Raw genomic sequence first — 72,089 nt, 5'->3', positions numbered from 1 at the left:
TACCATATCCTCTTTACCAGTTCCTCTCCCAGTACCTCTTTACCATTTACTCCACCAGTTCCTCTACCGGTTTCTCTTTACCAGTTCCTCTACCAGTTTCTCTAAGTCAATTCAAATCAAATGTATTTATAAAGCTCTTTTTACATCAGCTGATGTCACAAAGTGCTGTACAGAAACACAGCCTAAAACCCCAAACAGCAAGCAATGCAGATGGAGAAGACGGTGGCTAGGAAAACTCCCTAGAAAGGCTGGAACCTAGGAAGAAACCTAGAGAGGAACCAGGCTCTGAGGGGTGGCCAGTCCTCTTCTGGCTGTGCCCGGTGGAGATTATAAGAGTACATGGCCATTATTAAGGCCAGATTGTTCTTCAAGATGTTCAAATGTTCATAGATGACCAGCAGGGTCAAATAATATAAACAGTGGTTGTAGAGGGTGCAACAGGTCAGTATCTCAGGAGTAAATGTGAGTTCGCTTTTCATAGCCGAGTAGTCAGAGGTCGAGACAGCAGGTGCGGTAGAGAGAGAGAGAGAGAGAGAGAGAGAGAGAGAGAGTCGAAAACAGCAGGTCCGGGACAAGGTAGCACGTTCGTTGAACAGGTCAGGGTTCCATAGCCACAGGCAGAACAGTTGAAACTGGAGCAACAGCACGACTAGGTGGACTGGGGACAGCCAGGAGTCATCAGGCCAGGTAGTCCTGAGGCATGGTCCTTGGGCTCAGGTCCTCCGAGAGGGGAAGGTAAAAGGGAGAGAGAGATAATTAGAGGGAGCATAGTTAAATTTACACCGGACGCCAGTTAATACAGCAGACTAACACCAGATATAACAGACTGACCTACAGTGCATTCGGAAAGTATTCAGACCCATTCACTTTTTCCACATTTTGTTACGTTACAGCTTTATTAAAAAATGTATAGAATATTTTTTTTGTCATCAATCTACACAAAATACCCCACAATACCCCAAAGCGAAAACAGGTTTTAAGATATTTTTGCAAATGTATTTAAAAAAAAAAAATAGAAATACCTTATTCCTGTAACTATTCAGACACTTTGCTATGAGTCTTGTAACGACCCAGCTAGTCTCAGAGGATTAACAGAGTCTTGTAACGACCCAGCCAGTCTCAGAGGATTAACAGAGTCTTGTAATGACCCAGCCAGTCTCAGAGGATTAACAGAGTCTTGTAATGACCCAGCTAGTCTCAGAGGATTAACAGAGTCTTGTAACGACCCAGCCAGTCTCAGAGGATTAACAGAGTCTTGTAATGACCCAGCTAGTCTCAGAGGATTAACAGAGTCTTGTAATGACCCAGCTAGTCTCAGAGGATTAACAGAGTCTTAATCCATTGATCATCCTTGAGATGTTTCTACAACTTGATTGGAGTCCACCTATGGTAAATTCAATTGATTGGACATGATTTGGAAAGGTGCACCCCTGTCTACAGTTGAAATTGGAAGTTTACATACATCTAGGTTGGAATCATTAAAACTCATTTTTCAACCACTCCACACATTTCTTGTTAACAAACTATAGTTTTGGCAAGTCTGTTAGGACATCTACTTTGTGCATGACACAAGTAATATTTCCAACAATTGTTTACAGACAGATTGTTTCACTTATAATTCACTGTATCACAATTCCAGTGGGTCAGAAGTTTACATACACTAAGTTGACTGTGCCTTTAAACAGCTTGGAAAATTCCAGAAAAAGATGTCATGGCTTTAGAAACTTCTGATAGGCTAATTGACATCATTTGAGTCAATTGAAGGTGTACTTGTGGATGTATTTCAAGGCCTACCTTCAAACTCAGTTCCTCTTTGCTTGACATCATGGGAAAATCAAAAGAAATCAGCCAAGACAGAAAAAAATTGTAGACCTCCACAAGTCTGGTTCATCCTTGTGAGCAATTTCCAAATGCATGAAGGTACCACGTTCATCTTTACAAACAATGGTATGCAAGTATAAACACCATGGGACCAAGCAGCCGTCATACTGCTCAGGAAGGAGACGCGTTCTGTCTCCTAGAGATGAACGTACTTTGGTGCGAAAAGTGCAAATCAATCCCAAAACAACAGCAAAGGACCTTGTGAAGATGCTGGAGGAAACAGGTACAAAAGTATCTTTATCCACAGTAAAACAAGTCCTATATCGACATAACCTGAGAGGCCGCTCAGCAAGGAAGAAGCCACTGCTTCAAAACCGCCATAAAAAAAGCCGGACTACGGTTTACAACTGCACATGGGGACAAAGATTTTATTTTTTTGAGAAATGTTCTCTGATCTGATGAAACAAAAATAGAACTGTTTGGCCATAATGACTATCGTTATGTTTGAAGGAAAAAGGGGGATGCTTGCAAGCCGAAGAACACCATCCCAACCGTGAAGCACGGGGGTGGCAGCATCATGTTGTGAGGGTGCATTGCTGCAGGAGGGACTGGTGCACTTCACAAAATAGATGGCATCATGAGGAAAGAACATTTTGTGGATGTATTGAAGCAATATCTCAAGACATCAGGAAGTTAAAGCTTGGTCGCAAATGGGTCTTCCAAATGGACAATGATCCCAAGCATACTTCCAAAGTTGTGGCAAAATGGCTTAAGGACAACAAAGTCAAGGTATTGGAGTGTCATCACAAAGTCCTGACCTCAATCCTATAGAAAGGTTGTGGGCAGAACTGAAGAAGCGTGTGTGAGCAAGGAGGCCTACGAACCTGACTCAGTTACACCAGCTCTGTCAGGAGGAATGGGCCAAAATTCACCCAACTTATTGTGGGAAGCTTGTGGAAGGCTACCCAAAATGTTTGACCCAAGTTAAACAATTTTAAAGGCATTTCAACCAAATACTAATTGAGTGTATGTAAACTTCTGACCCACTGGGAATGTGATGAAAGAAATAAAAGCTGAAATAAATCATTCTCTCTACTATTATTCTGACATTTCACATTCTTAAAATAAAGTGGTGATCCTAACTGTCCTAAGACAGGGTATTCTTACTAGGATTAAATGTCAGGAATTGTGAAAAACTGAGTTGAAATGTATGTAAACTTCCGACTTCAACTGTATATAAGGTCCGCTCTACCAGTTCCTCTCTACCAGTTCCTCTCTACCAGTTCCTCTTTACCAGTTCCACTACCAGTTCCTCTCTACCAGTTCCTGTCTACCAGTTCCTCTCTACCAGTTCCTCTCTACCAGTTCCTCTCTACCAGTTCCACTACCAGTTCCTCTCTACCAGTTTCTCTCTACCAGTTCCTCTCTACCAGTTCCTCTTTACCAGTTCCACTACCAGTTCCTCTCTACCAGTTCCTGTCTACCAGTGCCTCTTTACCAGTCAGGGAAAGTGATGGTTCTGTTTTTGTTCCCTGAGTTTCCATGACTTTAATAATTAACCATACACTCATACATTAACCACGAAAGCTCTCTCTCTCACACACACACACACACACACACACACACACACACACACAGTATGGGACCCAATGCCTTTTGTGACCCAGGGGATAGAGGTAAGCAGTTTAAATCCACTACTACTGTTACACACACTAGACATGAAAATGCAGAGAATGCAGATTAGGGGAAAGGGTGGGTGTGTGTGTGTGTACTTTTGGCATGCGTGCGTGTGCGTGTGTGAGGGAACAAGAAAATAAATTAACTTTAGCAACAAATTAACTTTAACGCCAGACCTTAACCCTAACACTGTGTGTGTGCTTGTGTGTCTGTGTGTGTCCACTTTCCCCAATAGAGACGCGCCACCATATCAATATGGCTAATGTTACTGAGAGATATGACTGTTCGTTAGAACAGAGTCGATACAGCAGGCTGTCATCCACTGCATTAGTGTCAGACTGTGACATTTAAAAGTCAGCAGACTAGGTCAGAGGTTATTGCTACTCTCTGGTGTTACAATGGTCAAAAGTAGTGCTCTACAAATGTAGGATCTTCATTTGATTCAGTTTAATACAGCAGGAAAATAATCCTGCAGCAACAGGAAATGTGAATTATTATGTGGATTATAATTAATTTACATTTTTGTAGGGGTTGATACATTTTTCGTAAATGGAAATTACAAACTTCAGAAGCCTATTTAAACCTCAAATACACTACAAGTTTTACATTTCCTGTTACAAATTTCCTGTTACAATTAAGATCCTACATCTGTATTTAGGGAATAGGGTATCATTTGGAACATAGCCAATGCTAGCGATAACCTATGACCTCTGACCTGTAGGACACAGTAACAAGGCTCAGTAACAAGGCCCTCTCCTCTGGTCTAATGACTTTCAAATGTCACATTCTAATGCAGTGGACGACAGCCTGCTGTATCGACTCTGTTCTAACGAACACAGTCATATCTCTCATTAACATTGGCCAAATTGATATGGTGGTGGGTGTCTCAATTGGAGAAAGTGGACACACACACACACACACACACACACACAGTGTTAGGGTTCAGGTCTGGCGTTATTCTCTCTGAGGACTGAAGCTGTTTATGTTAATCAATGAGCAGCTTCTCACTAACAATACGCATTCTGATCTGCTCTGGCACACACACACACACACACACACACACACACACACACACACACACACACACACACACACACACACACACACACACACACACACACACAACACTGTAACATTTAGTAGAGTAGCTGTAACATTTTGAAAAAATGGAACCAAACAATATTTGAATTCTGCAGCTGTCGACTGCACTGCGTCAAATTCTTGATCAAGTTCTACATTTGGCCAAGACTCTAACTCAGCAAGGTTCTGGCTCAGACCCAGTCGGAAAGATGAAAGGTAAAAGAGAAAACAGGAAAGATGGAAGAGGAAAGAACAAAAGAGAGAGAAAGAGTGGAAGAAAATATAATAAAATATGAAAAGATGAGGGGAATGTTTCTCCCTCTAGTTGGTAGATTAGAAAAACTGAAGACAGAACAGCCATTCCAGACACATTTAGAAATACACAACCTGACAGCCATCGGAACTCCTGGCTGATACTGTATTTTCAACACAGCTACTAGAGGGTTTTATACAACACACACACTATAGCAGGTGTTAAACACAACACAACTGTTTCATATGCATCTAGGGGCTAAACATATGAACATGAAAACGGTTTCAGTGTTTCTTTAATGGCTTTTGTGTTTGAGTGTTTTATCTGCTGCTATAGTGGTGTGTGTGTGTGTGTGTGTGTGTGTGCGTGCATACTTCCGCACACACAAACAAGCAAGCAGTTGACAAGTGCCTGTTGGTCTGTACCTTGTAAGCTAGTCCCCTAGATGAGCTTCTCCAAGTGCTGAAGATATTATTTTGAAATAATCAATAAAAACACAGATAATTAGAGAACTAACCAATATTGTGATCAATGTGATTTCAGCCTGGAACACAGCCTGTCCGGCTGAGTCTGCCAGTATCTGGAATGATGAGCATGCAGTGTGAAGACACATTTCCATTTAGTGGGACTTAAATAGAGAAAGAAGAGAGATAGAGGGAGAGAAAGATAGAGAGAGGGAAGCTACGGCTGTGCCAGAGTGGCGGGGAATGTCCTTTAACTAAGAGCGGTGTTTGGGACAGACATTGTCTTTGTGTGTGTGTGTCAGAAACCTGCAGCGCCATCCTGTCCCAGGATCAGAGAGGGACAGAACCTGTCAGGTCTCCGGTGACAAGGTTACTGTGTGTGTGTGTGTGTGTGTGTGTGTGTGTGTGTGTGTGTGTGTGTGTGTGTGTGTGTGTGTGTGTGTGTGTGTGTGTGTGTGTCAGCGAGGGAGAGTGAAGGGCGCAGCTCTTCCGTCCATCGTGTGTGTCTGTGTGTGTCAAATCACGTTACATCACCACCCTCTGTTGACAAGTCACAAGATCATGTCAGATCACAGTCTCATTGGACTGACAGACTGTCACATGCACGCACACAGACACGCACACCGACATGCACAGACACGCACAGACACGCACAGACACGCACTGACACACACAGACACGCACAGACACACACAGACACGCAGTTACATGCACACAGACACGCACACAGACACGCACTTACACACACAGACACACACTCACAAAATCAGAGGTCAATTGAACCTGATTAGGATGGTTAGAATGTTCAACAGAGTTCTGACCTCTATTGCCACTTCCTGTAGTTACCTGTCAGTGCTGACAGGGAGAATACTGGGTATCGCAGAGGGGATTGATTTTAGAACTAGTTGTCTCTCTTACAGTTCACATTGTAAGACCTCATCAATCGCTCTCTCTCTCCCTCTTTCTCAATTCAATTCAATTTCAATTTAAGGGGCTTTATTGGCATGGGAAACACATGTTTACATTGCCAAAGCAATTGAAATAGATAATAAACAAAAGTGAAATAAACAATACAAAATGAACAGTAAATATTACACAAAAGTTCCAAAAGAATAAAGACTTTTCAAATGTCATATCATGTATATACACAGTGTTGCAATGATGTGCAAATAGTTAAAGTACAAAAGGGAAAATAAATAAACATAAATATAGGTTGTATTTACAATGGTGTTTGTTCTTTTCTTGTGGCAACAGGTCACAAATATTGCTGCTGTGATGGCACACTGCGGTATTTCACCCAGTAGATATGGAAGTTTATCAAAATTTGATTTGTTTTTTAATTATTTGTGGGTCTGTGCAATCTGAGGGAAATATGTGTCTCTAATATGGTCATACATTTGGCAGGAGGTTAGGAAGTGCAGCTCAGTTGCCACCTAATTTTGTGGGCAGTGTGCACATTGCCTGTCTTCTCTTGAGAGCCTGGTCTGCCTAAGGTGGCCTTTCTCAATAGCAAGGCTATGCTCACTGAGTCTGTACATAGTCAAAGATTTCCTTAATTTTGGGTCAGTCACACTGGTCAGGTATTCTTCCACGGTGTACTCTCTGTTTAGGGCCAAATAGCATTCTAGTTTGCTCATTTTTTTGTTGTTGTTGTAAATTCTTTGCAATGTGTCAAGTAATTATCCTTTTGTTTTTTCATGATTTGGTTGGGTCTAATTGTGTTGCTTTCCTGGTTCTCTGTGGGGTGTGTTTGTGTTTGTGAACAGAGCCCCAGGACCAGCTTGCTTAGGGGGCTCTTCTCCAGGTTCATCTCTCTGTAGGTGATGGCTTTGCTATGGAAGGTTTGGGAATCGCATCTTTTTAGGTGGTTGTAGAATTTAACGGCTCTTTTCTGGATTTTGATAATTAGCGGGTATTGTCCTAAATCTGCTCTGCATGCATTATTTGGTGTTTTATGTTGTACGCAGAGGAATTCAGCATTGCAGAGTATCAATTTGGTGTTTGTCCCGTTTTGTAAATTCTTGGTTGGTGAACAGACCCCAGACCTCACAACCATAAAGGGCAATGGGTTATATAACTGATTCAAGTATTTTTAGGAAGATCCTAATTGGTATGTCGAATTTTATGATCCTTTTGATGGCTTAGAAGGCCCTTTCTTGCCTTGTCTATCAGATCGTTCACAGCTTTGTGGAAGTTACCTTTGGCGCTGATGTTTAGGCCAAGGTATGCATCGTTTTTTGTGTGCTTTAGGGCAACGGTGTCTAGATGGAATTTGTATTTGTGGTCCTGGCAAATGGACTTTTTTTGGAACACCATTATTTTTGTCTTACTGAGATTTACAGTCAGGGCCCAGGTCTGACAGAATCTGTGTAGAAGATCTAGGTGCTGCTGTAGGCCCTCCTTGGTTGGGGACAGAAACATCAGGTCATCAGCAAACAGTAGACATTTGACTTCAGATTCTAGTAGGGTGAGGCCAGGTGCTGCAGACTGTTCTAGTGCCCTCGCCAATTCGTTGCTATATTTGTTGAAGAGGGTGAGGCTTAAGTTCTCTCTTCCTCTACTCCTCTTCCTCTCTCCATCATTTTCTTTCTCCCACACTTAGTCTCTCTCCCCTCTCCCTCTCCCCTCCCCCTTTCTGTCTCTTTCTCTCTCTCCCTACCTCTGTCCCTCCCTTACTCCTCTCTCTCTCTCTCTCTCTCTCTCGCTTGTTCTCTCTCGCTCTTCACCCCCCCCTCTCTCACCCCCTCCCTCTCTCTCTCGCTCTCTCACTCTCTGTTTCTCCTTTCATGTTCAGTTCTTCTCTAAGTCATCAGTGTGAGGTGAAATACAACTCCTCTCCTGTACTCAAGCAACCCTCACAGGACAAAGAGGTGTGTGTGTGTGTGTGTGTGTGTGTGTGTGTGTGTGTGTGTGTGTGTGTGTGTGTGTGTGTGTGTGTGTGTGTGTGTGTGTGTGTGTGTGTAGAGTAATGGTGTGTGTAACATGCTCCTCTCACCTCATTGGGTAGATGACCTGCCATCTAATCTGCTGCAATGCACACTGGGACGGCAGGCTGTTGTGTCCCTTAGCAAGCAATGTGCTTCTGTCCCATAGGATAGGGAATCAGGCAGTGTTTTTAAAAATATATATATTTCACCTTTATTTAACCAGGAAGGCCAGTTGAGAACAAGTTCTCATTTACAACTGCGACCTGGCCAAGATAAAGCAAAGCAGTGCGACACAAACAACAACACAGAGTTACACATGGAATAAACAAACATACAGTCAAAAACACAATAGAAAAGTCTATATACAGTGTGTGCAAATGAGGCAAGATAAGGGAGGTAAGGCAATAAATAGGCCATAGTGGCGAAATAATTACAATTTAGCAATTAAACACTGGAGTGATAGATGTGCAGAAGATGATTGTGCAAGTAGAGATACTGGGGTGCAAAGGAGCAAAAAAATAAATAACAGTATGGGGGATGAGGTAGGTTGGATGGATGGGCTATTTACAGATGGGCAATGTACAGGTGCAGTGATCTGAGAGCTGCTCTGACAGCTGGTGCTTAAAGTTAGTGAGGGAGATATGAGTCTCCAGCTTCAATGATTTTTGCAATTCGTTTCAGTCATTGGCAGCAGAGAACTGGAAGGAAAGGCGGCAAAAGGAGGAATTGGCTTTGGGGGTGACCAGTGAACTATACCTGCTGGAGCGCGTGCTACGGGTGGGTGCTGCTATGGTGACCAGTGAGCTGAGATAAGGCGGGGCTTTACCTAGCAAAGACTTATAGATGACCTGGAGCCAGTGGGTTTGGCGACGAATATGAAGCGAGGGCCAGCCAACGAAAGCATACAGGTCGCAGTGGTGGGTAGTATATGGGGCTTTGGAGACAAAACGGATGGCACTGTGATAGACTGCATCCAATTTGCTGAGTAGAGTGTTGGAGGCTATTTTGTAAATGACATCGCCGAAGTCAAGGATCGGTAGGATAGTCAGTTTTACGAGGGTATGTTTGGCAGCATGAGTGAAGGATGCTTTGTTGCGAAATAGGAAGCTGATTCTAGATTTAATTTTGGATTGGAGATGCTTAATGTCAGTCTGGAAGGAGAGTTTACAGTCTAACCAGACACCTAGGTATTTGTAGTTTCCACATATTCTAAGTCAGAACTGTCCAGAGTCGTGATGCTGGATGGGCGGACAGGTGCGGGCAGCGATCGGTTGAAGAGCATGCATTTAGTTTTACTTGCATTTAAGAGCAGTTGGAGGCCACAGTAAGGAGAGTTGTATGGCATTGAAGCTCGTCTGGAGGTTAGTTAACACAGTGTCCAAAGAAGGGCCAGAAGAATACAGAATGACGACGTCTGCGTAGAGACGGATCAGAGAATCACCAGCAGCAAGAGCAACATCATTGATGTATACAGAGAAAAGAGTCAGCCCGAGAATTGAACCCTGCAGCACCCCCATAGAGACTGCCAGAGGTCCGGACAACAGGCCCTCCGATTTGACACACTGAACTCTGTCTGAGAAGTAGGCAATCATTTGAGAAACGAATGCTGTTGAGTCTGCCGATAAGAATGTGGGGATTAACAGAGTCGAAAGCCTTGGCCAGGTCGATGAATACAGCTGCACAGTATTGTCTGTTATCGATGGCGGTTATGATATCGTTTAGGACCTTGAGCGTGGCTGAGGTGCACCCATGACCAGCTCGGAAACCAGATTGCAGAGCGGAAAAGGTACGGTGGGATTTGAAATGGTCGGTGAGCTGTTTGTTAACTTGGCTTTTGAAGACCTTAGAAAGGCAGGGTAGGATAGATATAGGTCTGTAACAGTTTGTGTCTACAGTGTCTCGCCCTTTGAAGTGGGGGATGGCCCCTGCAGCTTTCCAATCTATGGGGATGTCAGACGATATGAAAGAGAAGTTGAACAGGCTAGTAATAGGGATTGCAACAATTTCAGCAGATAATTTTAGAAAGAGAGGGTCCAGATTGTCTAACCCGGCTGATTTGTAGGGGTCCAGATTTTGTAGCTCTTTCAGAACATCAGCTGTCTGGATTTGGGTTAAGGAGAAATAGGGGAGGCTTAGGCAAGTTGCTGAGGGGGTTACAGGGCTGTTGACCGGGGTAGGGGTAGCCAGGTGGAAAGCATGGCCAGCCGTAGAAAACTGCTTATTGAAATTCTCAATTATCGTGGATTTATCGGTGGTGACAGTGTTTCCTAGCCTCAGTACAGTGGGCAGCTGGGAGGAGGTGCTCTTATTCTCCATGGACTTTACAGTGTCCCAGAATTTTTGGGAGTTTGTGCTTCAGGATGCAAATTTCTGTTTGAAAAAGCTAGCCTTTGCTTTCCTAACTGCCTGTGTATATTGGTTCCGAACTTCCCTGAAACGTTGCAAATCACAGGGGCTATTCGATACTAATGCAGTAAGCCACAGGAGGTTTTTGTGCTGGTCAAGGGCAGTCAGGTCTGGAGTGAACCATGGGCTATATCTGTTCCTGGTTCTAAATTCTTTGAATGGGGCATGCTTATTTGAGATGGTGAGGGAAGCACTTTTAAAGAATAACCAGGCATCCTCTACTGACGGAATGAGGTCAATATCCTTCCAGGATACCTGAGCCAGGTCGTTTAGAAAGGCCTGCTCACTGAAGTGTTTTAAGGAATGTTTGACAGTGATGAGGGGTGGTCGTTTGACCGCAGACCCATTACGGACGCAGGCGATGAGGCAGTGATTGCTGAGATCCTGGTTGAAGACAGCAGAGGTGTATTTGGAGGGCAGGTTGGTGAGGATGATATCTATGAGGGTGCCCGAGCTTACGGATTTGGGGCTGTACCTAGTAGGTTCATTGATAATTTGTGTGAGATTGAGGGCATCTGGTTTAGATTGTAGGATGGCCGGGGTGTTAAGCATGTCCCAGTTTAGGTCACCTAACAGTACAAGATCTGACGATAGATGGGGGGCAATCAATTCACATATGGTGTCCAGGGCACAGCTGGGGGTAGAAGGTGGTCTATAGCAAGCGGCAATGGTGAGAGACTTGTTTCTGGAAAAGTGGATTTTTAAAAGTAGAATTTCAAATTGTTTGGGCACAGACCTGGATAGCATGACAGAACTATGCAGGCTATCTCTACAGTGAAATAAGACAATAATCACTAACCAAAACAGTAATTGACAAGGCATATTGACATTAGGGAGAGGCATGCGTAGCCGATTGATCATAGGTCTAGTGAGTAGCTAGGCAGGCTGGAGACACGGCAATTCAGACAGCTAGCGGGCTGGGGCTAGCAGGCTAGCAGAAGGGCCTTAGGGGGACATCGCAATGGAAGAGTCAGTTGTAGCCCCCTGGGGTGTTTATGTGGGCAGACCAGCAGCCGTGAAGGACCTACAGAGCTCCGTGTTGTAAAAGGGTCCAGGCCAATTGGCAAAATAGGTATTGTAGCCCAAGATAATTGGCTGATGGACCTCTTCAGCTAACAGTCCGATATGCTCTAGACAGCTAGCGGGCCGTAGCTAGCAGGCTAGCCGATGGGCATTCAGGGGACGTCGCGACGGAGGAGCCTGTTGAAAACCCCCTCGGGCGGATTACATCGGTAGACCAGTCGTGAAGGATCGGCAGGGCTCCGTATCAGCAGTTAAAGGGGTCCAGGCCAATTGGCAAAATAGGTATTGTAGCCCAAGGAGTGACTGATGGACCTTTTCAGTGTGTGTTGTGGTGCTTGCTTATGTATTTGAAATATGAGTTATTCATAAAAATGAATTATAATCATCATCAAAGTAATCATCCTCATCTTTACCATCATGATCCATAATTACCTTTCTGTAACTCAAAAAATAGATAACCTTACCTAAGATCTGGAAAGTTGTGTTAGCTCCTGAAACCAATGGCTACAGGCTCAGGGTTTAAACCCATAGGAAGTTTGAATTTTGGATTGAGGTCTGGGCTTTGATTAGGCCATTCCAAGACATTTAAATGTTTCCCCTTAAACCACTCGAGTGCTGCTTTAGCAGTATGCTTAGGGTCATTGTCCTGCTGGAAGGTGAACCTCCGCCCCAGTCTCAAATCTCTGGAAGACTGAAAACAGGTTTCCCTCAAGAATTTCCCTGTATTTAGCACCATCCATCATTCCTTCAATTCTGACCAGTTTCTCAGTCCCTGCCGATGAAAAACATCCCCACAGCATGATGCTGCCACCACCATGCTTCACTGTGGGGATGGTGTTCTCGGGGTGATGTGTTGGGTTTGCGCCAGACATAGTGTTTTCCTTGATGGCCAAAAAGCTCAATTTTAGTCTCATCTGACCAGAGTACCTTCTTCCATATGTTTGGGGAGTCTCCCACATGCGTTTTGGCTGAACACCAGGCATGTTTGCTTATTTTTTCTGGCCACTCTTCCGTAAAGCCCAGCTCTGTGGAGTGTACGGCTTAAAGTGGTCCTATGGACAGATACTCCAATCTACGCTGTGGAGCTTTGCAGCTCCTTCAGGGTTATCTTTGGTCTCTTTGTTGCCTCTCAGATTAATGCCCTCTTTCTCTGGTCCCTGAGTTTTGGTGGGTGGCCCTCCCTTGGCAGGTTTGTTGTGGTGCCATATTCTTTACATTTTTTAATTATGTATTTAATGGTGCTCCGTGGGATGTTCAAAGTTTTGGATATTTTTTTATAACTCAACCATAATCTGTACTTCTCCACAACTTTGTCTCTGACCTATTTGGAGAGCTCCTTGGTCTTCATAGTGCCGCTTGCTTGGTGGTGCCCCTTGCTTAGTGGTGTTGCAGACTCGGGGGCCTTTCAGAACAGGTGTATATATACTGAGATCATGTGACAGATCATGTGACACTTAGATTGCACAAAGGTGGACTTTATTGAACTAATTATGTGACTTCTGAAGGTAATTGGTTGCACCAGATCTTATTTAGGGGCTTCATAGCAAAGGGGGTGAATACATATGCATGCACCACTTAACTGTTTTAAATTTTGTTAAAAAAAATGTTAAACAAGTATTATTTTTTATTTCACTTCACCAATTTGGACTATTTTGTGTATGTCCATTACATGAAATCCAAATAAAAATCATTTTAATTTACAGATTGTAATGCAACAAAATAGGAAAAACGCCACGGGGGGTGAATACTTTTGCAAGGCACTGTACATGTGCATGTGCGTATGCAAGTGGCTGTGTATGTACACTCATCTGTTTGTGTGTGTGCCCACAGGGCAGAGACAGCTCTCCTAAAGGGAGAGGCTATGGCTCAGGGGAGTCTTGTCTGTTTCTAGGGTGTTGCAAGGGTGTTGCTAGGGAAGAACTAAGTCAGTTTACCTCTCTAGGAACGATAGTCAGATGTTGTGTTCACACGGACGCAGTCTGGGACTGACACAACGTCTCGCAGCTATAGACATACATATTTTTAAATTGTAAAAAAACAATACTACTTTTTGACCCCAACTTTGTGATATCCAATTGGAACTTACAGTCTTGCCCATCCATGAAACTCCCATACGGACTTGGGAGAGGTGAAGTTCGAGAGCCATGCGTCCTACAAAACACAAACCTGCCAAGCCGCACTGCTTCTTGACACACAGCTCGCTTAACCCGGCAGTTAGCTGCACCAATGTGTCGGAGAAAACACTGTACAACAGGCGACTGAATTCAGCGTGCATGCATCCGGCCTGCCACAAGGAGTTGCTAGGCCGCAATGGGACAAGGACATCCCGGCCGGCCAAACCCTTCCCTAACCTGGACGACACTGGGCCAATTATGCACCGCCTCATGGGTCTCCCTGTCGTGGCCAGCTGCGACACAGCCTGGGATTGAACCTAGGTCTGTAGTGACGCCTCTAGCACTGCCTTAGACCACTGCGCCACTCAGGAGGCTAGATATACTTTTTATTTAATTAAATTCTGCTTTGTTTCATTGGAAAACTGGATTTCATAAATAATCCTACAACATCTCATGACAATCCTACATCTCACAACTGATCCTACAACATCTCACGACAATCCTACATCTCACAACGATCCTACAACATCTCACGACAATCCTACATCTCACAACGATCCTACAACATCTCACGACAATCCTACATCTCACAACGATCCTACAACATTTTAACAACGGGGACAACAGGATTCCCAAACTGCTGATGGTGACCTCTGTCTTCGTATCCCGGAGTTCACTAAGAGAAATCAACAAACAACAATGAGTTCAACAGAACAGAGGGCACCGTGGGTCTAAAAATATCCTGATGCTCATTGGGGAATGAACCACTCTGTCCTGTGAGACACACACATGAACACTGTTCCGTTAGGGTGATTCTAATAGGAGAGAGCAGAGCTGGGAGACAACAGTGATGCAGCGGGAACACACACACACACACACACACACACACACACACACACACACACACACACACACACACACACACACACACACACACACACACACACACACACACACACACACACACACACACACACACACACACACACACACACACCCCCCCCCCCCCCCCCCTGACAGATCTCTGCAGGTCTGATACTGCGACTAATTCAAGCGAACACATATTTTGGTCTCTCTCTTCCTTGCATCTCTCTCTCTTGCTCTCCTCTCTCTCTCAATCTTTCAATTCAATTTCAATTTAAGGGGCTTTATTGGCATGGGAAACATATGTTTACATTGCCAAAGCAAGTGAAATAGATAATAAACAAAAGTGAAATAAACAATACAAATTAACAGTAAACATTACACAAAAAAATTTGCGAAAGAATAAAGACATTTCAAATGTAATATTATGTCTATATACAGTGTTGTATATAGACTCTCTCTCAGAGGGAGCACGCCCCTACCCACATCGACGGGACCGCAGTGGAGAAGCTGGAAAGCATCAATGATCTGAAATGGTCCACCCACACAGACAGTGTGGTGAAGAAGGCGCAACAGTGCCTCTTCAACCTTAGGAGGCTGAAGAAATTTGGCTTTGCCCCTAAAACCCTTACAAACTTTTACAGATGCACAGTTGAGAGTGTCCTGTTGGGCTGTATCACCGCCTGGTACGGCAACTGCACCGCCCGCAACTGCAGGGTCTCCAGAGGGTGGTGCAGTCTGCCCAACGCATCACCGGGGGAAAACTACCTGCCCTCCAGGAGACCTACAGCATCCAATGTCACAGGAAGGCCAAAAAGATAATCAAGGACATCAACTACCCGAGCCACGGCTTGTTCACCCCGCTATCATCCAGAAGGCGAGGTCAGTACAGGTGCATAAAATCTGGGACCGAGAGACTGAAAAACAGCTTCTATCTCATGGCCATCAGACTGTTAAATAGCCATCGCTAGCCAGCTTCCAATCAGTTACTCAACCCTGCACCTTAGAGGCTGCTGTCCTGTATACATAGACTTGGAATCACTGGCCACTTTAATAATGGAACACTAGTCACTTTAATAATGTTTAAATAATGTTTACATACTGCTTTACTCATCTCGTAAGTATATAAAGTATTCAATTCTACCGTATTTTAGTTAATGCCACTCCGCCATTGCTCAATCTAAAATGTATATATTTCTTAATTCCATTATTTTACTTTTAGATTTGTGTGTATTTGTCATAGTCGTGTGTGTAGGTGGCAGGGAAGTCAGGCGCAGGAGAAACCAACTTGGTTAAACTGAAGTAGTTTTATTAACAAAAAACAACCTCCAAAACCAATGTACAAAAATAACATGGGTAAAAAATAACCCGTCGCACACCGATACAACATACACGAGTACATAACTTACAATCACTGACAAGGACATGAGGGGAAACAGAGGGTTAAATACACAACATGTAATGAATGGGATTGGAACCAGGTGTGTAGGAAGACAAGACAAAACCAATGGAAAATGAAAAACTGATCAATGATGGCTAGAAGACCGGTGACGTCGATCGCCGAGCACCACCCGAACAAGGAGGGGCATCGACTTCGGCAGAAGTCGTGACAGTATTGATGTGAATTGTTAAATATTACTGCACTGTTGGAGCAAGGAACACAAGCATTTCGCTACACCCTCAATAACATCTGCTAAATATGTGTATTTGACCAATAAAATTTGACTTAATTTGATTTTTTTCTTTATCTGTCTCTCTTCCTTTCCTCTGTCTTTCTCTGGCTTGTGAGGAAACAGAGGTGGACATTTGCTTTCCTGCTGATGTGCAATGTGAGGGATCGCCCCTCCGTTCACCTCATAAAACACATACACACTCCTCCTCATTATATAACTGTGACTGGCAAGTGGCTAAGAATAGTGGCCCCACTTCTATTCACGTTTGCTGTGATCGGAACAAGGGTTCCTATCCGACAATCACACATTCACGCATGCACACACACACACACAAACACACAGTACAATTCCAGTCCCTGCATTCTGAGTCACATCAGCACTTTTCACAGCAGTTTAAAGAAAACCTTAACAAGACTACACAGAGTGGAAATGAGCGTGTGTGTGGCTTGTGTGTGAGCGTGCGTGTGTGTGTGTGTGTGTGTGTGTGTCAGCAGATCTGAGATTGATTAGTAGATCACAAGCGGTCTAACAGCCCTGTTCAATAAAAGCTGAATGCTGAAGCTCAGGTTGAGGAGGAAAACAATTATTCTCATTCAGCCATTGAGGGAATCTGTTTGAGCTAGTTATGTTTCCAATTCAGACTTTGCTTTATTCTTTTCAAACCCTACACCAGGGAAATTGTTGTGGTCCAGTACTTTAGAACACGGTTGAGTTAACCAGATCTTCTGGCCTTCCAGGTCTGATCATGACTGATGCCTATAGGCACACTGATATAACACAGAATGTACTGTTCTGAAACAGAAAGACTGACAGGCCACCCATGATACAGGTCAGTATTCAACGTCCATCCATGTCTGAGGATGTCAGGAGATGACGTGGAAACAAGCCACTAGGAGCAACAGTGGGCGCTGTTACCTTCAAGTAGGTTTCGGTTTGGTAGGGCGTTGTGGATGGGGATGCCTCTGATTCTTAAGGTTGCAAGTTCAAATCCAGTGATGGAAAGTTGTTTTTGAGATGTTTGTTTTAAGCCTATCCCAAACCACAACCGTTACCGTAACCATTCAGAGTTAATGCCTAACCTTAAGATTTCGGTGTTAATGCCTAAACTTAAACCTTATCTTAAAAATGTGGAGTTAATGCCTAAACTTAATCTTAGACACCTCAAAATTTGATATTTGCAACAACCTCGAAATTTGATGTTTGAGAAACATGGATGAATGTTTAATTCTGACGTGAGACTGTGAGAGCTAGTTCTGAGTCAGATAGATGCAAGGACATACAGACCTAGCGATGTGACACAGGTCTCTCTCTCTCTCTCTCAATTTCAATTTAAGGGCTGTATTGGAATGGGAAACATATGATTACATTGCAAAAGCAAGTGAAGTAGATAATAAACAAAAGTGAAATAAACAATACAAATTAACAGTAAACATTACAAAGAATAAAGACATTTTAAATGTCATTATGTGCAAATAGTTAAAGTACAAAAGGGAAAATAAATGAACATAAATATGGGTTGTATTTACAATGGTGTTTGTTCTTCACTGGTTGCCCTTTTCTTGTGGCAACAGGTCACAAATATTGCTGCTGTGATGGCACACTGGTATTTCACCCAATAGATATGGGAGTTTTTAAAAATTGGGTTTGTTTTCGAATTCTTTGTGGGTTCTTTGACTATGTACAGACTCTCACTGAGTCTGTACATAGTCAAAGCTTTCCTTAAGTTTGGTTCAGTCACAGTGATCAGGAATTCTGACACTGTGTAGTCTCTGTTCAGGGCCAAATAGCATTCTAGTAATTATCTTTTTGTTTCCTCATGATTTGGTCGGGTCTAATTGTGTTGCTGTCCTGGGGCTCTGTGGGGTCTGTTTGTATTTGTCAACAGAGCCCCAGGACCAGCTTGCTTAGGGGACTCTTCTCCAGGTTGATCTCTCTGTAGGTGATGGCTTGATTATGGAAGGTTTGGGAATCCTTCCTTTTAGGTGGTTGTGGAATTTAACAGCTCCTTTCTGGATTTTAATAATTAGCGGGTATCGGCCTAATTCTGCTCTACATGCATTATTTGGTGTTTTGCGTTGTACACTGAGGATATTTTTGCAGAATTCTGCATGCAGAGTCTCAATTTGGTGTTTGGTCAATTTTGTGAGATCTTGGTTGGTGAACAGACCCCAGACCTCACAACCATAAAGGGCAATGGGTTATATAACTGATTCAAGTATTTTTAGCCAGATACTAATTGGTATGTCGAATTTTATGTTCCTTTTGATGGCATAGAATGCCCTTATTGCCTGTCTCTCAGATCGTTCACAGCTTTGTGGAAGTTACCTGTGGCGCTGTTTAGGCCAAGGTATGCATCGGTCTTTGTGTGCTTTAGGTCAACGGTGTCTAGATGGAATTTGTATTTGTGGTCCTGGCAACTGGACCTTTTTTGGAACACCATTATTTTTGTCTTACTGAGATTTACTGTCAGGGCCCAGGTCTGACAGAATCTGTGCAGAAGATCTAGGTGTTGCTGTAGGCCCCCATTGTAAATTGTATTTGTCACATGTGTCGAATACAACAGCCCTTAAACAACAATACAGTTCAATAAAGAGGTAATAAATTATTTACTAAATTAAGTAAAAAATAATAATTATAATCTAATCAATCAAATAAAAAGTAACACAAATGTACATAACAATAGAACATTCTCTGCTACAAGACCATGGTGCTTGCCTACGGAGCTGTGAGGGGAACGGCACCTCCGTACCTTCAGGCTCTGTTCAGTCCCTACACCCAAAGAAGGGCACTGCGTTCATCCACCTCTGGCCTGCTCACCTCCCTACCTCTGCGGAAGCACAGTTCCCGCTCAGCCCAGTCAAAACTGTTCGCTGCTCTGGCACCCCAATGGTGGAACAAGCTCCCTCACGACGCCAGGACAGTGGAGTCAATCACCACCTTCCGGAGACACCTGAAACCCCACCTCTTTAAGGAATACCTGGGATAGGATTAAGTAATCCTTCTAACCCTCCCCCCCCCTACCCTCCCCCCCCCAAAAGATATAGATGTACTATTGTAAAGTGGTTGTTCCACTGGATATCATAAGGTGAATGCACCAAGTCGCTCTGGATATGAGCGTCTGCTAAATGACGTAAATGTAAATGTAATGTAAACAATAACGAGGCTATATACAGGGGGTATCGGTACCGAGTCAATGTGCAGGGCTACAGGTTAGTTGAGGTTATTTGTAAAGTGACTATTCATAGATAATAAATAGAGAGTAGCAGCAGTGTAAAAACAAGAAATGTGTGTGTTTTTTGCCAATTTTAACCGCACACTTGTTTTTTGTATACATGGATTTTATAATGTTGTATGTTTTTCCCCCAACACAACTTTACATCAATTTGAATAGCAGACTCTCATGCCAAATTGAGTCAAAGCTTTTTTTAAATCAACAAAGCATGAGAAGACTTTGCCTTTGTTTTGGTTTGTTTGTTTGTCAATTAGGGTGTGCAGGGTGAATACGTGGTCTGTCGTATGGTAATTTTTTTTTAAAGCCAATTTGACATTTGCTCAGTACATTGTTTTCACTGAGGAAATGTACGAGTCTGCTGTTAATGATAATGCAGAGGATTTTCCCAAGGTTGCTGTTGATGCATATGCCACAGTAGTTATTGGGGTCAAATTTGTCTCCACTTTTGTGGATTGGGGTGATCAGTCCTTGGTTCCAAATGTTGGGGAAGATGCCAGAGCTGAGGATGATGTTAAAGAGTTTAAGTATAGCCAAGTGGAATTTGTTGTCTGTATATTTGATCATTTCATTGAGGATACCATCAACACCACAGGCCTTTTTGGGTTGATGGGTTTGTATTTTGTCTTGTAATTCATTCAATGTAATTGGAGAATCCAGTTGGTTCTGGTAGTCTTTAATAGTTGATTCTAAGATTTGTATTTGATCATGTATATGTTTTTGCTGTTTGTCCTTTGTTATTGGGCCAAAAAGATTGGAGAAGTGGTTTATCCACACATCTCCGTTTTGGATAGATAACTCTTCATGTTGTTGTTTGTTTAGTGTTTTCAAATTTTCCCAGAAGTGTTTAGAGTCTATGGATTCTTCAATTACATTGAGCTGATTTCTGATGTGCTGTTCCTTCTTTTTCCGTAGTGTATTTCTGTATTGTTTTAGTGATTCACCATAGTGAAGACGTAGACTCAGGTTTTCTGGGTCTCTGTTTTCGGTTGGATAGGTTTCTCAATTTCTTTGTTAAGTTTTTACCTTCTTCATCAAACCATTTGTCATTGTTATTAATTTTCTTCAGTTTTCTGTCAGAAATTTTTTGATTTGACAGGAAAGCTGAGAGGTCAAATCCAGGAAGTTGCCTAAAAGGGATTGAATTTGTTGTTGCCTAATTGTTTTTTGGTAGGTTTCTACAGTGCTTTTCTTCCATCTACAGCATTTCTTAATATTATTCCGTTATTTTGGCTTTGATGCCTCATGTTTGAGTATTGCTCTCTTCAAGTAGATTCTGATTTTGCCAAGATCTGATAGAGGTGTCAGTGTGCTGACTGTGAATGCTCTGAGTGACTCTGGGTTGAGGTCAGTGATAAAGTAGTCTACATTACTACTGCCAAGGGATGAGCTATAGGTGTACCTACCATAGGAGTCCCCTCGAAGCCTATCATTGACTATGTACATACCCAGCATGCGACAGAGCTGCAGAAGTTGTGACCTGTCTTTGTTGGTTATTTTGTCGTAGTTGTGCCTAGGGGGGCATATGGGGGAGGGAATGCTGTCACCTCCAGGCAGATGTTTGTCTCCATGTGTGCTGAGGGTGTGAGGTTTTTGTCAGGTTCTGGCATTTAGGTCGCCACAGACTAGTACATGTCCTTGGGCCTGGACATGATTGATTTCCCCCTCCAGGATGGAGAAGCTGTCTTTATTGAAGTATGGTGATTCTAGAGGGGGGATATAGGTAGCACACAGGAGGACATTTTTCTCTGTTGAGATAATTTCCTTTTGAATTTCTATCCAGATGTAAAATGTTCGTGTTTTGATTAATTTTATAGAGTGAGTTAGGTCTGCTCTAAACCAAATTAGCATACCCCCTGAGTTCCTTCCCTGTTTCACACCTGGTAGTTTGGTGGATGGGACTACCAGCTCTCTGTGACCTAGAGGGCAACCAGTAGGTCCATCTCCTCTATACCATGTTTCTTGTAGGATGACAATGTCTGTATTTGAAGTCCAGGTTCCTGCTCTTTAGGCCAATGGTAGATGACTTCAGGCCTTGGATATTCCAGGATGATATTTTTTATTTTTTATTAGGATCCCCATTAGCTAACGCCGTAACTCTAGCTAATCTTCCTGGGGTCCAACACCAATTAACAAGACATTACAAACAACCACAATCAAGACTTCAAACATTCAAGAAGTAGACAATAGACAATTAAAATACCTGACAGGAAACACATTTAACACTCAGTTGATGTTTTCTGTCTCCTGTCCAGTCATAAGGTCTATCACATTAGATGTTATTTTATTTTTTTCTTGAAGGTGGATTTACTTTTTTTCCTGAGAAATATGGATTGGTAAAGAGTTCCATTTAGCTATGGCTCTATATAAAACTGTAGGTTTAAGGCGATTTGTCCTTGGCTTGGGTTGTTTTAGCTGCCCTGAATTTGCCTGTCTGGTTTAGTGGTTATGCGTGTTGCTAGTATGTACTAACTGGACTCAAAAATACAGTGTTTTTTTTAAAAATAGAACATTCCTAAAGAAAATCAGAAGACTAGTTAGTCATTTGTTTTTAACGTGAAGCCATGAGAGATTCTGATGCATTTGGATAATATTCATACGGTTAGATCAATGAAGAGGTAATCTGGCAGCCCTGTTTTGAGCCATTTGGAGCTTTTTTATATCTTTCTTTGCTGCAGATGACCATATAACCGGACAGTACTCTAAGTGTGATATGACCAGGCACGAATGTGCCATGTAAAAAAGCTAACGTTTAAGTTCCTTTCTCAGAACAAATGAAAGCTGGTGGTTTCTTTAAACATGAGTCTTCAATATTCCCAGTTAAGAACTTTTAGGTTGTAGTTATTATAGGAATTTATAGGACTATTTCTCTCTATACCATTTGTATTTCATATACCTTTGACTATTGGATGTTCTTATAGGCACTATAGTATTGCCAGCCTAATCTTGGGAGCTGATAGGCTTGAAGTCATAAACAGCACTGTGCTTCAAGCATTGCGAAGAGCTGCTGGCAAATGCAGGAAAGTGCTGTTTGAATGAATGCTTACAAGCCTGCTGCTGCCTAACACCAGTCAGTCAGATTGCTCTATCAAATATCAAATCATAGACTTAATTATAATATAATAAACACACAGAAATACGAGCCTTATGTCATTAATATGGTCAATTCTGGAAACCATCATTTCGAAAACAAAACGTTTATTCTTTCAGTGAAATACGGAACCGTTCCGGATTTTATCGAACGTGTGGCAACCCTAAGTCTAAATATTGCTGTTACATTGCACAACCTTCAGTGGTATGTCATAATTATATAAAATTCTGGCAAATTAATTACGGTCTTTGTTAGGAAGAAATGGTCTTCACACAGTTCGCAACGAGCCAGGCGGCCCAAACTGCTGCATATACCTGTCACGATTCCCACCGACGGTGGCGCCCCCTCCTGCTCGGGTGGCGCTCGGCGGTCGTCGTCACCGGCCTATTAGCTGCCACTGATTCCCTTTTTTGTTTGCCCCCCTTTTGTGATTGTTTGCACCTGTTCATAGTGGGGGTGATTAGCGGGGCTATAATTATTAGCTGGTCCGCCTTCTCATTGTGCGGGATTGTCATTCCTGTTTGTGTGCTTGTGTTTACGCTTGTGCGTTAGTTTTGCACCGCATGTGTTTTCCCCTGTGTTTGGGGTGGCTTGTGTGTGTTCGCCTCTTGACCCATTAAAAAGCCACTACCCTGTGCTCGCTTCTTCCTGCGTTTTGATTCCTCACCCACGGCGCCCGAGCCTTACAATACCCTGACTCTGCTTACACGGAACGCAAGAGAAGTGACAATTTCCCTAGTTAATATTGCCTGCTAACATGAATTTCTTTTAACTAAATACCGTAATTTCCGGACTATAAGCCGCAACTTTTTTCCCAGGCTTTGAACGTCGCGGCTTAAACAATGACGCGGCTAATATATGGATTTTTCCCGCTTTCAAATTTTTTTCTACAAAAAGAAACACATTCTGTGACGTGCTCAGTTTTTTGGCGGCATGAAGCTTTCATTAGACCAATGAAATTGCCGAACGGGTTAAGGTCAAACAACTATTTTTGTTTACTGTTTAGATTCAATCGAGCGCTCTCAAACTTCATCATTCTGATTACGGGAGTCATTTTGTCACCCTGATTCCTGGGGGCACAACAAAGTATTTGCAGCCACTCGACATCAGTGTAAATTGTGCATTGAAGGTGGCGCTCCATGTTCAGCGGGAGGCTTGGATGACAAGTGGGGAGAAATCCTTCACTAAAATGGGCCGCATGCGAAGAACAACTTATGGTCAAGTCTGCCAGTGGGTCCTGACAGCGTGGAGCATTGTCAAAAAATCCACTATCATCAACGGGTTTCGAAAGGCTGGACTGCTGCGTGTTGAAGAGGGCTCAGCGGGGGATTTGCCTCCAGATGAAAGTGACGAGAGCGACAATGAAAACGATCCAATATCTGGTGAAGCAATTCAGAGGCTATTCAACTCCGACACCGAAGGAGAGGACTTCAGTGGTTTCAGTGCACAGGAGAAGGAAGATGGTGACCAATGACTTTCTAGGTAGGCTACTGTTTACTGCTAATTTTGTATTTTTTGTTACAAGCCGTGTTTCGTTAAAGCCTATTTATTTTTGTTACAAGCCGTGCTTCGTTAAAGCCTATTTATTTTTGTTACAAGCCATGTTTCATTAACGCCTGTGTAAAGTTCATTTGTTTCAATGTACCAGTAGGCACCTGCGGCTTATAGACATGTGCGGCTTATTTATGTTCAAAATAATTGTTTTTTTTTAATTCAGTGGGTGCGGCTTATATTCAGGTGCGCTTAATAGTCCGGAAATTATGGTATGCAGGTTAACAAATATATACTTGTGTATTGATTTTTTAGAAAGGCATTGATGTTTATGGTTAGGTACATTGGTGCTACGATTGTGCTTTTTCGCGAATGCGCTTTTGTTAAATCATCACCCGTTTGGCGAAGTAGGCTGTGATTCGATGATAAATTAACAGGCACCGCATTGATTATATGTGTCACGTCCTGGCCAGTATAAGGGTTAATTGTTATTGTTGTTTGGTCAGGACGTGGCAGAGGGTATTTGTTTTATGTGCTTCAGGGTGGTGTGTTAGTTAGGAGGGCGTTTGATTTATTATTTCCGGGTTTTGAGTTATGAGTGTGTTTCTATGTTGAGTTAATTGGGGTGGACTTCCAATTGAAGGCAGCTGTTTGGTGTTGCCTTTGATTGGAAGTCCTATATTAGTTGGGTGTGTTTGTCTTGTATTTGTGGGAGATTGTTTTTGCATTGCGTGTTTTTGTGAGCCTGCAAAACTGTCATTTGTCGTGCTTATTGTTTTCTTGTTTTTTTCGTGTTCAACGTTCGTTAATAAATTAAGAAAATGAACACCAACTCTGCTGCATATTGGTCCACCTTTTCAGACGACGATTTCGCTATATCGTCCTCTGACGAAGAAAGCCGTGACAATATGCAACGCAGGACAAGCTAGTTAAACTAGTAATATCATCAACCATGTGTTGTTAACTAGTGATTATGTTAAGATTGATTGTTTTTTGAAAAGACAAGTTTAATGCTAGCTTGCAACTTACCTTGGCTCCTTGCTGCACTCGCGTAACAGGTGGTCAGCCTGCCATGCAGTCTCCTCGTGGATTGCAATGTAATCGGCCATAATCGGCGTCCAAAAATGCCAATTACCGATTGTTATGAAAACTTGAAATCGGCCCTAACTAATCGGCCGTGCCGATTAATTGGTCGACCTCTAAACACAACACTACATAAAGATAGACCTAAGACAACAACATAGCAAGGCAGCAACACATGACAACACAGCATGGTAGCAACACAACATGACAACAACATGGTAGTGACACAACATGGCAGCAGCACAACATGGTACGAACATTATTGGGCACAGACAGCACAAAGGGCAAGAGGTAGAGACAACAATACATCACGCAAAGCAGCCACAACTGTCAGTAAGAGTGTCCATGATTTAGTCTTTGAATGAAGAGATTGAGATAAAACTGTCCAGTTTGAGTGTTTGTTGCAGCTCGTTCCAGTCACTAGCTGCAGCGAACTGAAAAGAGGAGCGACCCAGGGATGTGTGTGCTTTGGGGACCTTTAACAGAATGTGACTGGCAGAATGGGTGTTGTATCTGGAGGATGAGGGCTGCAGTAGATATATCTCAGATAGGGAGGAGTGAGGCCTAAGAGGGTTTTATAAATAAGCATCAACCAGTGGGTCTTGCGACGGGTATACAGAGATGACCAGTTTACAGAGGAGTATAGAGTGCAGTGATGTGTCCTATAAGGAGCATTGGTGGCAAATCTGATGGCCGAATGATAAAGAACATCTAGCCGCTCGAGAGCACCCTTACCTGCCGATCTATAAATAATGTCTCTGTAATCTAGCATGGGTAGGATGTTCATCTGAATCAGGGTTAGGTTGGCAGCTGGGGTGAAAGTGGAGCGATTACGATAGAGTAAACCAAGTCTAGATTTAACCTTAGCCTGCAGCTTTGATATGTGCTGAGAGAAGGACAGTGTACCATTTAGCCATACTCTCAAGTACTTGTATGAGGTGACTACCTCAAGTTCTAAACCCTCAGACGTAGTAATCACACCTATGGGGAGAGAGGCATTCTTACCAAACCACATGACCTTTGTTTAGGGTGGTGTTCAGAACAAGGTTAAGGGCAGAGAACGCTTGTTGGACACTAAGAAAGCTTTGTTGTAGTGTATGTGTATGCATGCGTGCTTCACCCATAAAGGTCTTTGCACAGCAATAACAACATGCAACCAGCCCTTTAAAATAAATTATTGTTATTATTAACCATATAGGAGTAATAGTCATGAAACATGCATAATGCAGCTACTAAAAATACATCTCTGAGAATTCAGTAGAGAACTGCTGGTTCAGCTGGTTTCTATGGCTGTGTCATAGAAAAGGTAGTGCACTACATAGGGAATGTGGTGCCATTCGGACGCAGCCTAGACGTGCCTCTGGGGTATTTTGTGTGCTTTAGGTATAAAGCTTTTAAACGCTCCAACAGACTCTAAATGCCAACTCACACTGTCACACAATTACAGCTTCCCTGGATGCTGAGTCAAAACAGCCAAGCTTCTAGGTAAATAATAAACTATTAACAAACTAAATTACTCATTAACACTGGACAAACCTGTACATTGTCTTTGAAAGCACCTGGTAGGTGTCTCACTGGAGAATGGAGAATTCAAGAGGGGTTCTAGTGCAGTAATGGTCTTCTTGAATATATGTCAAAGATCTCAAGAGTTCTACAGCTCAAATTTACGACGAGAGAGAGTAATTATAGTTAAATAAATGTAGATAAACTTGGATTATCTTTGCAATGACTTATACAGTATACTACCCTCTACATCAAAACCTTCAAACCAAATCAAAATTCCATACCTAAAACCTTGATTTTGGACAAAATCGCCTGAATGTATTCTTACTACCAAGGACTATCAAGAAAACATTTATAGCAAAACAAAAATTACAGAAGAAACATAGCGGAAAACTGGAAATACCATCCAATGGTATTTCCATCCACCAGCCATGGCGTATCCCTGTGCAGATGTCATCACAGTACAGTACCCCTAGGATATAGAAAATGACACTGCACGGAATAAGTACCGACCATCCTCTGGCATGGCACAGTGCTATAAGAGCACACTACCCCATGTCAAGAGAGAGGGTATTGGCCCAGGGTGGAAACTCAGAATACTAGACATTGAGGACATTGAAACAACCTCTGTCAACATGTACAAGTCTGTGACAGTAATGGTGCAGGACACCCTTAAGCAGTTTCAGCAGGACTTTTACGGGATCAAAGAGAGAACACAGCAGGAAAAGCTCTCTCTCTCTGTGACAACTCACCCATCCTGAGTGAGTCTGATCACACCTCTTCAAACTGTCCTGCAGACGAGGATAGTCACCCCCCCCCCAGCACTGAACACACCCAGGTCCCAAAACTGCACTGCTCCTCTATCATTGAGGGATAAATTCACAGAGCTGGAGAGAGACATGGTGGAGCTCAGAGAGAACAGACAAGCACAACAACACCCGGAGTGCGGAAGGTGGAGATGGACGGCTATCTGAGAGAGCTGGCTGCACTCCGGACTGAGGTGAGCGAACTTGAGGAGAGAGCGGGACACATGGCACAGCTAATAGCAGTGAAGGAGGAGGGAGAGGGACACATGGCACAGCTAACAGCAGTGAAGGAAGAGGGAGAGGAACACATGGCACAGCTAACAGCAGTGAAGGAGGAGAGAGAGGAACACATGGCACAGCTAACAGCAGTGAAGGAGGAGGGAGAGGGACACATGGCACAGCTAACAGCAGTGAAGGAGGAGAGAGAGGAACACATTGCACAGCTAACAGCAGTGAAGGAGGAGGGAGAGGAACACACGGCACAGCTAACAGCAGTGAAGGAGGAGGGAGAGGAACACACGGCACAGCTAACAGCAGTGAAGGAGGAGGGAGAGGAACACATTGCACAGCTAACAGCAGTGAAGGAGGAGGGAGAGGGACACATGGCACAGCTAACAGCAGTGAAGGAGGAGGGAGAGGAACACATGTTACAGCTAACAGCACTGAAGGAGGAGGGAGAGGAACACATGTTACAGCTAACAGCACTGAAGGAGGAGGGAGAGGAACACATGTTACAGCTAACAGCAGTGAAGGAGGAGGGAGAGGAACACATGTTACAGCTAACAGCAGTGAAGGAGGAGGGAGAGGAACACACGGCACAGCTAACAGCAGTGAAGGAGGAGGGAGAGGAACACACGGCACAGCTAACAGCAGTGAAGGAGGAGGGAGAGGAACACACTGCACAGCTAACAGCAGTGAAGGAGGAGGGAGAGGGACACATGGCACAGCTAACAGCAGTGAAGGAGGAGGGAGAGGAACACATGTTACAGCTAACAGCACTGAAGGAGGAGGGAGAGGAACACATGTTACAGCTAACAGCAGTGAAGGAGGAGGGAGAGGAACACATGTTACAGCTAACAGCAGTGAAGGAGGAGGGAGAGGAACACATGTTACAGCTAACAGCACTGAAGGAGGAGGGAGAGGAACACATGTTACAGCTAACAGCAGTGAAGGAGGAGGGAGAGGAACACATGTTACAGCTAACAGCAGTGAAGGAGGAGGGAGAGGGACACATGGCACAGCTAACAGCAGTGAAGGAGGAGGGAGAGGTACACATGGCACAGCTAACAGCAGTGAAGGAGGAGGAAGAGGGACACATGGCACAGCTAACAGCAGTGAAGGAGGAGGAGAGGGACACATGGCACAGCTAACAGCAGTGAAGGAGGAGGGAGAGGGACACATGGCACAGCTAACAGCAGTGAAGGAGAAGGTGAGAAAGTTGAGGTGTGACAGAGAGCAGGACACTCTCCCAGAGAAGCCAGCTGAACAGCCCACCTCAGAGTATACAGGACCCACCAACCTAACAGACCCCACCCCCTCCTACCAGCCCCCCTCTCAGCTTCCCCGATAGCTCTCCTGACAACCCCCACACATGCACTGAGGAAATTGTGCTCCTCATTGACTCAAATGGTAAATACATTCAAGACAATAAATGTTTTCCCAAACACCAAGTGGCTAAATTCTGGTGTCCAAACAGTTGGCATGCCCTGGAGTGTTGTCAGAGGACAGACTAGGGTCCACCAACCACATCATAATTCACACGGGCACAAACAACCTGATGGCCCAGCAGGAAAGGATGGCCACAGCACTTAAGGGAGAGATTGAAAAAGCTTCTTCCACTTTCTCCAATGCACAAGTGTTTATCTCCACCCTGCTACCACGAAAATACATTCACCTTGCCACCATGGAGCAGGTGAACGCAAGCATTTCCCGGAACTGTGCCTCAAAACCTAATGTCTACCTGGCCCACCACTCCACCCTTGACTTGAACAGCCTTTATGACCAGGTCCACCTCTACAAGGCAGCAATCCCAACGTTTGCCAGGACCCTGAAGGATGTCACCCTCAACCGCAGCCCCAGCACCTCACACAGGAGCAACAGAGCAATGGACACCCTGCCCAGACCAGCGAGACACCCTCCCAGACCTGCAAGACCCCCTCCCGAAGGACCTGCACCGAGAGAACCCACGCCAAGAGGACCTACACCCAGACCACAGCTTCACCAGCCATACCCCAACCATCTGAGACCACCCCAAACAAACACTGGCCACACCCTCCCTATATAGGCCCCACCAGATCAGACCTATACCCCTTCTGCCGCCCCAATGAGCAGACCTATACCCCTTCGGCCCCCCCCCCCCCCAATGAGCAGACCTATACCCCTTCTGCCCCCCCCCCCCCCAATGAGCAGACCTATACCCCTTCTGCCCCCCCCCCCCCCCAATGAGCAGACCTATACCCCTTCTGCCCCCCCCCCAATGAGCAGACCTATACCCCTTCTGCCCCCCCAATGAGCAGACTTAACCCACTCTATTAAAATGGTCAAAAAAGGAACATTTTACATCTGGCTAGAAATGAATGAGGAACTGATCTCAACAGAGAAAAATGTCCTTGTGTGCTACCTATATCCCCCCACTAGAATCACCATACTTTAACGATGACAGATTCTCCATCCTAGAGGGGGAGATGAACCATTTCCAGGCCCATGTACTAGTCTGTGGCGACCTAAATGCCAGAACTAGACAGCATCCTGACACTCTCAGCACACAGGGGGACAAACACCTACCTGGAGGTGACAGTATTCCCTCCCAAATATGCCCCTATAGACACAACTATGACAAAACAACCAACATAAATGGGTCACAACTCCTGCAGCTCTGTCGCACACTGGGTCTGTACATAATCAATGGTAGGCTTCGAGGATACTCCTAGGGTAGGTACACCTACAGCTCATCTCTTGGCAGTAGTACTGTAGATTACTTTATCACTGACCTCAACCCAGAGTGTCTCAGAGCATTCACAGTCAGCCCACTAACACCCTTATCAGATCACAGCAAAATCACAGTCTACCTGAAGCATCAAAGCCAAAGGAACTGCACAATATTAAGAAATGCTATAGACGGAAGGAAAGTAATGTAGAAACCTACCAAAAAACAATTAGGCAACAACAAATTCAATCCCCTTTACACAACTTCCTGGACAGAACATTTCACTGTAATAGTGAAGGTGTAAACTTGGCAGAAAGCCTAAACAGTATATTTGACCCTTCAGCTTCCCTATCAAATCTAAAAATTTCAAGCAGACAACCTAAGAACATTAACAACAATGACAAATGGTTTGATGAAGAATGTAAAAACCTAAGAAAGAATTTGAGAAACCTGTCCAACCGAAAACATAGAGACCCGGAAAACCTGAGTCTACGTCTTCACTATGGTGAATCACTAAAACAATACAGAAATAAAGTACGGAAAAAGAAGGAACAGCACGTCAGAAATCATCTCATGGTAATTGAAGAATCCATAGACTATAACCACTTCTGGGAAAACTGGAACACACTAAACAAACAACAACACAAAGAGTTATCTATCCAAAACGGAGATGTGTGGATAAACCACTTCTCCAAATCTTTTGGCTCTATAACAAAGCACAAACAGCAAAAACATGTACATGATCAAGTACAAATCTTAGAATCAGCTATTAAAGACTACCAGAACCCACTGGATTCTCCAATTGCATTGAATGAATTACAGGACAAAATACAAACCCTCCAACTCAAAAAGACCTGTGGTGTCGATGGTATCCTACATAAACTGATCAAATATACAGACCACAAATTCCAATTGGCTATACTTAAACTCTTTAACATCAGAATCAGCTCTGGCATCTTCCCCAACATTTGGAACCAAGGACTGATCACCCCAATCTATAAAAGTGTAGACAAGTTTGACCAATAACTACCATGGAATATGCGTTAACAGCAACCATTGGAAAATCCTCTGTATTATCATTAACAGCAGACTCGTACATTTCCTCAGTGAAATCAATGTATAGAGCAAATATCAAATTGGCTTTCTACCAAATTACCGTACGGCAGACCACCTATTTACCCTGTACACCCTAACTGACAAACAAACCAAAACAAAGGCAAAGTCTTCTCATGCTTTGTTGACGTTAAAAAAGCTTTTGACTCAATTTGGCATGAGGGTCTGCTATTCAAATTGATGTAAAGTTGTGTAAACATAACATTATAAACTGCATGTACACAAACAACAAGTGTGTGATTAAAATTGGCAAAAAACACACACATTTCTTTTAAAAAAAAACCATACATTTCTTTCCACAAGGCCGTGGGGTGAGACAGGGATGCAGCTTAAGCCCCACCCTTTTCAACATATATATCAACGAATTGGCGAGGGCACTAGAACAGTCTGCAGCATCTGGCCTCACCCTACTAGAATCTGAAGTCAAATGTCTACTGATGATCTGGTGCTTCTGTCCCCAACCAAGGATGGCCTACAGCAGCACCTAGATCTTCAGCACAGATTCTGCCAGACCTGGGCCCTGACGGTAAATCTCAGGTAGACAAAAATAATGGGGTTCCAAAAAAGTCAATTTGCCAGGACCACAAATACAAATTTCATCTAGACACCGTTGTCCTAGAGCAGTGGTTCCCAAACTTTTTATAGTCCCGTACCCCCAAACATTCAACCGCTCTAGCACCAGGGTCAGCGCACTCTCAAATGTTGTTTTTGCCATCATTGTAAGCCTGCCACACACACCCACACCATACATGTATTAAACATAAGAATGAGTGTGAGTTTTTGTCACAACCCGACTCATGGGAAGTGACAAAGAGCTCTTGTAGGACCAGGGCACAAATAATAATACAATAATAATCAATAATTTTGCTCTTTATTTAACCATCTTAGATATAAAACCTTATTTGTTCATCAAAAAGGATGAATAACTCACCACAGGTTAATGAGAATGGTGTGCTTGAAAGGATGCACATAACTCTGCAATGTTGGGTTGTATTGGAGAGAGTCTCAGTCTTAAATAATTTTCCACACACAGTCTGTTTCTGAATTGAGTTTTCATGCTGGTGAGGGCTCCTTCTTTAAAAGTTGTGAGCTTAAGCCACATGACTTAGAGATACCCAGCGTCACGGCTTCATTGCTCCAGAAAACCGCAGGGGGGAGTTAGAGCACTCATTTTGCATTTGGGTCCCAAGGTTTTTATATGTCCAATCATATCGAGTGGTTCCAATGACGAATTTGACTTCATGCCACCCGTCGCTGGTGAATTTCTTCAGAAAAGATGTCTGACAAAAACATTACGGTGGAAGCAAATGTAAGTAATTATAACGTCATAACGAGTCAAGCAAAAAATGTACAATTAAGAGGACTATGTTAGTTAATGAGACCAACGATTGTGCATATTTTTTGGTCATAAAGTTAGTTTACGAAAATCGCTATTTAGCAAGTTTATTTTCAGTCATATCCAATACCAGGTGTGTCAAACACCATTCGTTGAATGATGCTGTGTCTGCATGTATGTATTACAATTATACACTTCAACAGTGTTTACCACTCCTGCTCCTGGAACATCAATGATTACTCATTGTAACTATGCAATAGACTAGAAACATGATTTAAGTAAAGGCTGATTTTGTAATTCATATATACAGAAAAAAAACAGTCCACTACACTTCCTATGCATACCTAACTCCCTTCATCTGCATTAATCTGAGGAGGTTCTCCCAGTCATGTGGACGATTGAAAACAGGGCAGCAAAGTTTGTTTGTCATCAGAGCGGTTTAGAGCATATTACTATTTGCCTGTGAATAACCAGACCTTCATACAAACTTGCTATGCTGAATTCTTGACGCACAACCGAAGGCGCTACCATGTCTTACCAGCACGACCACAAGCGAGGCTCCCAGGGCGGAAAATGACACGTGGAAGAGGGCGAGGAACGAGATTGGAGTAACAATCCAGGCTATTTTCCCTGAGACCGGCGTAATAATGTAATGAAACAAGCAGGGAGCAGGTTTCAAACCCTCAACATTCTAGCCTGAAGTCCAGCATGCTATCGACTGTGCCCAAATGTATTAATTGAGGTTGGGGCTGATTGTGGCTGAAAACACTTTATCAATTGGAATCTTTAACTTCTTACATCTAGACGTTCCGCTAGCGGAACACCTGCTCCAATAGCCAATGATGGGCGTGGCGCGAAATACAAACTCCTCGAAAATCCGAAAACTTCCATTTTTCAAACATATGACTATTTTACACCATTTTAAAGACAAGACTCTCCTTTATCTAACCACACTGTCCGATTTCAAAAAGGCTTTACAACGAAAGCAAAACATTAGATTATGTCAGGAGAGTACCCAGCCATAAATAATCAGACACCCATTTTTCAAGCTAGCATATAATGTCACAAAAACCAAAACCACAGCTAAATGCAGCACTAACCTTTGATGATCTTCATCAGATGACACTCCTAGGACATTATGTTATACAATACATGCATGTTTTGTTCAATCAAGTTCATATTTATATAAAAAAACAGCTTTTTACATTAGCATGTGACGTTCAGAACTAGCATTCCCACCGAACACTTCCGGTGAATTTACTAAATTACTCACGATAAACGTTCACAAAAAACATAATTATTTTAAGAATTATAGATACAGAACTCCTTTATGCAATCGCGGTGTCAGATTTTAAAATATCTTTTCGGTGAAAGCACATTTTGCAATATTCTGAGTAGATAGCTCGCCATCACGGGCTAGCTATTTTGACACCCACCAAGTTTGGTACTCAACAAACTCAGATTTACTATAAGACAAATTGGATTACCTTTGCTGTTCTTCGTCAGAATGCACTCCCAGGACTTCTACTTAAACAACAAATGTTGGTTTGGTTCCAAATAATCCATAGTTATATCCAAATAGCGGCGTTTTGTTTGTGCGTTCAAGACACTATCCGAAGGGTGACGAAGGGCGACGCGCGGACGCGTATCGTGACAAAAAATGTCAAAATATTCCATTACCGTACTTCGAAGCATGTCAAACGCTGTTTAAAATAAATTTTTATGCGATTTTTCTCGTAAAAAAGCGATAATATTCCGACCGGGAGACGTCCTTTCTGTTCAAAGACTCAAAATCTAAAATGGACTCTTCACGTGCACACGCACGCCCGTCTCATTGTTCTCAGATCGACCAATTACCAAATGCGCTACTGTTTTTCAGCCATGGGCTGCAAAGTCATCATTCAACGTTCTGGCGCCTTCTGAGAGCCTATGGAAGCCTTAGAAAATGTCACGTTACAGCAGAGATCCTTTGTTTTGGATAGAGATGACAAAGAAGGCCAAGAAATGGTCAGACAGGGTACTTCCTGTACAGAATCTTCTCAGGTTTTGGCCTGCCATTTGAGTTCTGTTATACTCACAGACACCATTCAAACAGTTTTAGAAACTTGAGTGTTTTCTATCCAAAGCTACTAATGATATGCATATTCTAGTTTCTGGGCAGGATTAATAACCAGATTAAATCGGGTACGTTTTTTATCCGGCCGTGAAAATACTGCCCCCCATTCATAACAGGTTAACCTGATATGGATAGGGGGCAGTATTTTCACGGCCGGATGAAAAAACGTACCCGATTTAAACTGGTTACTACTCTTGTATATTTGGATAGAAAACACTGAAGTTTCTAAAACTGTTTGAATGGTGTCTGTGAGTATAACAGAACTCATATGGCAGGCAAAAACCTGAGAAAAAGTCAACCAGGAAGTGTAGGATCTGAGAAATGTAGTTCTTCTTTCTAGTCCCTTTCGAAACTACAGTATCTGTGCTGTTACGTTGCACTTTTTAAGGCTTCCATTGGCTGTCTAAAGCCTTCAGAAAGTGGATTGAGCCTTCTCCTGTCTCTGGGCAGAGTATAGGAGCTCAGTTACTGAGTGGTCTGCCTGAGGACAAAGAGATTGGATATGCGCGTTCCCGCGAGCACGCTTCTAACTACGGTAATGGAACATTTTTACTTTTTGTGTCTCATAGCTCGTGATGGCGAGCTATGTACTCAGAATATTGAAAAATGTGCTTTCGCCGAAAAGCTATTTTAAAATCTGACACAGCGATTGCATAAAGGAGTTCTGTATCTATAATTCTTAAAATAATTGTTATGTATTTTGTCAACGTTTGTGATGAGTATTTTGTAAATTCACCGGAAGCTTTTTGGTGTGAATACATTTTCTTAACATCACGCGCCAATGTAAAAAGCTGTTTTTGGATATAAATATGAACTTGATTGAACGAAACATACATGTATTGTATAACATAATGTCCTAGGAGTGTCATCTGATGAAGACCATCAAAGGTTAGTGCTTTATTTAGCTGTGTTTTGGGTTTTATTGACATATATGCTTGCTTGGAAAATGGCTGTGTGGTTATTTTGGTCTATGTACTCTCCTAACATAATCTAATGTTTTGCTTTCGCTGTAAAGCCTTTTTGAAATCGGATAACGTGGTTGGACTCAGGAGAGGTTTATCTTTCAAATGGTGTAAAATAGTCGTATGTTTGAAAAATTGAAATTATTAGATTTGAGGTTTTTTGTATTTCGCGCCATTGGCTGTTGGCTAGGGGTTCCGCTGGTGGAACGGGGTTCCGCTAGCGGAACGCCTAGATGTAAGAGGTTTTAACAAGTGGAAAGGGGGAAAAAGTATTATTATTAGTTTTTCACTAGCGTAGCAGGATGGGCTATTAGCTGAACAATAGACTATTCAACCTTTACTAAAGAATTGTCTAATTGCCGAGCTAGGTGTGAACCCCCCCCCCCCCCCCACCAACTTGAGCTAGGTGAGAAAACCAACCCCCCTCCCCAACTTGCAACAAATCATTTGTATCTACCTACACACGGTTAATGTTCTGAAAAATATATATATATATATATATATATATATATATATATATATACACACAGTTGAAGTCAGAAGTTTACCAAATCCAAATCCATTTAAACTCAGTTCTTCACCATTCCTGACATTTAATCCTAATAAAAATTCCCTGTTTTAGCACTGTTTCGCGTTGCTCTGAAACAAGCATGGAGAAACGAAAATGTTCAATTAAATTTCATGATATTCTTAAAATATATGTGTTGACTGAATATAAGCAAGTGATGTCTGCTAAATAATCAAGTTAGGTTTCTCCAGAAATAAATTATTCTAAATAACAAACTGGCTTGATTTACAAATTAGTGAGAATGTCTCACCCCATGTTCAAGAATTGCCTTTTTCTCGCTCACTCTAGGTTAAATGAAAACGAAATCTCCAAAATATTGTTACTTTTTAAACAAAGTGATTATTATTATGAAGTAATTTCGAAAGATATAAAAGCCTCTTAGATATTCTCAGATATTCTCACAGATCCTAACGGAAAATGCCCCTTAGATATTAATTTAGAATCCTCCAATCCTCTTATGCTGTAGCCTACTCCAGAACGTCACATTGTACAGCACAATATTTTCCATTCCATCCTAACAGAAACCCTGAGTGTTTCGTTTTCATTTCTCAGAATAGAAACACCATAATATTAATCAAATGAATTAAGCTAAAATTTCTTAATCAATACAATGTACTATGTTATTACAAAAAAGGTTTTAAATTCTCTAGTAATGCCAATATGGGAGACTATCAAATGCTCAAAGATGCCCTCTGGTGGTCAAACTTGCACTAACTTGCATTAACGTAAGAAATGGCGGACAGTTAAATAACGTGCCACTGAATGCTGCAACAGCCCTTCAGGTGTGCTGCAGTATGACACAACTTTTAAAGGAGGAACCACTGTAGGTACAGTACGTGGTTACAAAGGGCATCAGTGTCTTAACAGAGCGATTTGCCAAGGCAGGATACTCTGAGCGCAGCCCAATCCAGAAATTTGACAGTGGCTTCTGATTAAATTCAATTTTCACAGAACCGCTTGTTGCAATTTCAATGAGGCTCTCTTGTACAGATATCGGTAAGTGGACTGGAGGCAGGACATAAAAGGGATAACGAATACAGTTGTTTGTGTCATCCGATTCGGTAAAGTACTTGCATAATTGCGCACCCAACTCACTCAGGTGCTTCGCTATATCACATTGTCTGTAAGCTTGAGTTCATTTGCACAGAAAAAATCATTCAATGATGGAAAGACCTGTGTGTTGTCCTTGTTAATGCAGACTGAGAAGAGTTCCAACTTAATCATAGCCTCAATTTTGTCCCGCACATTGAATATAGTTGTGGAGAGTAGCTGTAATCCTAGATTCAGATCATTCAGGTGAGAAAAAACATCCCCCAGATAGCCCAGTCGTGTGAGAAACTCGTCATCATGCAAGCGGTCAGACAAGTGAAAATGATAGTCAGTAAAGAAAACTTTAAGCTTGTCTCTCAATTCAAAAAAACGTGTCAATACTTTTCCCCTTGATAACCAGCGCACTTCTGTATGTTGTAAAAGCGTTACATGGTCACTGCCCATATCATTGCGTAGTGCAGAAAATACACGAGATTTCAGGGGCCTTGCTTTAACAAAGTTAACCATTTTCACTGTAGTGTCCAAAACATCTTTCAAGCTGTCAGGCATTCCCTTGGCAGCAAGAGCCTCTTGGTGGATGCTGCAGTGTACCCAAGTGGCGTTGGGAGCAACTGCTTGCACGCGCGTTACCACTCCTCTATATCTCCCTGTCATGGCTTTTGCGCCATCAGATATCAACATGAGCAGCAGCTACGTTTGGCTACATACGGACCGTTAGTGGTTTTCCCACGAGAGAGTAACGGTTAATGTGATTGGATGTTAATTATTTGACTAGGCTGCCTGTATTTGACATTGTGTTGTTATTTCGCTGAACACTAGATGGTTTAATTTGATTTTTGGCAGTGAAACAAGGCTACTCAGGCGAGAAAAAAACCTCACCCAAATGTTTAGCCCCGTTGGAAAATATAAATGTACTGTTTGAAAATGTGAAGAAAAAATGTAAAATGTGAATCACATTTTTATTTGGCGTACCCCCGACGGCGTTGTGCGTACCCCGTCCCCAGTTTGGGAATACCTGCCCTAGAGCTAACAAAAAACTATACATACCTCAGCCTAAACATCAGCGCCACAGGTAACTTTCACAAAGCTGTGAATGATCTGAGAGACAAGGCAAGAAGGGCCTTCTATGCCATCAATAGGAACAAAAAATGTCACATACCAATTAGAGTCTGGCTAAAAATAATTGAATCAGTTATAGAACCCATTGCACTTTATGGATGTGAGGTCTGGGGTCCGCTCACCAACCAAGGATTCACAAAATGGGACAAACACCAAATTAAGACTCTGCATGCAGAATTCTGCAAAAAAATAAATAAAATAGCCGTTAAATTCTACAACCACCTAAAAGGAAGCGATTCCCAAACTTTCCATAACAAAGCCATTCCTACAGAGAGATGAACCCGGAGAAGAGTCCCCTATGCAACTGGTCCTGGGGCTCTGTTCACAAACACAAACAGACCCCACACAGCCCCAGGACAGCAACACAATTAGACCCAACCAAATCATGAGAAAACAAAAAGCTAATTACTTGACACATTGGAAAGAATTAACAAAAAAACAGAGCCCTTTTCATGTGGCAACAGGTCACAAATCTTGCTGCTGTGATTGCACACTGTGGTTTTTCACCCAATAGATATGGGAGTTTATCAAAATTGGATTTGTTTTTTCGAAATGTTTGTGGGTCTGTGTAATCTGAAGGAAATATGTGTCTCTAATATGGTCATACATTTGGCAGGAGGTTAGAAAGTGCAGCTCAGTGTCCACCTAATTTTGTCGGTAGTGTGCACATAGCCTGTCTTCTCTTCCGTCTTCTCTTGAGAGCCAGGTCTCAAGAGAAGACTGTTTAGGGCTATTTGGCCATAAACAGAGAGTACATAGTGGCAGAATTCCTGACCACTGTGACTGGCCCAAAATTAAGGAAAGCTTTGACTTTGTACAGACTCAGTGAGCATAGCATTGCTATTGAGAAAGGCCGCCGTAGGCAGACCTGGCTCTCAAGAGAAGACAGGCTATGTGCACACTGCCCACAAAATTAGGTGGAATCTGAGCTGCACTTCCTAACCTCATGCCAAATGTATGACCATATTAGAGACACACATTTCCCTCAGATTACACAGACCCACAAATAATTTGAAAACAAATCCAATTTTGATAAACTCCCATATCTATTGGGTGAAATACCACAGTGTGCCATTACAAAAGCAAAGGTTTGTGACCTGTTGCCACAAGGGCAACCAGTGAAGAACAAACACCATTGTAAATACAACCAATATTTATGTTTTTTTTCTTCTCCCTTTTGTACTTGAACTATTTGTACATAATATGACATTTGAAATGTATTTATTATTTTTGAACTTTTCAGAGTGTAATGTCTACTGTAAAAACAAATGTTGTTTATTATCTATTTCAATGTTTCCCATGCCAATACAGCCCTTGAATTGAATTGAGAGTGAAAGAGCGAGAGTGTGTGTGAGAGAGAGAGAAAGAGAGACTTTTGACTTTTTGTATTTCTTTAATGAAACATTCTCATTTCATTAAAAACTCCCCACCCCCCCATCTTAAAAATAAAAAAAACAAAATATATCCTGTACTGCATACATGTACCATACTCACCTTTCCCTCTACCACACGATACAAAACAACACCACACATCAAATACCAAAAAACCTTACCACTTCTATAACCGTGTATCCAAAACATCTTCCCCAGCAATACAGACAGCCCCCCAACACACCATATCTCCTGAAACATCTTCCCCAGCTATACAGACAGCCCCCCAACACACCATATCTCCTGAAACATCTTCCCCAGCTATACAGACAGCCCCCCAACACACCATATCTCCTGAAACATCTTCCCCAGCTATACAGACAGCCCCCCAACACACCATATCTCCTGAAACATCTTCCCCAGCTATACAGACAGCCCCCCCAACACACCATATCTCCTGAAACATCTTCCCCAGCTATACAGACAGCCCCCCCAACACACCATATCTCCTGAAACATCTTCCCCAGCTATACAGACAGCCCCCCAACACACCATATCTCCTGAAACATCTCCACACTCAAACTCCACCCTAAGGCGCGCAGAGACCATCCCATTAAATAAGAGTAAAGGGTCTGTTATCCCCCCACCTTTGACCCTGTTTCTCCTTGTTAGCCAAATAGTCAACTTCGCCTGAGCAAACAGAAAACTCAACAAAACACATTTGGCCTTTTCCTTATTTGAATACCGGTACCCCATTATAAACACCCCAACAGTAAAAACCTCCCCCAACCTCTCACACAGACATTCCAACAGAGACATCAGTGACATTAACCTGGCTCACACAGAAAACACATGAATCACAGTTTCACTCATGACACATAAAGGACACCCCTGTCTGATTCCCGGTTCAACACGTACCAACCAGCTGTTAGTGGCCAGGGCTCCATGAAGAACCCTCCACTGGAGGTCCCCTGACCTCTTTGGTGCTGGGGGTTTGTAGAACCCCCTCCATCTAAAACCCACCATACTCTCCGCCCCACATACCCTCTGCCACTGATGTGCCCTCACTCCTGTTAGGCTCCTAATGTTCCTTACCTTGACACAGAGGTTGTAGAGGGCTTTACCTCTCACCCCTTCAAACTCTCCCAGGCTCGGAGTGTTAAAATCTAACAAGTCCTCCAGACCCCCTTGCCAGTCTCCAGTCTCTGCCTTCACCTGCAGGGGCGGAAACATTGGTGGCCCCTCACCCTTTGGCCACTCAAACACCCCCCTTACCGGCTCAGACAGTGCCTCCTGGACCTCCTCCAGGAATCTCTCCAGCAGCCTAAGAGACATTATTCCTGTTTGTTGTGCCAGGACTTCCGGGGTTTTCCACCCCTCCTCTCCCAGCAGTCGCAGGTCACCCAGCCTTTGTAAACCCGCTGCCATCAGTTGCCTCTGCAGGGTGGCCGACTGGACCGATCTCAAAGGGATGGCTGGGTTGTTGAAGATAGGCTCCTCCCACACCCACAGCCCAGGCTCCACACCCCCTTCTCGTGTGGGCCTTAGCAGCTGCCAGGCCCTCAGCACTGCAGAGTAAAAATCAGAGAGACCTGCTGTACTCAGCCTCTCCAGCTTCACGAGGAACAGCTGCCGGTCCAACCCTAATCCGCCAGCTCTCCTCAGCAGTGCGCATGCTGGTTCCCTCCAGCCGACATCAGTATGGTACAGCAGTCTCTGCGCCGCCTTTAGTCGGAAAGCAGCCACCCTGCTCTCAAGTTCCACCAGGCCCTGTCCTCCTTCGTGAACGGTCATGTACAACACTGCCGCCCTCAGCCAGTGATGGCCCGGCCAGAAAAAGTCCACCAGCTTGCGTTGCAGGTCTGCGTGGGGGGGGGGGGGGGGGGGTTGAGGACAGCAAGTTTATGCCACAGGGAAGATGCCACCAGGTTGTTGATTATCAGCACCCTCCTATATGACACTTGGGACAGGAGCCACCTCCACCTGGCCAGTCTTGACACCACTGCCTGTGAAAGCCCCTCCCAGTTCTTCCTGACCCACCTCTCCGATCCCAGGTACACCACCAACACTTTAAGCCCTTCACAACCCCACTGCAAACCCCCTGGAAGCAGAGGGGCCCTATCCCCCCATGCCCCACATAACAGAGCTTTGCTCTTGCCCCAGTTTACCTTAGCTGATGAAGCTCCCTCGTACACCTTCAGACTGGTCTCTAGTGCCTGCATATTCTGACCTTCACAGAAACATCATCTGCATATGCTGACACTGCTATGCCTGTCACCACACCCATGCCTGTTCAGCACACTCCCTGCAGTCTCCTGCATTGCAGTCCCAAAAAAGGCTCAATGGCTAGTGTATATAATTGCCCAGAGAGAGGGCATCCTTGTCTAATGCCCCGTCTCACCCAGACTGGCCTACTGAGCCCCCCTCCCACCTTGACCATACATGAAGCCCCAGCATACAAAAGCTTCACACAGGTCAAAAACTCTTCCCAAACCCAAACATCACATTAAACAGATACTCATGGTCCACTATCAAAAGCCTTCTCTTGATCTAAAGAGACCATTCCAAAGTTCACATTAGAACCTTTCAACAAATTCAACATGTCCCTGATTAAGAACAAGTTGTCTGTGATTGAGCGTCCCGGTACACAATATGTTTGGTCATTATGTACTATCGAGTCCAGATGGGACTTCAGTCTGTTAGAGAGGACCTTGGCAAATATCTTGTAGTACGCACAGAGTAATGCCACAGGCCTCCAGTTCTTAAGTTCACACAAGTCCCCCTTTTTTGGCAGGAGAGTCAGAGCCGCCCGACAGCAGCTCATCGGCAACTCTCCTACCCCGACACATTCACGCAACACGCAAAAGAAGTCCAGTCCAATTATTCCCCAGATTTTTTTATAAAACTCAACTGGGAGTCCATCGACCACCGGTGCACTACCGGGGGACATCTGGGTTACGGCCTCTGCCAGTTCATGGGACAACAGAGGAATGTTCATTTCATCCCTCTGTGCCAGAGAGAGCTTAGGGAGTCCTACGAACAAGACCTGAGCACACATAGGATCACACATTTCTGCCCTATACAACTCAGTATAAAACTCCACAGTCCGCTCCCGCATCTCCCCCACCACAGAGGTCACCCGTCCATCAGACAGCCATAGACAATGCATACCCTATCACCGCTCTGTCTTTCCAAACCAAAGAAGAAGGAGCTGGGAGCATCCATCTCCTTGAGCATGGAGAACCTAGCTCTTACAAGTGCTCCCTTTGCTTTAACCTGGAAAATACTGCCCAGGTCCCTACGTAATTCAGCTAAATTAGCCTGGAGGCCTATATTGCCTTGCCCCACCATCTCTACTTCCTCCTCACTGATACTACACTTGAGTTCCCCCAATACTCTCCTAGCCTCTGAGGATGAGAGAGCTGTATACTGTTGACAGAAAAGCCAAATTTGGACTTTCCCCACATCCCACCATTGACTCAGAGACTCATACTCCTCTATTCGCTGCCTCCACCTTTCCCAAAAGGTCTGGAAACCTGTGCAAAAAGTGGCATCTTGTAAGAGCTTTACATTAAACTTCCAATAGGATGCCTGCCGGGGCCCTGGTGAAATAAACAGCCGAGCCATGGTTATGTGGTGATCTGAAAAGCCCACCGGGAGAATGGTAGCGCCCAACAGCCTATTGCTCCGATTCTTGGACATGTAAAACCGATCAAGTCGGGCTGCACTCACCCTAGCCCCAAAAACCTTCACCCATGTATACTGTCTTGTGTTGGGATGTTTAGTTCTCCAAACATCCACTAGGTCGAACTGATTAATGATGTCCCTTAACACTACCACTGACACTGAATGAGGCTCTTCCCCATTTCTGTCTTTCGTAAAATCCATTGTGCAGTTCCAGTCCCCTCCGACCACCAGCGTCTCCTCAGGCGCTACCTGTGAGAGTTCCTGTTTAAGACACCCAAATAGAACCCCTCTTTCTCTCCCTGTGTTAGGCGCATACACATTTATAATGACAAAACCCATGTTGTTAATTTCTGCTTTTACAACAAGCAGCCTACCTCTACACACCTCCTTTGAGGAACACATTTTTACAGACAGACCCTGCCACCCCTAAACAAACATTTGTCCCATGGCTCAACACACTTTCCCCTTTCCACCAGAGCCCCCTATCGACTTCATTCAACACATCACTATGTGTCTCCTGCAGAAACAACACCTGTACTTTTTTTGTTTTACATATTCACCCAACACACCCCTCTTTCCCGCATCTCTGGCGCCACTTATATTGAGCGAGCCTATCCAAAGAGTCTCCATAAGAAGTGGGAGAAAAGCCAGCAAAGAAAGAGACCAATAGCAAAGCTCAAAAAGCCCCAGTGCCAGAAAGAAACTATACATCTAAACAGTGTCTGAAGGTAGACACTTATGCACTGTTGTGACCCACTTCCTCAACCTAAACCGTTTCCTGGGTGAGAGGACACCATGCCCCTCATTTTTCATAGCATGTTGTGCTGATCTTACAAACTTTCTCGGATCAGAAAAAAGGCCTCAAGATGAACTTTTTCCCTTTGGTCTCATTCAGGAACCTTGTCAGTTCCCTCAACGTGTACTTTGACCCTTCTGATTGACTGGCTGTCAGCTCCGGGCCTATTGATGAGGAGTCTGAAAAAAATAACTCCTCATCGTCCTCTTCCTCAGACTCACTTTCCTCCTCATCTCCATCTCCCATCCTGACCACCTGCCCTTCCTCTCTGGTCAGGGCCTCCCCCCAGCACCAGGCAAAGGTTCCATGGTGCCTTTGACCACACCCTTTTTCCTTTTCCGCTTGACACCCTCCTACTCCCCCCCAGTCTCTTACACTTCCCCACTATACTCTCCTCATCCACTAGCATAACCTGACTAGACCCAGCCTCATCTACACCACCCTCCATAACATGACTAGACCCAGCCTCATCTACACCACCATCCATAGCATGACTAGGCCCAGCCTCAGCTACCCCACCATCCATAGCATAACTAGACCCAGCCTCAGTTACACCACCATCCATAGCATGACTAGACCCAGCCTCAGCTACCCCACCATCTCTAGCCTGACTAGGCCCAGCTTCATCTACACCACCATCTCTTGCATGACTAGGCCCAGCCTCATCTACACCACCATCCCTGGCATGACTAGGCCCAGCCTCTGCTGTCTGCATCTCATTGCCCCCTGCACGTTGACCTCGATTTCCCCCACTGGCGCTTGTGCCCTCACCTTGTCTACGGCCTTTATGTGGGCACGCAAAGCTCTTATGCCCCAAATCCCCACACTCAAAACACCGTAGATTATCTGTGCTGGCAAACCCTGCGTAGAGCCCCTCCCCATGCCTCACTTTAAAATGCACATTTAGCTGTTGCTCACTGTTATTCAGAAACATGAACACTTGCCTCCGGAACGAAACAACGTGCTTAACGGCATCTGCCTGAAAACCTGCCGACAGTACACGAAAACTGCTAGCAAACTTACCAAAACGACTCAGCTCTTTCCTGATTTGATCATCCGTAATAAACGGAGGGAAATTTGCAACTACCACCCTTGTCGAAGGGGTAGAAAGAGGTGAAATTGGCACTAACACACCCCTTACAATTATTCCACTAGCAATTAGCCTACCAACCAAATTTGCTCTTATCATGAACACAACCACAGCTTTGTTCATTCTAGAAGCGGAATGTATAAATTCAGCTCCTACCTGTTCACCGACCGCGAGCAGAACCTCCTCCACCTTAACTCCATTCTCAGGAACACACCTGAATCCATGCCGTATCGACAGTGTCTCCTCCGCGCTAGGCTGAGAAGCCATCGCGCACATCACACCTTCCAAACCCCAGGAAACTAACTCTGTCCTCTTCCACCCCAAACTTTGAAAAAAACGGTGGATACTGCTAAAACAAATAGTGCATTAACCCTCCACCATAGAAAATTAAATTGAAAGAAAAGACCAAGAACAGAATCAAGAAAGTTAGTTAGGACAGAGCCCTCCACACCAAACGCTCAAACTCCAAAAAACTCCCAGCATGCACTGCAAAAGAGAGAGAGAGAAAGAGGAGAGAGAGAAAGAGAGGCGAGAGACAGTCATGCAGATGAACAGCTCCTGACTTTCTACAACTTTTAGGTTGTTAAGAGTGAAATTAACAAGATTCAATTAACCCAAAAATATAGGTAATCAAATTGTACAACTGAAGATCAACACAGGATGAAAAGATTGACAGGGTGAGAGCGATCTTAATTGTGCTAGCTAGCTAAATTAATTTTAGTTAGCTTACTGGCTAGCTCCAACTGTTTACTGGTGGTAACTATAGCAACATAGACAGTAGAGCAGCAGCACCAGCAGCAGTAGAGACTGAGAACCCCCCTCTTTTTTGATTTCCAGCAGAAATCAGAGAAGGGAAGAATCAATTTTAAACACAGAATTCAGAGGGAGAACCTGGAAAATTTGTTTGCCAACTGCTCACACAACAGGACTGTTACAAACCTGTTATTTTACACAGAACATACTACTGCCTGGCATACGGCTGTAAGTAGGCATTTCAGATATACAACAAAGAAAGGCATCTGCAAGGGATGGCAAATACACATTTTTGAGGACAGTGAAAAGGAAAAACAGGTTTCTGATGGTAAACGTGTATCCAGCGCACCCCACAGGCTCCACCCACCACCAGAGCATCACCACCTCCATCGGCGTAGCCAGACTGGACCGGGCCCAGCCTACTACCCCACACCAGACCACCACCTCCACCAGACCAGAGAGGCAGCCCCCCATCCCAGACCTGGGCCCAGATTAACAAAACACTTCTTACGCAAAAACTCAAGATTTTTTGATAAGATAGTTCGTAAGTGCAATTCCTCAACAATATCTTAAGATTTTGTCATTTTCTTACAAACTTTTCAAATATCTTATTAATCTAGTTAAAATGTGTGTTGCTAGGCAACCAATTTAGCTAGCTAACTAGCTTACAATGGTAATCATGTTAGCATATTTCGTACTTAGATTACTGTTCTAAAACATGCTCTTGGGTTTAAAATAATCAATACTGAAACTTTCAATTGCTTTCATGAGCTTATTCTCTCACTGCCCTGGGTTTAAGACAAGGGTTTAGCTATCTTGGAATTAAGAACAAATCCAATAACTTTATTTTCAAGATTCAAATTTCTTCTTTACTTTTTGCTTTAGGAGAAACATAATAAATAGTGCAATAACATTTCCAAGAACCTTTTTGAGGAATAGCAACTTTGCTTAACTTTCTTCATAAGTCTTTAGTTTTAAGGAACAAATGGCAGTTAAGAATACATTTCTTCATAAGAAGGTTTTGTGTATCTGGGCCCTGACCCCCCTCCATAAAGCACAGTACAACAGCAAGCATCTAACAGTAATTGAGGAGTCCATAAACACAGACAACTTCTGGCAAAAGTTTTGTAAAAATAAAAATAAACTAGGGGAATTAGTGATACAAAATCCATTGGACTCCCCAATTACTGACCAGGAGCTCTATAAGAAACTTCAGGCCCTCCAATTAAAAAAAGCATGAGGACCTGATGCCAAACCTAAATGAGATGCTCAAAATCACTTGTGCAACATTTTTATTGGCTATATTAAAACTGTTTAATTTGATCCTAAGTGTAGGATATTTCCCTGACATCTGGAATCAAGGACTCATAACTTCAATCTTTAAGAACGGTGACAAATTTGACCCAAACAATTACAGAGGCATTTGTGTGAACAGTAACCTGGGGTTGGTTTTCTGTAGTATTATAAATGTAAGAGTTCTAAACTTTCTTAATAAGCACATTGTCATGAGTAAAATCCAAATTGGATTTATACCAAAACATCGCACGACCGATCATATTTACACCCTACACACCCAGATAGATAAACACGTCCACCAAAATAATACCAAAATGTACGCTTGCTTTATCGACTTCCAAGAAGCATTTGATTCTATTTGGCATACAGGAATGTCCTACAAAGTTATTGAAAATCGTGTAGGGGGTAAGACACATTACATAATTAAATCAAGATTCTCCTACATGTCCAGAGGAAAACAACAAACAATGCATGCAGGGCAGAATTAGGCCAATATCCACTAATAATAACAACTCAAAAAAGAGCAATTCAGTTTTGGAAATACAGTGACCCCCTTCTCATATCATTACCAAGCCCTGCAATGCCAAGAGCTGAGCAAAGAAAAGAGTCCCCTCATCCAGCTGGTCCTGGGGCTGAGTTCACAAACCTGTTCTACTAACACACTGAAGCCTCAGGACCAGAACATCCAATCAATCAGAATAAACCAAATTACAACACAGTCAAAACAAAACTACATTACTTATTGGGAAACACAAGCACAAAGCAAAATGCAGTGCTATCTGGCCCTAAATTGACAGTACAACATGGCTTACTATTTGACTATAGTTACTGATCAAAACCTTAGAAAAACCTTGACAAAGTACAGGCTCAGTGAGCACAGCCTTGCCATTGAGAAGGGTAGACACAGGAAAACCTGGCTCCCTGTAGAGGAAAGGCTGTGCAACCACTGCACCACAGCAGAAACAGAGACAGAGCTGCATTTCCTGACAAAATGTACAAAAATATAAAACAGAGAGTGTCATTTTCCCAAATTTGAAACCCTTATTTAAGGTTTCAAAGACCTCTCTGATGAGAATAGGCTACCCTTCCTGTTGGGGGAGGACGCAGAGAGCTGTGGGTTGACAGCGCACTACATTGCTGCCTGCCATAAGAAGAAGGACAGTGTATGACAGACCAACCAACCTGCACATGTCCTCTATGCCATTGTTATTGTCCATTGTATGGTTATTTGTACCCTTGATTATTGTTGTTAATGATTGATAATTATTATTCTAATAATATTATTTTAATTATATGAACATTGTAAATGTATCACTTAATCTCAAGTATGGTTTGGCAATATGTACAGTTGAAGTCGGAAGTTTACGTACAGCTCAAATAAATACATTTAAACTCAGTTTTTCACAATTCCTGACATTTAATCCTAGCAAACATTCCCTGTTTTAGGTCAGTTAGGCTCACCACTTTATTTTAAGAATGTGAAATGTCAGAATAATAGTAAAGAGAATGATTTATTTCAGCTTTTATTTCTTTTATCACATTCTCAGTGGGTCAGAAGTTTACATACACTCAATTAGTATTTGGTAGCATTGCCTTTAAATTGTTTAACTTGGGTGAAACATTTTGGGTAGCCTTCCACAAGCTTCCCACAATAAGTTGGGTGAATTTTGGCCCATTCCTCCTTACAGAGCTGATGTAACTGAGTCAGGTTTGTAGGCCTCCTTGCTCGCACACGCCTTTTCAGTTCTGCCCACACATTTTCTATATGTCAGGGCTTTGTGATGGCCACTCCAATACTCCAAGACAGAACGCGTCTCCTTCCTGAGCGATATGACGGCTGCGTGGTCCCATGGTGTTTATACTTGCGTGCTATTGTTTGTACAGATGAACGTGGTACCTTCAAGTGTTTGGAAATTGCTCACAAGGATGAACCAGACTTGTGGTCTACAATTTTTTTCTGAGGTCTTGGCTGATTTCTTTTGATTTTCCCATGATGTCAAGCAAAGAGGCACTGAGTTTGAAGGTAGGCCTTGAAATACATCCACAGGTACACCTCCAATTGACTCAAATTATGTCAATTAGCCTATCAGAAGCTTCTAAAGCCATGGCATCATTTTCTGGAATTTTACAAGCTGTTTAAAGGCACAGTCAACTCAGTGTATGTAAACTTCTGATCCACTGGAATGGTGATACAGTGAATTATAAATGAAATCTGTCTGTAAACAATTGTTGGAAAAATGACTTGTGTCGTGCACAAAGTAGATGTCCTAACCGACTTGCCAAAACTATAGTTTGTTAACAAGAAAGAGAGAACTAAAGATAACCCTGCTGGGGAGACAGAGAGAACTAAAGATAACCCTGCTGGGGAGACAGAGAGAACTAAAGATAACCCTGCTGGGGAGACAGAGAGAACTAAAGATAACCCTGCTGGGGAGACAGAGAGAACTAAAGATAACCCTGCTGGGGAGACAGAGAGAACTAAAGATAACCCTGCTGGGGAGACAGAGAGAACTAAAGATAACCCTGCTGGGGAGACAGAGAGAACTAAAGATAACCCTGCTGGGGAGACAGAGAGAACTAAAGATAACCCTGCTGGGGAGACAGAGAGAACTAAAGATAACCCTGCTGGGGAGACAGAGAGAACTAAAGATAACCCTGCTGGGGAGACAGAGAGAACTAAAGATAACCCTGCTGGGGAGACAGAGAGAACTAAAGATAACCCTGCTGGGGAGACAGAGAGAACTAAAGATAACCCTGCTGGGGAGACAGAGAGAACTAAAGATAACCCTGCTGGGGAGACAGAGAGAACTAAAGATAACCCTGCTGGGGAGACAGAGAGAACTAAAGATAACCCTGCTGGGGAGACAGAGAGAACTAAAGATAACCCTGCTGGGGAGACAGAGAGAACTAAAGATAACCCTGCTGGGGAGACAGAGAGAACTAAAGATAACCCTGCTGGGGAGACAGAGAGAACTAAAGATAACCCTGCTGGGGAGACAGAGAGAACTAAAGATAACCCTGCTGGGGAGACAGAGAGAACTAAAGATAACCCTGCTGGGGAGACAGAGAGAACTAAAGATAACCCTGCTGGGGAGACAGAGAGAACTAAAGATAACCCTGCTGGGGAGACAGAGAGAACTAAAGATAACCCTGCTGGGGAGACAGAGAGAACTAAAGATAACCCTGCTGGGGAGACAGAGAGAACTAAAGATAACCCTGCTGGGGAGACAGAGAGAACTAAAGATAACCCTGCTGGGGAGACAGAGAGAACTAAAGATAACCCTGCTGGGGAGACAGAGAGAACTAAAGATAACCCTGCTGGGGAGACAGAGAGAACTAAAGATAACCCTGCTGGGGAGACAGAGAGAACTAAAGATAACCCTGCTGGGGAGACAGAGAGAACTAAAGATAACCCTGCTGGGGAGACAGAGAGAACTAAAGATAACCCTGCTGGGGAGACAGAGAGAACTAAAGATAACCCTGCTGGGGAGACAGAGAGAACTAAAGATAACCCTGCTGGGGAGACAGAGAGAACTAAAGATAACCCTGCTGGGGAGACAGAGAGAACTAAAGATAACCCTGCTGGGGAGACAGAGAGAACTAAAGATAACCCTGCTGGGGAGACAGAGAGAACTAAAGATAACCCTGCTGGGGAGACAGAGAGAACTAAAGATAACCCTGCTGGGGAGACAGAGAGAACTAAAGATAACCCTGCTGGGGAGACAGAGAGAACTAAAGATAACCCTGCTGGGGAGACAGAGAGAACTAAAGATAACCCTGCTGGGGAGACAGAGAGAACTAAAGATAACCCTGCTGGGGAGACAGAGAGAACTAAAGATAACCCTGCTGGGGAGACAGAGAGAACTAAAGATAACCCTGCTGGGGAGACAGAGAGAACTAAAGATAACCCTGCTGGGGAGACAGAGAGAACTAAAGATAACCCTGCTGGGGAGACAGAGAGAACTAAAGATAACCCTGCTGGGGAGACAGAGAGAACTAAAGATAACCCTGCTGGGGAGACAGAGAGAACTAAAGATAACCCTGCTGGGGAGACAGAGAGAACTAAAGATAACCCTGCTGGGGAGACAGAGAGAACTAAAGATAACCCTGCTGGGGAGACAGAGAGAACTAAAGATAACCCTGCTGGGGAGACAGAGAGAACTAAAGATAACCCTGCTGGGGAGACAGAGAGAACTAAAGATAACCCTGCTGGGGAGACAGAGAGAACTAAAGATAACCCTGCTGGGGAGACAGAGAGAACTAAAGATAACCCTGCTGGGGAGACAGAGAGAACTAAAGATAACCCTGCTGGGGAGACAGAGAGAACTAAAGATAACCCTGCTGGGGAGACAGAGAGAACTAAAGATAACCCTGCTGGGGAGACAGAGAGAACTAAAGATAACCCTGCTGGGGAGACAGAGAGAACTAAAGATAACCCTGCTGGGGAGACAGAGAGAACTAAAGATAACCCTGCTGGGGAGACAGAGAGAACTAAAGATAACCCTGCTGGGGAGACAGAGAGAACTAAAGATAACCCTGCTGGGGAGACAGAGAGAACTAAAGATAACCCTGCTGGGGAGACAGAGAGAACTAAAGATAACCCTGCTGGGGAGACAGAGAGAACTAAAGATAACCCTGCTGGGGAGACAGAGAGAACTAAAGATAACCCTGCTGGGGAGACAGAGAGAACTAAAGATAACCCTGCTGGGGAGACAGAGAGAACTAAAGATAACCCTGCTGGGGAGACAGAGAGAACTAAAGATAACCCTGCTGGGGAGACAGAGAGAACTAAAGATAACCCTGCTGGGGAGACAGAGAGAACTAAAGATAACCCTGCTGGGGAGACAGAGAGAACTAAAGATAACCCTGCTGGGGAGACAGAGAGAACTAAAGATAACCCTGCTGGGGAGACAGAGAGAACTAAAGATAACCCTGCTGGGGAGACAGAGAGAACTAAAGATAACCCTGCTGGGGAGACAGAGAGAACTAAAGATAACCCTGCTGGGGAGACAGAGAGAACTAAAGATAACCCTGCTGGGGAGACAGAGATAACTGAAGCCAACTATAACTTCCGACTTCAACTGTACATTGTTACATCATGCTAATAAAGCCAATTGAATTGAATTGAGAGAGAGGGAGCATGAGAGAGGAGGCAGAGGGGGGAGCGAGAGAGAGACTGGGAGTGTGAGAGAGATGGGGAGCGAGAGAGAGAGCGAGAAAGAGAGAGAGAGTGAGCGAGAGAGAGGGGGGAGCGAGAGAGAGAGGGGGGGAGAGAAAGAGAGGGAGGAGCGAGAGAGAGAGGGGGGGGAGAAAGAGAGAGAGCGAGATGGGGGAGAAAAAGAGAGAGTTGGGAGGGGGGAGCGAGAGAGAGAGAGAAATAGAGAGAGCAAGAGAGGAGAGAGAGAGAGGCTGGGAGCGAGAGAGAGAGGGGTGAGCGAGAAAGAGCAAGAGAGAGGGGGAGAAAGAGAGAGAAAGAGAGAGAGAGAGGGAGCGAGAGAGAGTGAGATCGAGAGAGAGAGGGGGAGCGAGGGAGAGCAAGAAAAAGCAAGAGAGAGAAAATGAGAGAGAGAGTACGAGTGCGAGAGAGAGCAAGAGAGGGGGGAGAGAGAGAGAACGAGAAAGAGGGATAGAGAGGTGGGGGAGAGGGGGGTGCGAGAGAGAGAGAAAAATAGAGAGTGCGAGAGAGAGGGGAGAGAGAGAGGCTGGGAGCGAGAGAGAGAGAGAGAGGGGGAGTGAGAAAGAGCAAGAGAGAGGGGGAGAAAGAGAGACTGAGAAAGAGAGAGAGAGAGAGGGGGAGCGAGAGAGAGTGAGAGAGAGATAGAGGGGGAGCGAGAGAGGGCAAGAAAGAGCGAGAGAGAGAAAACGAGAGAGTTGGAGCAAGAAAGAGAGCGAGAGAGAGGGGTGAGAGAGAGAGAGGGGGGAGGGGGAGAGAGAGAGAGAGGGGGAAAGAGAAAGAGGGGGGAGAGAGAGAGAGAAGAAGGAGAAAGAGAGAGAGAGAGGGGGAGCGAGAGAGAGCAAGAAAGAGCGAGAGAGAAAACGAGAGAGAGAGTGGGAGCAAGAGAGAGAGCGAGAGAGAGGGGTGAGAGAGAGAGAGAGAGAGAGAGGGGAGGGGGAGAGAGAGGGGGAGAGAGAAAGAGGGGGGAGAGAGAGAGAGAAGAAGGAGAAAGAGAGAGAGAGAGGGGGAGCGAGAGAGAGAGAGAGGGGGAGCGAGAAAGAGCAAGAGAGGGGGAGAAAGAGAGAGAAAGAGAGAGTAAGAAAGAGAGAGAGAGCGGGAGAGCGAGAGAGAGATCGAGAGAGAGAGATCGAGAGAGAGAGGGGGAGCAAGAGAGAGCAAGAAAGAGTGAGAGAGAGAAAACAAGAGAGAGAGAGTGGGAGCAAGAGAGAGAGCGAGAAAGAGGGGTGAGAGAGAGGGGAGGGGAGAGAGAGGGGGGAGAGAGAGAGAGAGAAGAAGGAGAAAGAGAGAGAGAGAGAGAGAGGGGGGGGGCGAGAGAAAGAAAGAGAGGGAGCGAGAGAGAGGGAGAATGAGAGAGAGAAACGGGGGGAGCAAGAGAGAGAGTGAGAGAGATCGAGAGAGAGAGAGGGGGAGCGAGAGAGAGGGGAGAGTGGAGAGAGAGAGAAAGAGAGGGGGAGCGAGAGAGAAAGAGAAATAGAGTGAGTGAGAGAGAGAGAGTGGAGATAGAGAGAGGCTGGGAGCGAGAGAGAGAGAGAGGGGGGCGAGAGAGAGGGAGAGAAGAGAAAGAAAGAAAGAAAGAAAGAGGGAGATAGCGAGGGAGAGCGAGAGAGAGAAATAGAGAGAGATGGGGGAGCGAGAGAGAGAAGGAGTGTGAGAGAGAGATGGGGAGCGAGAGAGAGAGACCGAGAAAGAGAGCGAGAGAGAGAGGGGGAGCGAGAAAGAGAGGGGGAGTGAGAAAGAAGGAGAAAGAGAGCGAGAGAGAGGGTGGGGCGAGAGAAAGAGAGAGAGAGAGTAAGGGGGAGCGAGAGAAAGAGAGGGAGAGAGAGAGAAAGCCATCACCTACAGAGAAATTAACATGGAGAAGAGCCCCCTCATCCAAGCTGGTCCTGGGGCTCTGATCACACCACAAACTGACCCCACAGAGCCCCAGGACAGCAGCACGATTAGAGCCAACCAAATCATGAGAAAACAAAAAGATAATTACTTGACACATACGAAAGAATTTACAAAAAATCTGAGCAAACTAGAATGCTATTTGGCCCTAAACAGAGAGTACCGTAAATTCCGGACTATAAGCCGCAACTTTTTTCCCAGGCTTTGAACCTCGCGGCTTAAACAATGACGCAGCTAATATATGGATTTCTCCCGCTTTCAATTTTTTTTTCTCCAAAAAAACACATTCTGTGACGTGCTCAGTTTTTTGGCGGCATGAAGCTTTCATTAGACCAATGAAATAGCCGAACGGGTTAAGGTCAAACAGCTTTTTTGTTTACTGTTTAGATTAAATCGAGCGCTCTCAAACTTCCCATCATTCTGATTACGGTAGTCATTTTGTCACCCTCATCATGGCAAAGACACGGAGAAATGCATATGATGCAGCTTTCAAGTTGAAGGCGATTGATCTGGCTGTTGGAAAAGGAAATAGAGCTGCTGCACGGGAGCTTGGTCTGGAGCAATGACTTTCTTGGTAGGCTACTGTTTACTGCTAATTTTGTATTTTTGGTTACAAGCCGTGCTTCGTTAAAGCCTATTTATTTTTGCTACAAGCCGTGTTTCATTAAAGCCTATTTATTTTTGTTACAAGCCGTGTTTCGTTAAAGCCTATTTATTTTTGTTACAAGCCGTGTTTCGTTAAAGCCTATTTATTTTTGTTACAAGCCGTGTTTCGTTAAAGCCTGTGTAAAGTTCATTTGTTTCAATGTACCGGTAGGCACCTGCGGCTTATAGACATGTGCGGCTTATTAATGTTCAAAATATATATATATTTTTTAATTCAGTGGGTGCGGCTTATATTCAGGTGCGCTCAATAGTCCGGAAATTACGGTACACAGTGGCAGAATATCTGACCACTGTGACTGACCCAAAATTAAGGAAAGCTTTGACTATGTACAGACTCAGTAAACATTGCCTTGCTATTGAGAAAGGCCTCCATAGGCAGACCTGGCTCTCACGAGAAGACAGGCTATCTGCACACTGCCCACAAAACGAGGTGGAAACTGAGCAGCACTTCCTAACCTCCTGCCAAATGTATGACCATATTAGAGACAAATATTTCACTCACATTACACAGACCCACAAATAATTCCAAAACAAATCCAATTTTGATAAACTCCCATATGTATTGGGTGAAATACCACAGTGTGCCATCACAGCAGCAAGATTTGTGACCTGTTGCTACAAGGAAATGGAAACCAGCGAAGAACAAACACCATTGTAAATACAACCCATATTTATGTTTATTTATTTTCCCTTTTGTACTTTAACTACTTGCACATCATTACAACACTGTATATAGACATAATATGATATTTGAAATGTCTTTATTCTTTTGGAACTGTGTAATGTTTACTGTTCATTTGTTATTGTTTATTTCACTTTTGTTTATTATCTATTTCACTTGCTTTGACAATGTAAACATATGTTTCCCATGCGAATAAAGCCCCTTAAATTGAATTTGAAATTGAATTGAGAGAGAGAGAGAGAAAGAAAGAGGGAGAGAGAGAAAGAGAGAGAGAGAGAGAGAGAAAGAGGGAGAGAGAGAGAAAAAGGAGAGAGAGAAAGAGGGAGAGAGAGAAAAGAGGGCGAGAGAGAGAGAGAAAGAGAAGAGGGAGAGAGAGAGAAAGAGAAAGAGGGAGAGAGAGAAAGAGGGAGAGACAGAAAGAGAGAGAGAAATAGAGAGAGAGAAAGAGGGAGAAAGAGAGAGAAAGGGGGAGAGAGAGAAAGAGGGAGAGAGTGAAAGAGGGAGAGAGAGAAAGAGGGAGAGAGTGAAAAAGGGAGAGAGAGAAAGAGGGAGAGAGAGAGAAAGAGGGAGAGCGTGAAAGAGGGAGAGAGAGAATAAAGAAGATGTCTGTTGAGTTCCCCATCCAGGCATTCTCATTTCTACTGAATATTAATTTATAACAGTAGGCTAGAACAGTAAAAAACAGTTCAGTTTAGAAATCTATGCTTCTTAGATTGCATCATTCCATTCATTACACTGTAACTGCACACAGGTGAGAGAGGCTCTTTCGAACAGACCGTTATGTAACAGGGTAGAACAATGGACCAGAGTCAGCAGAAGATGCTAGACAGATAGATATGAAACTGTTCTATATATATGTTAGCGTCAACACGGACACAATGCTTTAGCCAACACAAACTGAAAAAAGGGGTTTGATTTAGAAACATGAAAAAGTTGAATCATGATCCAGTGTGTGTGTGTCTTTATGAGATAGATCATCTCACTGTTATTGTATTTACAGGGGTTGTGCTAATGACACCGGCTTGTGTCTGTGAAACTGCCCGGGGGTCAAACCGGGACCGGAGAGTCTCGAGAGTCTAATTTAAACTGAAAGACCGGAGGAGGAGGTGCCACACTGTCCGGGGGGAGTCTCTCTCTCTGTGTGAGTGTGTGTGTGTGAGAGAGAGGGAGAGGGAGAGAGAGAGAGAGAGAGAGAGGAGGGAGAGAGAGAGAGGAGGGAGAGAGGGAGAGAGGGGGAGAGGAGGGAGAGAGAGAGAGGAGGGAGAGAGGGAGAGAGAGAACTGGAGGGCACTTGGGTCGGGTCGCAGAAGGGTGTTGAGTGTGTCTGCGCAACCGTTTAAGCCCCATGGACAGCAACCGCGTGCCAGTCTCGTTAGCGACCGTTCAGAGCAGAATGCTCTCCTCTCATTATTGACCGGAGGAGCTCCCGTTATCAGCGAGAGCAACCAGACGACTCACTTTTGGATTTGATCCAGCCTTTATTCATGCAGGTTAGTCGCATTGATAAAAATAGGTAGGCTAAATAAAACAAATATAACATCTGCTCGAAATGACAGAGATGTCCGTGGAAGGCAACTTCTTTACGTTTCAAACGGATTTACCTGATCTCCTGCCCAGAACTTTCCTCATCAGGGATATGCACATCAAGCCCTCTCCTCTGTCCGCCAGCGTTGGATCCTCCAGGGTCGGGTTGCTAGTTGGCACAAGTACAATATACATGTTTTGAAATGGGGGTGAAACCAGAAGGTACCTGAACTTATCCAGGTCATCTATATTTAACCAGGACAGAAGACTTATCAACAACCGTGACTGTTTTCCAGGGAGCAGCCGACGAAACGCTTATTTTTGTTTTTCCGTTTAATAACGTTTCGCTGCCAACCCGTGTGTCCTCCTGACTGAAGCCGACTTAGAGAGGGCAGACAGGCGGACTGGTCCTCCATGAGGATGCCCGGGCGAGGATGTGTTCCAGCCGAAAAATGCTGACTGGTGTCCTGCTGCTGCTGTCAGTGTTGGAGGTGGGGCTGGGGGTCTCCAGTATCGTCCTGGGAGCCGTTGGGCTCAGCCGGGTCAGGGAGGAACACAAACCACAGCAAGGAGACGCTTTCACCTATCTGGAGCGGGCCTGTGTGTATGTAGAGACTTTAGTTTACCATTATCTCCCTCTCTCTCTCCCTGCTCTCTCTCTCCTCTCTCTCTCTCTCCCTCTCTCTCTCCTGCTCTCTCTCTCTCTCTCTCTCTCCTCTCTCACTCTCTCTCTCCCTCTCTCTCTCCTGCTCTCTCTCTCTCCTCTCTCTCTCTCTCCCTCTCTCTCTCCCTGCTCTCTCTCTCTCTCTCTCTCTCTCTCTCTCACTCTCTCTCTCCCTCTCTCTCTCCCTGCTCTCTCTCTCTCCTCTCTCTCTCTCTCCCTCTCTCTCTCCCTGCTCTCTCTCTCTCTCTCTCTCTCTCTCTCACTCTCTCTCTCCCTCTCTCTCCCTGCTCTCTCCTCTCTCTCTCTCTCACTCTCTCTCTCCTCTCTCTCTCTCTCCCTCTCTCTCTCCCTGCTCTCTCTCTCTCTCTCTCTCTCTCTCCCTCTCTCTCTCCCTGCTCTCTCTCTCTCTCTCCCTCTCTCTCTCCCTGCTCTCTCTCTCTCTCTCTCTCACTCTCTCTCACTCCCCCCCTCTCTCTCTCTCTCTCTCTCTCTCTCTCTCTCTCTCTCTCACTCTCCCTCACTCTCCCTCACTCTCTCTCCTCTCTCCACTCTCGCTCCTCTCTCTCTCTCTCACACTCTCTCTCTCTCTCTCTCTCTCTCTCTCTCTCTCACACTCTCTCTCTCTCTCTCTCCTCTCTCTCTCTCTCTCTCTCTCTCTCTCTCTCTCACTCTCCCTCACTCTTCCTCACTCTCTCTCCTCTCTCCACTCTCGCTCCTCTCTCTCTCTCTCTCTCTCTCTCTCTCTCTCTCTCACTCCCTCTCTCGCTCTCCTCTCTCCACTCTCCCTCCTCTCTCTCTCTCTCTCTCCCTGCTCTCTCCTCTCTCTCTCTCTCTCACTTTCCCTCACTCTCCCTCACTCTCTCTCCTCTCTCCACTCTCGCTCCTCTCTCTCTCTCTCTCTCTCTCTCTCTCCCAATTCAATTCAAAGGGCTTTATTGGCATGGGAAACATATGTTTACATTACCAATGCAAGTGAAATAGTTAATGTGTTTGTTTCATTTTATGCTCATACAGTGAGCGCCTCGCGCTCGTTTACAGAAGACAGTCTCATTGTCTCGATTTCACTTCTCCCGGTGAAACGTTCCATGGAGGTCTGTGAAACATTCCATGGAGGTCTGTGAAACATTCCATGGAGGTCTGTGAAAGGTTCCATGGAGGTCTGTGAAACATTCCATGGAGGTCTGTGAAACGTTCCATGGAGGTCTGTGAAACATTCCATGGAGGTCTGTGAAAGGTTCCATGGCGGTCTGTGAAACATTCCATGGAGGTCTGTGAAACATTCCATGGAGGTCTGTGAAACGTTCCATGGAGGTCTGTGAAACATTCCATGGAGGTCTTTGAAACATTCCATGGAGGTCTGTGAAACATTCCATGGAGGTCTGTGAAACATTCCATGGAGGTCTTTGAAACATTCCATGGAGGTCTGTGAAACATTCCATGGAGGTCTGTGAAACATTCCATGGAGGTCTGTGAAACATTCCATGGAGGTCTGTGAAACATTCCATGGAGGTCTGTGAAACATTCCATGGAGGTCTGTGAAACATTCCATGGAGGTCTGTGAAACATTCCATGGAGGTCTGTGAAAGGTTCCATGGAGGTCTGTGAAACATTCCATGGAGGTCTGTGAAACATTCCATGGAGGTCTGTGAAACATTCCATGGAGGTCTGTGAAACATTCCATGGAGGTCTGTGAAACATTCCATGGAGGTCTGTGAAAGGTTCCATGGAGGTCTGTGAAACGTTCCATGGCGGTCTGTGAAATGTTCCATGGAGGTCTGTGAAATGTTCCATGGAGGTCTGTGAAATGTTCCATGGAGGTCTGTGAAAGGTTCCATGGAGGTCTGTGAAATGTTCCATGGAGGTCTGTGAAATGTTCCATGGAGGTCTGTGAAAGGTTCCATGGAGGTCTGTGAAAGGTTCCATGGAGGTCTGTCCCATTGATGTTCGCCAGATGAGCTAGGGAGGAGCTATAGTTTCTCATCATTTTACTGAAGGTTTATTAAATTATTCAATAGTTTCTATGCTGTCATAATTTCACAATTTTGTCCCTTTTGAACTTGGACATCTGAAGTTGTTTTCTCTTCTCTTCTGATCGAGTTATGATCCAGTTCTGAACAGGTTCAGATTAGGTTCTGCTCATGTCATGAACCAGTTTTGATCTGATTCCTCTCTCTGTCTCTCTCTCTCAGTTTCTCATCTGTGGGATGTGTGGAGTCCTGTGTGCTAGGAAGAGGACTGGACTCATCGTAAGTACACATGCATGCACGCACGCACACACGCAAACACACACAAACACACACACGTAAAAACCAAAGCACACACACACACTTATGCACACACCCACCATACACCAGAGTACACAGACACAGGACTGCAGGTCAGTGAGTTAGGGAGTGTAGCACTGTTGTCCTCTGTATGAGGGCGTGAGCACGTGCAGAAATATATCCAGGACAGGAGGTAAGAGTTACTCAGGTCCTTCAGAAAGCGAGACTAGAGGAGACAGGGACAGGAGTCACCTCTTTCTCACCCCCCCCCCCCCCCCCCCCCACTCCCCCCCGCCTCTCTCTGTCTCTCCCTCCTCGTCTCTCAGTCGCCTCTCCCTTTCAACCCCATCTCTCTCTCGCTTGCTCGCTCTCTCTTTCTGTCTCTCTTTCCCTGTCTCTTCTCAGCAGTAACCCCTCCTTTTCTCCCCATCTCTCTCAATTCAATTCAAAGGGCTTAATTGGCATGGGAAACTTATGTTTACATCGCCAAAGCAAGTGAAATAGATAAACAAAAGTGAAATAACAATGAAAATCAACAGTAACACATTACACTCACAAAAGTTGCAAAGGAATAGACATTTCAAATGTCATATGTCTATAGTGTTAATGATGTGTAAATTGTTGAAGTGCAAAAGGGAAAATAAATAAGGGTTGTATTTACAATGGTGTTTGTTCTTCACTCATTGCCCTTGTTGTGTCTTTGGCTATGCCGGATTAAGTGATATGACATGCTATTCTATAAAATCCTTTCTCTGTAATTAATATTAACTGATTCAGCTAATCATGTAAATGTAATTAACTAGAAAGTCGGGGCACCACGAAAGAGTGTTTATAGAGCTGGTATCTTCCGAATAAACTCTGAAAGAACTAGTAATATTTTACATCAATAGCAGTCAATATTAATCGTCACCTTATTTCAGTCTCATCTGAAAGTTGTAAATTCTTGGTTATCTTCACGAACCCTGGCTAACAAGTTGAATCAGCAATACAAAATTGGGTTTAATTATTTATTTCCTAAATACCTAACTAATCACACAGAATTACATATACACAGAATGCAAATTATGTCATACAGAAAACGTCCCTGGTGGACGGAACCTGTATGATGGCTTGTTACACAAAGAGAGGGGGTTGGGCTTGAATGAAATAGCAGGAAGACTGAGGAACAAAGGGAGAAGCTAAGCTTTCGTAAATACAGTATCTTATGCATTCTAAATTACCGCCCATTTGGAAAAGGAAAATGCAATAAATACTTACTCTGAGCTGCGCTTTGGTAGGTTGGTTGTAGATGCTGGCCGTGTTGGCCAACAGAGATCTTCCTGTCCTCAGAAGAATGTCTCTGGTGGTAAATTGGATACGTTATAGTATCTTCGTTGTATGTTAGACTGGATACGTCGTCTGTCCTTTCCTAGCCCACGTTTACAGCTGCTGTTGCTAACTCAACGGCTAGGATGGCTCACTTCTTTAGTGAATAAGAGTTATACCATTCACAACCAAAGCTCACGCTGAGGTTGGCTTAGTTCTATAGTTGACATGTTAGTCCTTTTTAACGTATGGACCGTCGTCCTATCGTACTCGGAACAGGTTACATTTTCATCAAGGGCTTATATAGTGGAGGGAGAGAAGGGTGTGTTTCATAGTTTATAACCCATGTCTCTTCACAGGGGCGGGCCACTGATTGAGCAGGGCTCTAACCTTATGAAAACCCAATTCTCTCATTTGGAAGCTAAAATGACGTTTAATCTTTTCACAAATAGTTTCATTTAAATTGCATTTTTACATTTACATTTTAGTCATTTAGCAGATGCTCTTATCCAGAGCGACTTACAGTAGTGAATGCATACATTTCAATTCATTTCATTTTTTATTTATTTTTTATTTTTCCCGTACTGGGAATTTAAATTGAACAACGATTCCATGTGAATCTGATAACTAGAATGTGTAGACTTTCCCAGATACAGTTTATGTCGTCCTGTCATCAGTAATCATGTCTCAGATGACAACCGAACTGACATCATATTCATTAAGTTCCAACGCATATTTTCAACTGGTTCTATTACCGAAATATGGTTCCTTTCCCCCACTTGTTTGATGTTCCCAGACTCTCTATGTTTAACAAAGGCTATTCGAGAGTCCTTCAGTAGAGTCAGAGAGAGAGGGAAGGGAGAAAGGTATTTATGGGGGGTCATAAACCTTACCCACAGGCCAACGTCATGACACCCTTTTGTGGCAACAGGTCACAAATCTTGCTGTTGTGATGGCACACTGTTGTATTTCACCCAGTAGATATGGCAGTTTATCAATATTTGATTTGTTTTCCAATTCTTTGTGAGTCTGAGGGAAATATGTGTCTCTAATATGGTAATACATTTGGCAGGAGGTTAGGAAGTGCAGCTCAGTTTCCACCTAATTTTGTGGGCGGTGTGCACATAGCCTGTCTTCTCTTGAGAGCCAGGTCTGCCTACGGTGACCTCTCTCACACTGGTCCTGGCTATTCAGTTTATCCCCACAAATTCCTGTCATGTCTCTTCTTGCGGACTGACGACTTTGTGATTTTAGATTTGGGTCAGTCACAGTGGTCAGGTATTCTGCCACTGTGTACTCTCTGTTTATATAAGGGCACAGGGCGAAACCCAGACACAGACACGTGAGGCAGATGGTTTGAGTCTCTGATATTTATTATAATCCAAGGGGCAGGCAAGAGAATGGTCATGGACAGGCAAAAGATCATAAACAAGGTCAGTGTCCAGGAAGTACAGAGTGGCAGGCAGGCTTGAGGTCAGAGCAGGCAGTATGGTCAGGCAGGTGGGTTCATTGTCAAGGCAGGCAAGAGCCAAAACCAGGAGGACTAGCAAAAGAGAGATAAGAGAAAGCAGGAGCACGGCAAAACACGCTGGTTGACTTGACAAGACAATACGAACTGGCAACAGACACAGGTAACACCGGAATAAATACCCAGGGACTAATGGGGAAAACGTGTGACACCTGGAGGTGGGTGGAGACAATCACAAAGACAGGTGAAACAGATCAGGGTGTGACAGTGCCGACGACCCGATATGGATGCAGAACGCCTTCCAGAATCAGGACGAGAACTGAGGACCCCGATCCGAAACCATGTCGACCGGGAGTCCATGGATTCGGAAGACGTGCTGCACCATGAGCTGGGCCATCTCCTTGGCTGAAGGTAACTTGGGAAGAGGGATGAAATGGGCGGCTTTGGAAAACCTATCCACCACTGTCAGAATGGTGGTGTTCCGTCTGACGGAGGAAGCCCAGTGACGAAATCCGGGGAAATATGGGACCAGGGACGATGAGAGACAGGGAGTGGCTAAAGGAGGCCAGACGGAGCTTGCCGCCGAGTCTTGCTTTGAGCACACACCATGCATGCGACAACAAAGGCCGAGACATCAGGAGCCATGGTGGGCCACCAGAAGCATTGTCGGAGGAAAGCCACGGTACGATGAGCCCCAGGATGACAGGTAAGCCTGGAGGAGTGAGCCCATTCCAGGACCTGAGGCCGGCCCGGATCAGGAATGAACATCCGGTTAGCCCCCCCCCCCCAGGGTGCCTTGCGGACCAGAGCCTCAATACCCCAAACAACCGAAGCCTCCAAACATGAGGCAGGGAGGATGGTCTCAGATTCAGAGGGAGTGGCAGTGAACTGTACAGATGGGAGAGAGCGTCCAGCTTCACGTTTTTGGACCCTGGGCGGTAGGAGATGGTGAAACTGAACCTGGTAAATAACAGGGCCCAACGAGCTTGCCTTGAGTTAAGGTGCTTGGCAGTGCGGAGGTATTCTAAATTCTTATGGTCAGTCCACACCAAAAATGGATCTTCCGCCCCTTCCAGCCAGTGCCTCCACTCCTCCAGGGCCATCTTAACTGCTAGGAGTTTCCGGTTCCCAATGTCATAGTTCCTCTCCGCAGGGTTGAGATGATGGGACATGAAGGCACAGGGATGATTCTTTTGGTCCTGGACGGATCGCTGGGAAAGGACGGCCCCTACTCCCACGTCGGAAGCGTCAACCTCAACCACAAACTGACGAGTCGGGTCTAGACGGATGAGGGCAGTAGTGAATCACTGCTTTAGGTCCCCAAATGCCTTGTCCACTGCTGGAGACCATGTGAATGTTACCTTGGGAGAGGTGAGTGCAGAGAGGGGGGGCGCCAGGGCGCTGTAGCCCCGAATTAAACGGTGGTAGAAATGAGCAAACCCCAGAAACATTGTAGCTGCACCCTGGACGTGGGCTGGGGCCAATCCACCACCGCTCTCACCTTTTCCGGATCCATCTGAACATTCCCTTCAGCGATGATGTATCCCAGAAAGGAGATATTGGAGCGGTGGAACTCGCACTTCTCAGCTTTTACAAACAACTGATTTTCCAGGAGGCGCTGAAGGACATGTCAAACATGGAGAATGTATTCCTGGGCAGAACGAGAGAAAACTAGGATGTCGTCGAAGTAGACAAAAACAAAATGATTTAACATGTCCCAGAGCACATCGTTGACCAGGGCCTGGAAGACAGCGGGCGCGTTGGTGTGCCCAAACGGCATGACCAGGTACTCATAGTGTCCACTGGCAGTGTTGAAAGCCGTCTTCCACGTGTATACACACAAGATGGTGGCCATTCCGAAGGTCCAGTTTGGAAAAGATGGTAGCCCCCTGGAGAGGTTCGAAAGCTGAGGAGAGGAGTGGTAGAGGGTACCGATTTGTGATCGTAATGTCATTGAGGCCCCAGTAATCAATGCATGGATGCAGGGTCTTGTCCTTCTTCCCCACAAAGAAGAATCCTGTGCCAGCAGGAGAGGCAGAAGGGCGAACGCTCCCAACAGCCAGAGAGTCCTCGATGTACATGGTCATGGTCTCAGGACCAGACAGGGAATATAGCCAGCCTCGAGGCGGTGTGGTGCCTGGGAGGAGGTCAATAGCACAATCGTAAGAACAATGTGGAGGGAGGGTACATGGTACTCTGCGGGAATGGCAGAGAGATCCAAGGCCGTATTCAATCCTGAAGGCAGACGTTCTGGGGAAGCCTGCGCCGCCTTCAGGCAATGTGAATGGCAGAACGGGCTCCAACCCAGGATTGAACCCGTGGCCCAGTCAATATCGGGGTTGTGCTTCTGGAGCCCAAAAAATCCCAAAACAATAGGTATGTGGGGAGACTCAATGAGGAGAAGCTGTATTGACTCACTTTGGTTTCCAGATACCCACATATTAATAGGAACTGTGCTGTGCATGACTCTTCCAATGGAGCAGACATCCAGTGCCCTGGCATCCATGGGAACGGAGAGGAGTTGAGTAGGGATACTTAGTTCCGATACCAGGGTAGTGTCCATGAAAGTCTCATCTGCCCCAGAGTCAATGAGCACCCGGAGAGACTTAGACTGGTCTCCCCACAGCAAGATCACATAAAAAGGAGTTTGGGTAATGGGAATTAGAGGGTTCCCAGTCAGGCTCACCAGTGTACTTGTACCTACTAAGGATTCAGGTCTCTTCACTGGGCAGGTGGCTATGTAATGCCCTACAGCACCACAAAACAGACAACTATTGGAGCTTCCCCAAACGTTCCCTAGGCAATAATCTAGCTCTTCCCAGTTGCATAAGTTCCGGTGTATCCAACTCACCCGTCATCGATGATTCTCGAGGGAGGTCGGGTGGCCTCGGATCCTCTCTGAAAAACAGCCTTCGGGGACTTCCGGATTCCTTCGGAGGTGAGCGAGCCACAGCGGATGGACGAGTGTGACCTAGGCCAGACCTCCTCTCACTCCTGCGTTCTCATAGACGTCCATAAATCCTAATGGTGAGGGAATCGAGGTCCACCGGTAACTCCCGAGCAGCTAGCTCATCTTTTATCACCTCTGATAATCCGTGAAGGAAGGTATCGAATAGGGACTCCGGATTCCAGGCACTCTCGGAGGCCACCGTGCGAAAGTCTACAGCGTAGTCTGCCACACTACGGGAGTCTTGATGTAATTCAAGTAGTTTTCGGGCCACCTCTCCCAGATACCAGAGAATCGAAAACCTTCCTCACCTCTGCCATGAAGTCTTCCAGATCACGACAAATAGTGGATTGTTGCTCCCAAACTGCCATAGCCTAGGAGAGCGCCCTTCCCGACATTAGCGTAATAATATACGCTATCTTTGACTGATCCAAAGGGAATAAAGATGGCTGCAGCTCAAAAATTAGGGAGCACTGAGAAAGAAAACCCCAGCAGGTTCCAGGATCCCCAAAATATTGCTCCGCAGGTGGTAAGCGTGGTTCTCGGGGAGCCGGGGTAGGCTGTACAAACCCACCACTAATAGTGAAAAGGTTACTGAGTGATTGGTGGGGGTCTCAGAGGTGGCGGGCTGCCTTTGAGCCAACTCCCTGATTTGCTCCATAATAGCCTTGAACCCTTGGTCGTGGCGTTCCGTCAGGGAACGAAGCCCTTCCAAAAGGTCCAGCAGTAGCTCCTCATGCCTCCCAATGGTCTCTCTCCTATCCTCCTCTCAGAAGTCACAGAGGTGTAAATGACTGATCCATACCAAAGTAATTGCTCCTTCCTCACTCTGTGTTATTCACTCTTTCCTCTCCCTTTACACTTTCCATCTTCTGGCTTATGCATCACCCTCTGTCTCCCTCCATCACACCTTCTTTCTCATCCTTTCACATGCTCTCTATCTCACTGTCATTCGATCTCACTTTAGTAAAAGCCATCCTCTCCTCTCCTCCCCCTTTCTCCTCTCCTCTTCTCTTCTCTCTGTGTGATGATTAGGTTATGGTAGGTTAGTGTATCTCTGGAGTCTGATGTGTTTCCAAACGATGGCTAATGACTGAAAAAGGAGCTCTGATTTGTAACATTAGGATCCCGACGTGTGTGTATCCACACACACACCACACGCACGCACACACACACACACACACACACACACACACACACACACACACACACACACACACACACACACACACACACACACACACACACACACAGACACACACACACACACACACATACACACACACACACACACACACACACACACACACACACACACACACACACACACACACACACACACACACACACACACACACACAGTAATAAAGTGTGTGGGGATTCTTAGTGGTCAGTTCACTGTAACTGAGCTACCAGGAAAACTCAGAAATGTGTGTGTGTGAGAGAGAGTGAGAGAGGATAACTATGCAGTAAATAATACATTTTGCGCTGTAAGAAATATTCAACAACAGCACAATATTTACAGTGATACAGTAGGAAACTATAAACGGTGTGTTCCATCTCGTTCCCTCCCATCTCAGCATGTATTGTTTACTGCTGACAAGGTAGCTACTGTATGAGGAGGTGCAGTAATTTAAACCTTTGTGTATCTCTCTCTTTCTCTCTCTCTCTCTCTCTCTCTCTCTCTCTCTCTCTCTCTCTCTCTCTCTCTAGATGATTCTGTTCTCAGCCTGCTGTATCTGTGGTCTGATTGGAGGGATTCTCAACTTCCAGTTCGTTCGGGCGTTGTCACGACGACCAGACTCTCTCCGCTCACTACACCTGGCGGCCATGACCATTGCCTGCCTGGGTATGCAACGCTACGAAAGGCTACAAAACACAGTTAAACATTATATTACGTTACACTACAGGCAAATCAACTCATTCCTACTCCAGGTAGTTGAAGTAGGGCGATGCTGACCCAACACCTCTAATCTGCATGAAACCTATCTTTGTCTGTATATGAAAGGGTTATTATTGAATACCTGCTATAAAATATGAACTGTGGTACAGTAACATTCAACTAAGTTCTGTCACCATTCAATTCAATAGGTCTCTCTCCCCCTTCTCCCTCTCTCCTGTAGGTATCTCTTCCTGTACCCTCTCTACCTGGTTGACCTGTCGTCTGGCCAGTTCAGAACAACAGAGGATGTTTCTAGAGAGAGAACACTCACTGCACCACTCACACGAGATGGCTGAGAAGGAACCATACACACACGGATCTTTTGTAAGAAACAAACACACACTCACATGCATGCGTGCTCACACACTGCTACTGATTTCTCCTAATTTGTGTGTGTGTGTGTGTGTGTGCTTTCATGCGTGCATGCATGCATGAGTGTGTTTCTAACAGGAGATCCTGGACAACTCCAGCAACGGGATTCCCCAGATCTCCTACAACAGCAACACCACCTCTCTTTGACAACAGACACACATTGTTGCCCTGACAACAGACACAGCTTGTTGCCCTGACAACAGACACACCTTGTTGCCCTGACAATGGACACACCTTGTTGCCCTGACAACGGACACACCTCGTTCCGCTGACAATGGAGTGATATCATCCAACAGAGCTGAGCAGCACTATTACACAGTTGTGTGTGGAGAACTTCAGCACAGATGGAAGAAGTTGTTTCCCAAAGGAAAACTGAAATGAATGCTCTTCTTGGACAAGTTGTTACTAGTTCTGATAGTCCTAACAGACAGTCACATGACCTCTGACCTCACAGACCGGGAGGCCAGCCGCTTCAAACTAATGAGAACAAAAGAAGCATGCAATCAATTTGTAATCTCTCTCTCTGTCTCTCTCTCTCTCTCTCTGGCTATGTGAATGCAGGTATACTGTGTTTGAAGGAAAAATGCTATAGCTATCTGATGTAGCGCAGAATATGGAATGCTTTAAAATATTACATATGCAACCAACTATGCAAACTGAATATCAGTGGTGACCAACCATCCTCCTGGAGAGCTACTGGGTTTGCAGGCTTTTGCTCCAGCCCTGCTCTAACACACATAATTAAACTAATCAAGATCCTGGAGACTGAACACCAAGAAGGTCTCAAGGAGGTGGGTTGGCTAACCCTGCTGTATATTCATGCTTGTATATATGGAAAACAATTATCTATGGAGTGACAATATGTTTCTTTAGGCTTCTATAAAACACACATAAAACTATGGAAATGTTAGATGGTGTTGTAGATTTCATAACCAGTTCCAGACACACACACACACACACACACACACACACACACACACACACACACACACACACACACACACACACACACACACACACACACACACACACACACACACACACACACACACACACACACACACACACACACACACACACACACACACACACACACACACACTAGCTGTCAGGAATCCATTCTGATATTGAATTAGAGGAGACATGCTCTCTGCTAAGGGGACTATTGTCTGTGGGAGTACAAGATATTGATCTCGCATGCCAAGTGTGTGTGCGTGCGTGCATGCTAATTGAGCATTAAATCAAAGTGCTGCTTAAAAAGGGTCCTCTGAAATCTCACTTATAGCTAACCCTATTCACAGACATGTCTCACTATCTGTTACTACAGACAGGGTTAACACAGTAACCAGAGTACTTAGTTAACCCTGTTGATCTGTCACTATCTGATACTACAGACAGGGTTAACACAGTAACCAGAGTACTTAGTTAACCCTGTTGATCTGTCACTATCTGATACTACAGACAGGGTTAACACAGTAACCAGAGTACTTAGTTAACCCTGTTGATCTGTCACTATCTGTTACTACAGACAGGGGTAACACAGTAACCAGAGTACTTAGTTAACCCTGTTGATCTGTCACTATCTGATACTACAGACAGGGTTAACACAGTAACCAGAGTACTTAGTTAACCCTGTTGATCTGTCACTATCTGCTACTACAGACACACTGTAACCAGGGGCAACACTAACCTTGGTTAGTTACAGTAACTAACCAAGATAAGACTCATTAGGCTTCTTGACAGACTGCATGTCCATGGGTCCTTAACCTACACGCACAGACACACACCCAGCTGAGAGCTGTGACCTCTCAGACAGATCTACAGCTACTCTGACTACATTAATTATGTTCAATAACTCATTACGCTGTTTGCTTAGATCAGACTACACCGTATCCAGCGTGTGAGTGTGTTGACAGGGACCACGGCAACAAACTCAGCCAGGGGCTCTCTCACTATTTATCACTGTGACAACGTCAGACATGCGACGCCAAGGAGAGTAGCAGGACCTGCTGTGTTGTGTGTGTGTGTGTGTGTGTCGTTGTTCTGAAGACAAGCGCCCAGAGCTGAATCAGACCCGGGCGACCTTACCTATCTAGTGCTGCCCTATCGCAAAGTGGTAACACTAGAAGAGAGCTGACCAGTAGTGTGTGTGTGTGTGTGTGTGTGTGTGTGTGTGTGTGTGTGTGTGTGTGTGTGTGTGTGTGTGTGTGTGTGTGTGTGTGTGTGTGTGTGTGTGTGTGTGTGTGTGTGTGTGTGTGTGTGTGTGTGCATGTACTGTAATATCCTGTGTTTCACCGAGTTGTGGCTGAACAAGGAAATGGATAATATACAGTTAGCTGGGTTTTCAGTGCATCAAGAAGACCGAACAGCAGCCTCCGGTAAGATCAGGGGGGAGGGTCTGTGTGACTTTATTAACAACATCTGGGGCGCGATCTCTAATACGAAGAAAGTCTCAAGGTTTTGCTCACCTGAGTTGGAGTACCTCATGATAAGCTGTAGACCATACTATTTACCAAAATAGTTTTCATCTATATTCTTTGTAGCTGTCTATTTACCACCACAAACTGATACTGGCACTAAGACTGCACTCAACGAGCTGTATAAGGCCGTAAGCGAACAAGAAAATGCTCATCAAGAGGCGGCACTCCTAGTGGCTGAGGACTTTAATGCAGGAAGACTAAAATCCGTTCTACTTCATTTCTACCAGTATGTCACATGTGCAAATAGAAGAAAAAAACCTATAGATCACCTTTACTCCACACAGAGATGCGTACAAAGCTCTCCCTCGCCCTCCATTTGGCTAATCTGACTATAACTCTATCCTCCTGATTCCTGCTTACAAGCATACTTTCAAACAGATAGTACCAGTGACGTGCTCAATATGGAAGTGGTCCGATTAAGTTGATGCTAAGCTACAGGACTGTTTCGCTAGTACAGACTAGAATACGTTCTGGGATTCATCTGATGGCATTGAGGAGTTTACCACATCAGTCACCAGCTTCATTAATAAATGCATCGACATACGTCCTCTCTTCACTCCTCTCCCCCTGTGTTGGGGGCAGCAGCCAATCAAAGAACTGCCGGGCATATTGCCCAGCCAATCACTGCCTTGAGAAGCCAACGAGCCTAAGGTGGGCTCCAATCCGGGTGCTGGAAGGGCGTGGCAGGATTGACAACTTGACCACTGACGGCACCACTATCTCCAACGCACATCAACCTCAGTTATCTAATTTGACCAGTAAGACCTTAACAGACAATACAAAATACTCCTCCTGAACACAATTCTAAAAGCCAGGTTGGGACTGGCTGAGTAGGCCTACTATGTCAAGAATGACATCAACACACGCTGTACAATAATCAATCATCTTTATTGTAAGTTAACAGGATACAGAGAGCGGGAAAAGGACGTGATAATTAGACCAATAAGGAGAATATCAGTGTTTACTTTTGAACAGGTATATGCTGATCTCTAGTGGTTAGAGTGGGACTTACACAACATAG

The 72,089-nt window shown here is 44.6% G+C and overlaps 1 protein-coding gene across 2 annotated transcripts; it reads left to right on the top strand.

Moving 5' to 3' along the window:
* Positions 1 to 60,482: 60,482 nt before the first annotated feature.
* LOC106588729 (transmembrane protein 196) lies at positions 60,483 to 69,594 on the top strand. 2 transcript variants are annotated; one of them, XM_014178006.3, is made up of 4 exons: positions 60,483 to 60,536; positions 67,988 to 68,123; positions 68,398 to 68,540; positions 68,667 to 69,594. In XM_014178006.3, exons 1-4 carry the CDS (start codon positions 60,495 to 60,497, stop codon positions 68,733 to 68,735), a joined length of 390 nt encoding a protein of 129 aa, XP_014033481.2. In that variant the 5' UTR covers positions 60,483 to 60,494; the 3' UTR covers positions 68,736 to 69,594. The 2 variants fall into 2 exon arrangements, with proteins under 2 accessions (XP_014033481.2, XP_014033480.2); XM_014178005.3 differs by having other exon boundaries at positions 68,398 to 69,594.
* The last annotated feature ends 2,495 nt before the right edge of the window (positions 69,595 to 72,089 follow it).

Source organism: Salmo salar, chromosome 27 (genome assembly GCF_965601325.2).
Source record: "Salmo salar chromosome 27, fSalSal1, whole genome shotgun sequence".
Taxonomy (NCBI): domain Eukaryota; kingdom Metazoa; phylum Chordata; class Actinopteri; order Salmoniformes; family Salmonidae; genus Salmo; species Salmo salar.
The sequence above is the reverse complement of the archived record's forward strand: the minus strand, read 5'-3'. Positions and strand labels throughout refer to the sequence as shown.

Bases quoted from the DNA above. Each gene is read 5' to 3' on its own strand.
- LOC106588729 (XM_014178005.3), top strand. From the start codon at position 60,495: ATGTGTGGAGTCCTGTGTGCTAGGAAGAGGACTGGACTCATC. The intron at 60,537-67,987 runs GTAAGTACACAT...CTCTCTCTCTAG, and splicing joins GGAAGAGGACTGGACTCATC to ATGATTCTGTTCTCAGCCTG. The intron at 68,124-68,397 runs GTATGCAACGCT...TCTCTCCTGTAG, and splicing joins CATGACCATTGCCTGCCTGG to GTATCTCTTCCTGTACCCTC.